The 72,089-nt window shown below is 40.0% G+C and overlaps 2 protein-coding genes across 5 annotated transcripts; one reads left to right on the top strand and one right to left on the bottom strand.

Annotated features, from left to right (window-relative positions):
- Positions 1 to 16,639: 16,639 nt before the first annotated feature.
- On the bottom strand, positions 16,640 to 43,089 carry RIOK2 (RIO kinase 2). Of its 2 annotated transcripts, XM_074933165.1 has the most exons (11): positions 42,913 to 43,089; positions 41,939 to 42,077; positions 40,939 to 41,055; positions 39,896 to 40,071; positions 38,200 to 38,288; positions 34,490 to 34,681; positions 34,031 to 34,123; positions 32,564 to 33,094; positions 31,504 to 31,591; positions 27,784 to 27,941; positions 16,640 to 18,746 (listed from the first exon to the last, which is right to left on the bottom strand). In XM_074933165.1, the coding sequence occupies exons 1-11, from the start codon at positions 42,976 to 42,978 to the stop codon at positions 18,710 to 18,712; spliced, it is 1,686 nt and encodes a 561-aa protein (XP_074789266.1). In that variant the 5' UTR covers positions 42,979 to 43,089; the 3' UTR covers positions 16,640 to 18,709. The 2 variants fall into 2 exon arrangements, with proteins under 2 accessions (XP_074789266.1, XP_074789267.1); XM_074933166.1 differs by lacking the exon at positions 16,640 to 18,746 and having other exon boundaries at positions 20,518 to 27,941.
- An 11,169-nt stretch (positions 43,090 to 54,258) lies between these two features.
- On the top strand, positions 54,259 to 70,287 carry LOC141973621 (uncharacterized). Of its 3 annotated transcripts, none has more exons than XM_074932386.1 (2): positions 54,259 to 54,442; positions 68,553 to 70,287. In XM_074932386.1, the coding sequence occupies exon 2, from the start codon at positions 68,929 to 68,931 to the stop codon at positions 70,153 to 70,155; it is 1,227 nt and encodes a 408-aa protein (XP_074788487.1). In that variant the 5' UTR covers positions 54,259 to 54,442; positions 68,553 to 68,928; the 3' UTR covers positions 70,156 to 70,287. The 3 variants fall into 3 exon arrangements, with proteins under 3 accessions (XP_074788487.1, XP_074788489.1, XP_074788488.1); XM_074932388.1 differs by lacking the exon at positions 54,259 to 54,442 and adding an exon at positions 64,841 to 64,967; XM_074932387.1 differs by lacking the exon at positions 54,259 to 54,442 and adding an exon at positions 66,790 to 66,933.
- The last annotated feature ends 1,802 nt before the right edge of the window (positions 70,288 to 72,089 follow it).

Raw genomic sequence — 72,089 nt, 5'->3', positions numbered from 1 at the left:
TTATGATCTATAGAGTAGAGAACAGATGGAAACATCTCAAGCATTTTTGCCACTCAACAAGGAACAGAACTGCTGTAGTGTACTATTTAAATGTACCAACTGGCAGAATCAGGAAGTAAGAAAGGTCAGTGAAGGCATTTGGGTTCCTATACTACATGGCAAGCATAAGGACTGAAAATTAAGAGCAGTGTTACATCAGACTTGGGCTTGCATGACATTATTACAGTTGACAAACAGCAGCTGGAATAAAAGAAGACTATTCCTTAAGACATGCTGATATTAATTATTAACCAAAATATTAATCAGTTCATCATACTGTAACCACTCTGGTAAAGTTATTTTTATGCTCTAACAACAGGACAGTAATTTCTTTGCCTAACTGAACAGGAGATGTTAATTGTTCTTCTTTCACTTCTTACTGGCATAGGATAGAGAGAATCAGGAAAGTATTTTCTACTTGCTTGGCCTTGAAAGTTTTGTGATCATTTTGCCTGGCATTACACTGTTAGTAATGTATTCATCAGCAGAGTAATAATATGATTTAAATCTCTGTACTTTTCCTTAAAGGAAAAAGCACAAGTCATGGAAAGAATAGTTAAGAGGAAAAATGCAAGGACACATGACTCCTGAGATGCAGCTGCAGTTTACAGATATAGGGCTGAGGCCACAGATCATGGTTCAGTTCTAAATGTCGGTATGTATGGTCTCTTTCAAGTCAGGTCCTCCAAATAATCTGGAAATTTTTTTCCAGCACACTGGAATGTGCTGGAATTATGAATGGAAATGGGGAATGTGCTAAAAAGCATTCCATAAAAACAACTGATGTTTTGATCTAATTGTAATTCACACACACACGCACAGATATTGTTCATCAGTTTCTTACTAACACACCTTTAAGACTTCTTGAAAAGTAAACAATCTAGTCAAGGGACCTTATTTCCCACCATTTCCAACCCGCTTGCTGAAAAGCTGATTTTCATCCTGGACACAGGAATGTATTGAAAGTCACATATGATCATTAAGAGTTCAGAAGGAAGCATTCTCCTGGAAATGGGCCTTTCTTACTCCTGGTCTGCCTGTCATTCACTGGCTTAATCTACTGCAAAATGCACCACTGAACAGAGAATGTGGAGTGGTTAGTTAGCTCCATCTTTCAAGCCCACTCTGGTGCTCTCTGATCATAAAGTGAGTGACTTAAATATAAATACCGTTTTGTAACCCTTTCATCATGTTAATCCTCTTGAACCCATAGTGGTTAGGACAGCTAGTTGTAAACACTTTCACAATATATCCACAATTTCTGCCATTCCCCATAAGACATTGAACACCATGATCCATGGATTTCCCCATTACCTGTCAGAGTTGACCCAAAATGAGATACAGGTTTTGAAGTCTCTAGCAGGCAACTACTTAGAGAGGTCTCCTGGTAACACAAGGGCAGCCCAATGCATAATAATTACAAAACATTGTTGCCTTTGAACAGATAGCAATGTAACCTAACATCACACCATCCAGGGTTTGCCTCCTTCCACCTGCCATTGCACCCAGTTTACCAGAACAGGCATAAAGCCCAAACCTTAGCCAGGGCATGCACCTCCAATACTGGCTCCCAGAGCAGTCATCCAGATTGTACCCCATCCAATCAGACAAATACTGCAGAGAACCCTTGAATATCTGGCAATTCAAGATAGCTGGACACAGTATACTTCTGGCCCTGGACTCTCTGTAAGGGATCTGGGTGAACAAGTTTTAGTAGGGAGAAGTGAAGGACAGGGTGAATCTTGAGAGCATGTGAAAGCTGCAGACTAAATGCAACCTGACTGGGGCCACAAATTTAAGTGGGCCCAGGTAATGGTGATCTGACTTAGAAGATGGACACACTGAATGAACATGTTCACTGGACAAACACAGTCCCCAGTGCAAAGTTTGGTGCCAGTCACCAACATCTGTCCGCACCATCTTGGTAAGCAACCTTTGATTTTCCTATCTGCTTTTGAAGAAATAAATGTACATGCAGCAACTGCTCAAGGGAGTGTGCAGAGGAAAGACCTTGGACAAACACTGGATTATCTGGATGGTCACAGGCCTGAAAGCCACACTGAGCATTCAGAAAGGTCTGCTGCATGGAAGAGTGGACACAACTGCTGCAGGCATTCTGCCAACAGGAACAAAGATCCAGGCATCCTGATGGTAACCAATATAATGGAGATACTGCTCCAGGATTTGGTTCACCTGCTGCTCCTGACCACCAGATTGTAGATGATATGGGGTGGAAACAAAGAGTTAAACTTTCAGAGCCAGACAGAATACTCGGCCCAACTATTTGTCATGCTGCAGCAATAAATGTGCCATCTGAAGACTGAACCTAAAATACTTAAGTAAGCATATGGAAAGTAGCTAAACAAAACTGGTTATTTGCTCTTATACTAGGAAGTAAAGAAAAAAAAATCTTAATCCATTTCATTGAGAAGTGAATTCACTCCATCTTCTGTACCACACTCACATGCTTCCCCAGATTAAAACTGAACACAAAGTTTTTCTGAAAGGATAAGGACCCTTCATCGTCTGTCTGCAAAGTCTGTGTGCAATAGCACTACTGTGTTCTGTTGTGCCTAATAAGATCTTGAAATTCATGGCATGTCATGGTCAATACAGCCTCCCCGTTCATACCACCCTCTCTATTTCCACTTGGATAGCTCTATATGTTTGACTGTAGAGCTGTAGACAAGCCTATGACACTACCTGTAATATGACAACTCTGAAAGATATGTTCTGTAGGAATTACAGTTTCATGCTTTATGCAGGTGAATATATTATCTTCCTAATTACATACAAAATTTATGTTTAACAGAAGAGCAACTGTTATGAGAGATTCTTATGTATGTTGTCACTTCTTTGAAGCACACTAAAGCAAGCAGAGAAAAACTGAATCTCTAGCTTAATAGACCAAAGCAGCAAAACAAAGGAGTCAGAGAATAAAATAGAATCTATCAAAACAAGGGTTAAAACTCTGAAAGTCCTTGCCTTTGCTATAGGAAGTCTTGTAGCCCTACAGCCACAGTCACTAGTTACCTCTCTGTGGCCCATGAGAATCTTGAGGAGGAATGCCTCTGTAATTAAATTGAACTTAATTGGCTTTCCAAACACATTTCTGGTCAAGACTGTTTTGCTGATTAAGAATACCAGTTAAACTTGGACACCAGAGTGAAAAGAGTGGGCATATTTTACTGGGGATAACTAAATAATGTAACAGAGTAATACAGGAAACATGCAGTAGGAAAAGATAGAATAGTGCACTTAAACAAACAGGAAAATACAGGGTAATGCATCAAATCATTACTATCTGAGAGAGAGAACAGTGATTAAGAAAGATCCTTCACCACTTGCATACATCACCAACAACCAGATCTGCAGTCATTGGGGAGCCCCGGTTACAGAGAGGATTTGGAGAACATTTCCTGGCAAGTGGGAAGTCCTACGTGATGCGTCCACCCATAGGTGAGGCATCCAAAGTCGCTGCAAGCGGGTCCAGCCTTATATACTAGAGATCGGCAAGCCAGAATAGCTGGCACCTTTGTTTTGAGTGGAAAATTCCTGATTTCGAGCTCCTATTGGATTCCACCCAAAGCCTGGCCAGGGCTTGGCAGGGGGAGAACCAAGGGAGTTTCTAACAGGGATGAACACTTGGGTTCTCAGCCTTGAACAAGGCTGAGCAAGGAAAGTTCAATACATTCTCTCAGTATTTCATTCTAACTACTGATTATATTCTGTCTAAACTGCATCTTTCACTAGCGAGTTTACATACTTTGTTAATGATTACATACTAAGTTAGCAGCTTCAGCTCGGGGCCTGTTGTTCAGGCTTCAGTATTTCAATGTTTTAGCACTTTTTACATCAGCATAGGTGGTTTGTTATAACCTAGCACAATACCTACTATCACAATGGTTATCAGTTATAAAATATACAGGATTCATCTATAAGTCAACTCTGGCTTGGGCCTGTTATCCAAGCCTTAGCACTTCAAAGATCTGATTTACAAATTTTGTAACAGTAAGAATGCTACCAGAAGATCTGAGACTGTATGTTTTCACATGTAAGATTTTGCCATCTGTCTGCTGTGTCCACACATGGAGAATATTCTTGGTTTGCTGCTATTCATTTGCTGCTTGTCACAGCAGTGTGACACATGACACACATCACATGCTGCTGTAGCAGAGGTGGAAGAAAGAGTGATGTGAAAGACCAAGAGAAATGACAGGCCTCTGCATGTTCTCCATGGTGTGGTAGCAGGGCTGCCCTCAGCCATGAAAACAAAAAATCTTGTCTAAAAATGCAACTGCAGGAGCAGAAAAGTATGTCAAGTTTCAACACACTCTTGGAACCCTGGATGAGTGGTGAGCACACTCTGCTGAGTAGAAAAGAGGTATTCAAGGCAGCTCTTGTTACACTTTACCTAGTTTGGTAGTGGTTCTCTTCTTTTTTTTTTTTTTTTCTTTTTCTTTTTTTTTTTTCTTTTTCTCGTGCGACACATTCTTCTTCTTTCTTTTCAATGGTTTGAGTCGCATTCACAGAATCTACTGTGCTGTACCTTGTAATTCTAGACCTGGATCCAGTTCAACTTAACCTGTTCAGAAACTCACTTCTCATTTAGGTGACTGTACCTGCAGCCTGTAGAGATGCTTTCCCTGGGTGTGTGATTGCAGTTCAGTAAAGATTAATCCACTTTGACATAGTCCTTTAACTTGCAACTGAATGTAGAAGCATCCTTCCAACTCTGCTTCATTCTTCCTTCTTGTTTGCAGGTAAGACTTGATGAAAAATACTGTAAATTTTCTAATGACATCAGAAACAATGTTTTTTGAGTGTCTTCAGTTAGCCTAGAACAATCCTAGTAAACTGCTGTCTTTGCTTTTTTGGTTAGGTTGTTTTGGTTTTTTGGGGGTTTTTTTACATCACTGATTCTGGGGAGGTGGAAAACTAGGCAGGGAGAAATTCTGCTCAAGAGGGACTATGTGCAGTATTATTTTTCTATTATAACATTTCCTAAATTTAATTTCATGAGATTATGAAAGTTGTTTTGGTTGGTTGGTTAGATTTTGTTTGTTTGCTTGCTTGTTTGTTTGCTTGTTCAAAGTGAGCTTCCCTGTGCAATTTTATCAAATGGCTAACTATATTCTGTCATTGTCTATCTGTCATCTGAGTTTGTTTCAGGTCAAATTTCAAATGCAGAAGAAAGCATTCAGCAGATTAGAGGCTCAACACAGAACTGTTGACCTTGAACTTTGGCTCCTTTTGTGTCTGTTGAGTCCCTGTTGAATTGTGCTTGTACCTTTTTGTTTCATTGCATTAGTTTCAATTTCTCCTGATTCAACTCTGCGCAAATGAGAGTGGAATCACATCTTTGGTTATTTTTAAAAAGTGAGACTCTACTGAAATAATGCAAATTAGGGTCAAATGCTTTTTGCCTTGTTTCTTCTGAGGGTTTTTTGTTTGTTTATTGTTGTTTCCAAAACTATGGAGCACTGAAAGTGTTGCCAGAGAGCTGGAACACACAGAACAGCCAACACAGCATCCACTGCCTGTAGGGCAGAGCCCTTTCCCACGCCACCAGACAAGCTTCACACTGGTTTGTGGAGTTCTTAGACATAGCTGTAGTTACCTTCATTTTCTCGACAGTCTCCAAAACCCAAAGCCTTCCTAAGATGCACGTTGTGACATTATTCTGGATCAGCAGAGCTACTGTGTTTTTTCAACATAGAATCGTTGGCTGCTTCTGTGTGTGTCCTTTCTCCACAGTCCACATTTCTTCAGTTTACAGCCGTGTGCCACCCAGAGGCTGAAGAAGGAGGCTGTTCATGTGCAAAACAAAGTTTTCTGATGTTGGGGGAATGACTTATTAACCAAGTCCAGTGCAATTATAGCAGGAACTATTGAGATTTTTTTTTTTTTAAATTATGCTTATTGTTAACCTCATGTTCATCATATTAGAGATTTTTCTTCATATTAAGTTTTCTTGTTACTGCATTCTAACATTTTGGTTATTTCAACAACAGCAACAAGGAAAACAGAAACTGTGTTTAGCCTGCTTGTGGTCACTTCAGTTTGTCTCTCCAGCTGTATTTCTCCTTTCCTTCCTTCATCTTAATTTCCCAATACTCCTCCTTTTGCCACCAGCTGGAAAAGTTCAAATCTAAAGCCCAAAATATTTGGCACCACCACTAGACCCTGTTGCCCACCTAGCACTGGAGGAAACCCAAGTTTCTGGGATGCCCTGCCCCCAGGCTTTTATTCCTTGATATTCCTGATGGAAAAGAAACCAGTGTCCAGCAACTCCACCTTCTTTTGAAAGTACTCAACCATTTTTGTTCTTTAGTTGATTCTTGCTGCACTCACTCTGCCCAGTAACTGGCCTCCAGTTCCCAGTCTCCACAGTTGCTGGCACATGGACGTATGACATCCCACCCCCCTAACCCCAATCAACTATGCCACTCCAGTTGCTGGTACAGACCTCCTCACTCCCACGCACACACACATGCACCTGCAAGCACATACAGCCCTGATCAATTCCCCTGTTCCCTCTCATAGTCAACTTCCTGCTGTGGTTTCACCCTTAGGGATAGGCATACACAGAAAGCTTGCCAGAAGACTCTGTGTCCTTGCCAAAATGGTATCTGAGGCCCCTGGACTACACATAAATACTCAGAGTCCCCTCAGGGGTCATCTGGAAGTACTTGGTGTTGCCTGGTGCACACAGAAAAGCACAAGGAGGACCCTGGAGCACAGAAAGGCACTCCAAGGTTTCTGGGATGCACTGGAAAACCCTCAGAGCTCCCCAGGGCACACAGAAAGGCCATTTGAGGACACTGGCTCCCAAGATAGGCCATTCAGATGTCTGGGTCAAGTAGAAAGGCACTCAGATGCTCCTTGGCCACAAATAAAGGCACTGAGAGTGCTCTGGGGCACAATGACAATTTAATGAGTAACTCTTGGTTGGACAGAAAGGCCTTTGGAATACCACCCATGACGGTTTGCATGGACTTTGCCAAGAAAAGGAAAAAAAAAAAAAAAGTAATGAAAAAGAGCATTCACTGATTCTGCTGTTCTTACAGTGCTAAAGAACTGGAGCAGCTGAAAGATCCAGAGAAACTTGCTGGTGTGTAAAACTGCTAAAAGACAGGGCTACTGTCTTTTAGCAGGTACCCCTTCCATATATTGTTTGGAGTGTTCTACACCTTTACACAGAGGCCCAAGCCCAGAGAAAGAAAAAGAAAGGAAAACAGAGCTGTCACCTTCCCACGTTTTAATACTTTTCACAAGTATTCTCTCCAATAATTTAGATTTAGCTTGGTATTTTTTATTAGTAACTGGAATCAAACAGGCCATTTTATCAAATGTTCATTTTAAGTACAGCATTGATGGAATTTGAGTACATATACTGAGTCAGGAAGGAACACCGCTGTTTTCTAATACAGCAGTCACGTGATGTTGCCATTTTACTTATTGCAGTGGAGTTTAAAAGTTAACCTTTATTTATTCAAATGTGATCTTAATCCAGTTTTCTCTCATTCTTTCTCTCATCACATCCTCACCATGCCTCAAATGCAATGAATTTTGTAAGATATTAGTCATGAAATAAGTTGTTTCATTCAAATGTGAATGAAGGAGAAGCTGCACTGTCAGCCTGAAATTCCAGCATTGTCTTTCCAGTATTTGACTCTAGTGTGCAAAGATGGGCTCCAATACTAGTGTCTGGGTCATCAGCATACCTTAGGGGATGCATAAGTATTCCCTTAGGGAAGAATAAGACAAAGTGATTAAGAATTGAGGTGGTTGATCTGTGATGTGCGATTTAGAATTTCATTATATATAATCATATAATTATATTCATATTATTCATTATATATAATCATATAATATTCATAACTATTTATAGTCACAAACATATTTTAGTACTGCAAACCTGAGTAATTTCAAATACCCCTCTCTCTGCTTCTTTCTACAGCAGATTGTTTGGGTGTCTGCTTTTGTAAATAACAGTTACTGTGGCAGTTATTAAATTTACCAACATTTTTTATACCATCTGATTACTCTGAAAGGACTCTGACAGTTCATAAACTCTGGTTTCTTTCTCCTTAAACACTTATGTAATGAATATTTGCATTGTTGATGCCTTTGGATGCTTACCAGTCTTCCTACACTAATAGCAAATAATGCTAAATCACTTAGTGAGCTGTTAATGAAGGAGGAAAGGAGTTGTGTGATTACCCAGAAATACTACAATGTTTGCTTTTCAGTAAGCATTCAGCACTCTAGAGGCTTGGTCAGCTAGTCCCCCCACGCAGATCCTACTGGTCATTCTTAAATCATTCTTCTCCTGATACAGTTGAGCTGGTTTATCTGGTATTTTTTCCTTTTGTCCGTGATCTTCATGCTACCTGTTCAGAGTTCCTTCTTTTCCATCTAGCCAGGCTGTTTCTAGCTTGATTTATTCAATTTCACTAGATGAGCCAGTGAATTGTGCTAGGTTTTTCTAACTTGGTGTTTGCTATCGCTCAAATATGCTCTGAAATACCTCAGCACTGGCATGCAGTGGAAAAAACACTCTCATCTGTACCAACAAAGGAGGAGAAAAAGAAGGAAAGTGTTATCCCAGCAATGGATAATGGAATGAATAATGCGAGATGACAAAGAGAGCAGAAGGCCTTGGGAAAATGATAATGCAGGGCCTGTGAAATGCTTTGAAGTGTTTTCCACCCAGAAAAGAATACCATTATTGTAAAGAAGACATACATTTATGGGAGAAAAAAGCAATTTGGAATTTTAATTTATTTACAGAAAGGAAAATTATGTAGATATATCTGGTTCTGGAGCTCTAAAAAAATCAGGTGTAAAGACAGGAAGAAAACATAAGACTGAGGAGAAGGAGAAGCAGAAAGGGGGAAACAGGCTGTTTTATTCTGTCCAGACCTCTTCATCCATTCAAAAACACAAAATAACATTCTTGTTTTTACAGCTCTAACAATTGACTGTAATGGGACTAAAATGGCTGACTAAAATTTTGAAGCTGTTCTTAGTTTTTCTTACAAACCAGGCAGCATCCGTCCAGAGCACTTCTGAAGAAAATTGGGAGGGATTCATGGCTCAGCAGAATATATTTTTATGTCAATGCCTTGCTGCCCTTCAGCTGATTTTACCTGCTCTGGTATGGGTAGGAGAGCCTATCTCGTGGCTTCAGGATTCACTGATCTCCAATATTGTTGCTCATCCACCTAAAGTCTTATACACAATTATTCAAAATGAAACAACAATAAGCCCCTTCAGTTAAGTAATTTTTGTCTAGTTTGAAGGAATACTTATCACCACACTGATAATTCTGACTGTGAAGGTTTTGCATTTCATGAAGTACATCTGTAGTTAAGGCATTTAATAAGGTGCTTCTATGGCCATATTAATGAAGTATGATGAAATGGTCCGTAATTTTACATTTTCATTTTCAGTAGAATCCAATAGCTGGATGAATTAGCCAGGTATATCAATGGACAGAGTTTTCCTTCATTCCTTCTCCTCATTTTTAGGGAGAAAACTAGAAAAGCAACATGAGACAATTTGGGACAGATTCTTTTGGGTAATCCCAGGTGTTCAGCAACAAAGTTAAACAGATTTCTACCCAAAATGTTTCCACTGAACTGAGAGTAAATTAATACCTTTCAGATGCTGTAGTATCAACATGCTGCTGCTGAAATATTTATGCTGGCCTTTAAATACCCCTGAAGGAGATCCAAGTAGAACTCTGAAAAGTACATAACACTTTACCTCAAAGATTTTCATTAAAAATAATATATTACTTGAATAAAAACTCCCTTTAAATTTCACAAAAAAATAAATCATGCTATAGTTTTCCTAATTTTTATCAATTTTTGTCCCTCCAAAGTGTATAAAGTTTGCAGTGCTGGAAAAAAACCCATTCCCTTCATCTGTAAAACAGATACAGACCAGACTGCCTTGCACTCCTCTCTTTCTGTGTCTTTCCCCAAATAAGTATCTTCTTTTACTCAGAAAGTGAACATTACAGATCATCTCACAAAATACAAGAAATATTAATGTTTCTAAACTTTTCAAAATCTCTTCCATACTTATCAGAAATGTAAACATAAGAGGAATTCAATTAAGCTTTCTGAATCTATTAGATACAGCTTTTAGCAAATTACTGCTTTAATTTTTAAGGATTTCTAACACCCTAAGGTGATTTGTTACATAGTATTGTTCTGAGCTAGAAATATTTTATTTAGGTGTTGGTCTCAGTCCAGCCAGGATCGAGACAACAGACAGAAAAATGACTGACAAACTCATACCAGTTTGTTGAAGGGGAGGCATTGCCAAGTCCAAATGCCACTGCACTGTGTGCAAGCTCCCAATTTATTGCCACCTGCTTACATAGTTTTGTTTTTACTTTTACATCCTACTGACCTTCAGGTTTTGCCCGTTTATTGTTTACATGCTCACTGCACTCTGCAGGTGGTGTTTTTTACTGCTGCTTTTCACACAACAAGGGGTTAGTTATATAATGCTGCCTCCGTTATCCACAATCATTTTCTAACCTCAAGATCAGTTTACATTTTGCTAATCAATCACCAATTCTTAATATACCATTTAGGTATAAACTCCAGAGAAAACAAATCTAAGCAACTTCTAAGGGTTAACTCAGCATTGCAAAACTGATCTTTTAATACCATAGTATTAAGCATTAAATTAGCTTGGAAAATCTTTATTAAAACAATGATGAAAAAGTACTAAATCTTTGAGCTTTGTCAGCTGGATTCACCAGTTCTGAAGAATAATAAACATGTAGATTTCTTTCATTAAGACCTTTCACATCTGTTGTTGTGGCAGGTGCATCCACCCAATGAAAGCAGAGCTTCTTGGCTGCTGAAGCGTAGCAGCTCGGGGCTGTCTTTGTTCTCAGGGCCTTGTGGCAATTGGGGCCTTTGGCCAATAGGAGCCGCTATTGACTACAGGTCAGATTCGGCCTGGGTATAAATGGAGTCCCTCGGGGGAGCTCTTTCCCTCGAGTAGCAGCTGTGGTTGAGGGCTCTTCCCTTGGGTCAGGATGCTGCCCAAGGAAACTCCTCGAGGGGCCTTGGGTCAGGATGCTGCCCTGAGCAGGTCCTCGAGGTTGAGAGCCCTCGCTTGTCAGGTGAGTGATAAAGTGTTTTGGGTTTCATTAAACACTAGGTAGCAGGGCTTTGTAATGCGTTTGGGGTTGTCATTAAACCCCAGGGAGTGGGGCTTTGTCTGCGTTTTGGGTTGCTGTTAAACCCTATAGAGTTCTTTGTTATGTGTTCTGGGTTGCTGTTAAACCCTAGAAAGCTCTTCTGTTCTCCTCTCACAGACATTTGAACCTGTAATTTATGGAGAGCTAGTTACCTGTGTTAATAATAATTTCTTATTATTTTTGGTGGGTGGCTGCTTAATTCAGAGCACCTGTAACATCTGTCTGTTGGTCACTGCTAGGGAAGTAGGCTATGGAGAGCTTTGATTTTGCCCACAAGGTCTTATTTTGCCTACAAAATCTTCATAAGATTTCTTCCCCCTGATATAATTCTATATAGTTGAGGAACACACAAACCCTAATTTACCTGGATTAACACTGAAGATACATTTGCAGAGGGTCTCAAAATCCTATTGGAGAAATTAATCAATAAACCAGTCATGCATGAGTACTTGGATAGTAAAATTCCTTAAGTATCATTTCACATTATGCTGGTTGAGGAAACAGCCTTCTGAACACTTTCCATGATGAATTTCTTTGTGATCCTGCCACAGGCAATTCATTGAAGAGTGAGTTGAGCAGAGCCACTTTTACAGCATCTTGCCTTGCCTCTGCTCTGCTTAAGCAGCTCTGAAAAAGCACACAATGAATTTTACAAGTCTCAGATGAAGTTTCTACTTACCATTGCAATTCTTAGGTGTATTTTTTGCCTCTCAATACAAGAAATATACAACATAGTTAAAAAAATAAAGGTATTATATTATTTATTAATACTTTCCTCATTAAATTGAACTTCTGAGAGCCAGTGCTTCAAGTGAGAAATAACCTTACCACTTTTTTTTTCCACACATACAAAAAATTAATGACATTTTAATCTATTTTATAAAAAATAGGCAGTTTTGGTGACCTGTTAAATTTAATTTTAAAAGTCTCTGCAAATATTAATTTGCAGTTTAGCACACTTTCCAACAAAAGCCAAGTTTGGAGTGAATCAAGTTTCAAAAAAAATGTTCCAATGAAAATATCTTTTAAATGTTTGGAGTTTTTTTCAGAAAACAGGTCTGATTTGATATCTGCAAAGCAGAATGACACCTCTGATTTTCTTGATGATTCTGTGTTTTGCTTCTTTTAAAGTAACTCTACTATGTAAGGGATGTTGGAGGAGTCTCTGACCAGTCTAAAGCTACACTTTGAAACAAAGTTGTCATCTACTGTTTTCCTTCCAGTTCATTTGAGCTGGAGAATGAAAGAGTAAAATATTAATGTAGTTTTTCAGAAGGCAAAGGTTTTAGCATAGGCTCTTGGGCTTAGGTTTACAGAGAAGTCTTGAATTACTCAAAGCTGGAGCTATGGTTAAGACTGCAGAATAAGTGTCATAATAACTAGTCATAGCAATGGGCTAGGCCTTCAGGCTGGCTGACATACTCCAAAAAAAGCGTTGAGAAGGTTCTGCTCGTATTGTTGTATTGTAACACATACTGAAACATGAGTAGACATCTCCACTCTTAACATGCTTGTGTTTAGAAATATAACTTTTTCTAGGTGAAAAGGAAGCCTTAGCCTCCATCTCCACAGGGAAGAGGTGGTGTTGACCAGGCCAATATGGACAGCTGGCAGTGAGCAAGACTCAGAACCAGGTTTGTCCCGGTCCTCTAGACATGTAGAAACCATGCAAAGTAGTCCCTAGTTTAAAGAAGACTTTTCTTTTTTCTCAGTACATGAAAGGATCCAGCCTCCTCAGCCAGAAGATAGAGACTGGGAGAACAACCTCCCCACAATCCAGGAGGAGATATTCAGTGACCTACTGCATCACACAGACATACACAAGTCTATGGGGCTGTATGGAATACACCCAAGGGTTCTGAAGGAGCTGGCTGGGGTGCTCGCCAATTCACTTTCAATCATCTACCAGCAGTCCTGGCTGTTATACATGATCGAATCCAAATTTAGTCGTAAACAAAACTTCCGATTTATTAAATAAATAAAGATAAGCTAAACCAGCACTGGATGAACCAGGAGCCCCTGCTCTACCCGGCCTACGCCAACCGGTTTCCCTCCTCAGTATTTATCCTCTCTCCTCATACATAGTTATAACCTTTAATACTTATTCATAGGATTTCCGAGAAAAGGGTGGGTTTATGGAGATCTCTCTCGTGCATGCTCTCTTTGTCTGTTGGGGTCTTTTTTGCCCCTCTCTGGTGGTCGTGGGGTGAAGTAAACACTCTTCCTCAACCTGCCCTTTTGGTGACCCCGAACTTTGCGCATGCATCTTACAAATAACTTCTTCTTGGGCCCAGATAACTGTAAACAACACTTAACAGAACTAGTTTGGACCGGCCCATTAGAACATGGAGTCAGGATGACTTTGCAAAACCAAAGAGAGCTATATACACATTACGTCACCCTGCCCCCTCAAACCTGCAGTTATACAAAAACAGTTCAGTCAAAAATACATATAAAAAGAGCAATATTTTAAACTTATTTTACACTGTGCAAAACCATATGCTGATGTAGGTGAAAATGGACTAGAAAGTCCTAACATTATTTTATAATAACAGAATCATGTAAACTTATTTCACACTGGCTGACTAGAGATGTCCCGACAGACTGAAGATCGGCCAGTGTGTTGCCCGTATATAAGAAGGGTCAGAAGGATGATCTGTGAAAGCACAGCTTGACTTCATGCTTGGGAAGCTGATGGAGCAGCTCATCCTGAGTACCATTGAACAACATGTGCGGGACAACCAGATGGTCAGGCCCAGTCAGCATGGGTTTATGAAAGGCAGGTCCTGCTTGACAAACCTGATCTCCTTCTATGACAGGGCAACCTGCTTACTGGATGAGAGAAAGGCTGTGGATATTGTCTACCTTGACTTTAGGAAGACCTGTGACAGTATTTCCCACGGCATTCTCCTGGTGAAACTGTCTGCTGTTGGAAAGAGCATGATGGGAGAAAAATCAGACCTTTACCTGGTTAAACTGCTAGCAGAACAGACCCCAAGAGGTAATCCACCTTGATCAAGAATGCTTCAGAAACTAGTCTCTCTACATCTTTTATGAGACCTTCTGTTCCACAGAACATGCACGTATTGTTTTGCTGATTAAGGATACTAATTAAACTCAGACACCAGAGTGAAATGAGTAGGTATATTTTACTGGGGATAACTAAATAATGTAACAGAAAACATGCAGTAAGAAAAAAACATGCGCCTAAAGCAACAAATACGAAAATACAGGGAAATGCATCAAATCATTACTATCTGAGAGAGTAGTGATTAAGAGAGATCCATCACCACTTGCATATGTTACCATCATCCAGTCGCTGGGCAGCCCTGGTTACAGAGACGGTTTGGAGAGTCTGTCCTGGCAAGTTGGAAATCCTACATGGTGCATCCACCCATAGCTGAGGCTTCCAAAGTCGCTGCAAGAGGGTCCAGCCTTATATACCAGAGATCGACAAGCCAAAATAACTGGCACGTTTGCTTTGAGTGGAAAATTTCTGGCTTCATCCTCCTGTTGGATTCCACCCAAAGCCTGGCCAGGGCTCAGGGTGGGGAAACCAAGGGAGTTTCTAACAAGGCCAGATACTTGGGTTCTCAGCCTTGTGCAGGAGCTATGGACACACACATGACCAGTATGATCAAGCAATGCCAATTTATTGAAGGTAAGCAAGCCCTTTTATAGGTTTCTCCTGTGCACGCGAACGGTACGTGGTACAATCCTTATGATTGGGTAGTTAGCTTTGTCCACGCACTTCGAGCCTTCTCACGATTGGATAATAAGCGCCACACTCAATGTCTTTCTCCGCCCAACCCTTCTCCTGGAGTTGTTTGCCGACTTCTTTGTTCTATGTCCTTACCGAGGCGTGCACATGTATAGGATTGCTCACATGTCCATTATCTCCCAACATATCCCTCTTTTTGCTTTTGAGCAATCCACATTCCTTGCAGGCTTTTTTGCAACGATTGTTAATACAACAAACTAAGCATGGTAAAATAATAACAAACATAACAATTACAACAATTACAAAAATTTCAACAATTCCAACATGTAACCACTTCTTCAACTATCCTGTGAACATAGTTAACTTTCCTATGTAACTTGGGCCCCTACTGGTTTGGAAGGGATTTCAATAAACGCATTTAGAATGTATGAGCATTAATCACTTAGAACCATTGCAAGGCTTAGGATTGTGAGCTTAACCTTCTTTCCAAGGCCTCACCCAGCGAGATGGAACCCACCGTAAGCCATGATCTGTAAGCACACACATATAACCTCTGCCTGTTAATTGTACTTTAACAGGTCCTTCCCACTGCCCAGTATTTAAGTTTTTAAACATAACAAATGGTTGCTGTGTGCCCATAGATTGTTCAGCATCACCCTTTATTGCTAAACTGTGAATCATCATTGGTGGTTCCTGACATTCTCCTATAAGCCTCAAAAATTCACAACATATAAAACTTTATTTAATCGTTCAGCTGGCATCATACCTGACATTCGTCCTTTTTGGTTTTGAAGCATTTGCTTCAGTTGGATGAGCTCGTTCGATGATTGCTTGTCCAGTGGGAGAGTGTGGAATTCCTGTGCAGTGTTTAATGCCCCATAAGATACAGAAGCGTTGGAAGCATCCAGAAATATATGCTCGACCATTGTCTGTTTTGATCTTTCTTGGCACTCCAAGTACAGCAAAAGAACTATTTAAGTGTTTTTCAACATGTTTAGCTGTCTCTCCAGCTTGAGCTATAGCCCAAATAGTCATGGAGAAGGTATCAATAACAACGTGTACATATTTTAACATACCAAATTCTGCTATGTGAGTAACATCAATTTGCCATAATTGCAAAGGTGATAGGCCCCGTGGGTTAACTCCTGTTCCCAGGCCAAACCCTATTTTTTGACAGGATGGGCAAGAGGCAACAATGCTCTTCACATCTGCAAGAGGAATTTGAAATTGTTTACGCAACATTTTTGCTGACTGATGCAAAAATTTGTGAGATTCTCTAGCTTGTGCAAACAAATTTGGAGAGGGCCCAGACCAGGCTGGAGCAACCAATTGATCAGCTAGTTCATTTCCATACCCTAATCCTTCTTTGGATTGATGACATCTGATGTGAGTAATAAAGTAGACAACGCTTCTCTGATCAAATGTGTGAAATAGTTGTTGCAACAGTTTCCCTAAGTGTTTATTTTTTATTTCTTTTACTTGTCCTCATTCAATCCTTTTTACTCCCCCCTCTTTATTTTGGAAAAATGGTGCAACCACCTTGCGCAGAGCAGCCGCATAAGCTGTAACATTAGCTTGCTGCATCCCTCTATCTGTTAATTCAATCATGTCAGCTACAGATGCTCCTTGTGGGAGGGTAACTAACAATCGCTTGGTGGATGGGTTGGCATTCTCAAAAGCCATTAATTTAAACATGTTTTCCTTCATTTCTACAGTCATGTCATACTGTTGTTCAAGAGAGTCATAGAGGCGATCTACAAATTTAGAATAAGGCTCATTAAGATCTTGTTTTACTGTTACAAATTTATCTTGCTGTTTCCCTTCTGTATCAGGCACAGACATTAGGGCTTGACAAGCTAGTGACTGCGATAGTTGCAACACTTCATTAGAGAAATTGACTTGCAGATCTACTGTTGCAAAGGGTCCTGTACCTAACAACATTCGCATTTGAACGAGATAAAGTGGTCGCGGCTGAGCTTGCTCATTATTAGCTAATTTAGTCCATGCACTTTCAAACAACATTTTTTGAGATGGAGTTAATATAACTGCTGCTATTTGATCAATATTTTTTGGAATTAGCAGTGATGATGAAAAAATATAATTAATAATTTGTTTTGTTAATTGATGATGAAGACCATTTTGCATTACTGAAGCTCTAGCCTTTTCAAGCAATTTCCAATCTAAAGGATCCCATTCATTAGTACCACTAACACTATTAATAGAAACAGGAAATGCTTGTACCCTTTCAGGAATAAAAGACCCTTCCACTATAGCATCTCTAATAATCCCTTTCCATCGGCGTGTGGCCACAGAGGCACTCTGCACCTGTGAAGAAAAAAGATGTGAAGTTGTAGGGTGAGACTAAGGAAGTGCAGCCTCCGCCTGTGATGATAGCAAGAATGGATTAGAAGCAGGTACTGGAACTGCATACTCAGGTGGCGGGTCAGGAGCAGACGGTTGCAGTTGCTTGCCAGATGAAAAGGTACACGATCTGTGCTCCATCTTCTCCTCCCGTGTTGCAGCCAGTTTTTCAAGCTTGTCTATAAGTTGCGAGAGTGGAGTTTCTTTGTTTGAAACGCCGACTTGTGAGGCAGGGGTTTTCTCTTCCTGCGAGGAAGGTGCAGGTGGTTATACCTCGGTTCTGCCCACGTTCCCATCTGCGCTCTGCCCACCGCTGGGCTCCAGTGACTCCCCCGCTCTCTCCTCACTCTCTTCTCTCACGGCACCAGGCGCACTTCCAGCATCTCCCGCCTGCGCAGCTCCCTGTCTAACCCGTTGCCCTCCGCGGCCCCACCAGCGCGACCGATGAAGCAAACGGGTTTTTTGGCTGACCTAATGCGATGGGATCTGCCAGCAGCACAGGCACCGGAGGCGGCATATCAGAGCCAGAAGCCGCTTCTACAGCTGCAAAGGCGGAAGTACCAGCCGCGTGGTCACCAGCCGTGCGGTCATCGCTCAGCTCCTCTATTGTCTCGCGAATCAGCTTCCAGAGCACGGGATAGTCGCTCACTTCTTCTGCCAACCTTCCCCCCTCACTGATTGCGTCCCAAAGCTTTTTTTCCTATGGATTCCCAGGTAGATATCTCAAATATGAGACCTGCACGGGAGATAAGTCCTCTTCCCAGCTTCATTTCATCAAGCCTTTCAGGGTGGACTTACCGTATTTTATCTCTCTCATGGAGAGGATATCTTGGAGGACTTTCACTACTGCTTTCTTGTCCCTGCCTAGAACAGACCCCATTCCTCCCCAGCCGCCGCTTCTTTTCACGGATCTTCAACCCAAATTACAGCGTGCTGCTTCTCACCTTCAGACTCCGGGGCAGAGTCTGGATCAGTTTCAACCGGCTTTCCACCCTTGATTGCACCTCCGTCGAGTCCTCAGCGAAGACTTGTGCCAATCTTGAGGGTCCCTGTTCGGGCACCAGATGCGGGAGCTATGGACACGCACACGACAGTATGATCAAGCAATGCCAATTTATTGAAGGTAAGCAAGCCCTTTTATAGGTTTCTCCTGTGCATGCGAACGGTACGTGGTACAATCCTTATGACTGGATAGTTAGCTTTGTCCACACGCTTCGAGCCTTCTCACGATTGGATAATAAGCACTACACTCAATGTCTTTCTCCGCCCAACCCTTCTCCTGGAGTTGTTTGCTGAGTTCTTTGTTCTATGTCCTTGTCATGTCCTTGCCGAGGCGTGCACACGTGTAGGATTACTCACATGTCCATTATCTCCCAACGGCCTTGAATAAGGCTGAGAAAGGAAAGTTAAATACATTCTCTCTGTCTTTCATCCTCAATAATGATGATATTCTGTCTAAACTGCATCTTTCACTGGTGAGTTTACATATTTTGTTAATGACAACATGCTAAGTTAGCAGCTTCATCTTGGGGCCTGTTGTTCAGGCTTCAGTATTACAATGCTTTAGCACTTTTTACATCAGCATAGGTGGTTTATTATAACTTAGTACAATACCTACTAGCACAATGGTTATAAGTTATAAAATATACAGGATTCATTTATAGGTCAACTCTGGGTTGGGCCTGTTGTCCAAGCCTTAGCACTTCACATATGTATTAGGTAACAATCTAGCTTAAAACCCATTAAGTGAAAGCTGATATTTAGCCATAAATTCCATGAATGTCAATTTGCAAGCTTTAAACTTGACAGTTCAATAGCAGTAAAGAAATTATATTGATGATATTCAGTCCTTTATTGGTCTTGAAATAGATCACCGTAAAAATTGCCAACATCAAGAACACTACATGTTTAGGATGCTGCCATAAAGCACTTTGGCCTTTTAAACAATTGCTGTCCTACAGTTTAATAATTAAAAAGAATAATCCAATGTCTACAGGAATACCAAATACAGTGGTATAGGTAACTTATAGTACTTCTGCTGGCCTCATCATTTAACCTGTATAATACAACTTTTGTTAAAAAAAAAAAAGTGCCATATCATCACCAGATTAAATATTCCATAGCTGCTAAATACATCTGTGCCAGAGTTTTGTGGTCTACTTTATCTGTCAAATCATTAACAAACCGTAAGCTGCAATTGGCAAAGCAGAACAGGGCAGTCCCAAGAATTTTTGACCCATTTTTGCATAAGGCCAATCCCAGAATTTTAATGTCCAGTGCCTCTAGGCATCCTTGATGAAGGGGAGAAATACCCACAAACACCATGCTTTTGCTTATTAAAAGAAAATTCTAGTGGTTCATACAAGAAACACTAAGTATTCAAACTCCTTAATACCAATAATTGCAACAGGTAGCCCTCTAAACTGCAATGGGGAGAGGGTGTGTGCATGTGTGATCTTTGTTTCTTTTTTACTGTCAGTTTTCCTGTCATTACAAGAGTTCAGAATAAAATTTTCAGTGCTGAGGATGTTATGGAGCAGATCATCTTGGTTGTCATCACATGGCAAGTACAGGACAAGCAGGTGATTAGGCTCAGTCAGCATGGGTTTATGAAAGGCAGGTCCTGCTTGACTAACCTTCTATGACAAGGCTGTAGATGTTGTTTACCTGGAATTTAGTAATGCCTTTCATGCCATTTCCCATGTCATTCTCCTGGAGAAACTGGCTCCATCCTGACTCTTGCTTTTCCACACCTTCTAACATGTCGTATTGCTGAGGACCACAATGAGAACTAACTCCATTTGTAGTGAATATATTTTTCCTAAGACTTTCATATCTTCTAGCACCTTCACACAGGCCACTTCCTAACAACAAGCATACAAAAAAAACCCACCAACAAAAAGCCCCATGGAAACCCCACAGAAATAACAATAAACCCTAAAAGAAACCTTGGCAGTTTAGTTATTATTTCCTAAGATCATGAAGTGCCTGATTCAAAATCTTTGCGATGTTTTCACTGACTTCTGTGTTGTTGGATTAGGAATATACCTGATTATTTTTTCTGCCGCTGCAGTTTCTAAAATGGGATACTATTAAATTCTTGTAGGTTATTTTATCACTACCTTATCTGTGGATGGACCAAAAATAGCTAAGAGAAAAGATAACCAGTAAAATTAATATATATTTAAAGCAAAAAAAAATCTTTCTGTATAGTACATCATCTACTATTGGATTTGGAATTACTTTTTTTATACTGATACATTTCAGAAAATTTGTGGTAAGGATAACATAGTACATTACTTATACTGTAAGCGCTTTCAGGCAGATAATCTATTTTGATTGCATAGTGTTTAACAGAATTGGGTTCAACTTATATATTCAGGTGTCCTACAGACTTGCTTGCATATCACAACAGACCAGTCTAAATACTGTAAACCTTTTCTGTAGTACATTCCACAGTGGCTGCACTCAGACAATTGCACATTAGGTAAAGGGCTTTTTTCTATTTCAACCTATAAAACTAATTTACATGCAGAAAATGCAACAGCAATCTACTTCTTAGTTAACAGACAATATTATGAGATATAAAAAAGGCAGTATGTCAAGTGATGTCTTACAGTAACAGAAATATTAAAAGTAAAACAACCCTTTGTACTTCAGCTTTTATTTGGACTCTTTATGGCATTCACGAGTTCAGCTTCCTTCCTTGCTTGGATATCCACATTCTTCCCCAAACAACATTAAAAAACCCAGAACTGAAGTTAGTATACACCAGTGCATCATAGTATGTATTGAGAAGGGGGATGAATTTAATTTACACAGGAAAGACAATTTGATTACATCATAAGTAATTACATACTGATATGATACTTTTCACTCCTTTCCTGCTCTCAGGACATTTATTTTCTTCTGGCAGTGCACAGGTTAGACTATCTCTGGGGTTACACAGGGTCTGTGTGGTAGAGATGTTATCTTCATGACCCCTGCATTACCTGAGGCAGAAGCTACATAATAAGCACAGATCAGGGAAATGCAAAAAAAAAAAGAAATGCTGGGCTCCTTGTTCTAGCCTTGGTATCCTCCTCCAACCTCCAGGTCTTTGCCCATCCCTTTCTCCCAGGGGCTGCCTGCTTCTGTCTTTCTGCAGATTAGCTGTCTCAGCCTGATGTTCTCTGTCCCAACAGTTAGCAGGTAGTCTGACATGCCTCTCCTTTTTGAAACTAATAGCTGGCCTGTGTGCTCTGTGTCATGAATACTGCAGTCTTGCCCTCCATGTTCCTGGGTCAGCAAGTGTGGCCATGTGAGGGCCACTGCAAGTCCAGACATGATTCACAGCAGCCCAGAGATGGACCTCAAGGTCCATTTCCTCACAGCACACACACAATTATTAGGGAAAAGAAATTTCACACCTATAAATTGTCTCCATTGAGCATGTGCTGACTGAGATTTTCCAAAACCAGAAGTGTGGCTAAGTTTTTCTAGCTAACTGCAAAACTTGTATCCTTGCATCCTTTATACAGAAGGCCATTTCTGCCAGTAAACACCAAGTATTTGTCAAAAATAATGGATTACAGCCTTTTCAGAGAAAGACAGATCCATAACCTCTTAATTCAGACAAAAATTGGTTTTCACCTAGTGCCTCTTGGAAGTCCCAGTATGGAACATAATCAGTTCAAACACACATGTTTAGCACAGATAGTAAGAACAAGTCTTAACAGACAACGCTACTGCCTACTTATGTCTCTTGTTTTATATATCAAAATTTTTTGATCTTGCCAGCTGCATCCAGGGAGGCAGGAACTTTTCAAATTCCTGTCTCTGCCTGCTGCCGGGGAAAGCCTTCTATGGAGGCATTTCCAACAGAGCATGCCTTCGGCTCAGAGAAAGCAGGAGCCCATGAGCTGCAATGGGAATGAAAACTGTATGTGGTGGAGTGTAAGCAAGCAGGCTATTTGCTCTGACATGTTTGTTCTTTCTTAGGAAAATTCATACCAAACTAATTCAGTTCACACTGAAAAAAAAAAAAAAAGTAGCTGTTAGTACAGTAAAGTGGATGCTGGATCGTTATTCATTCTTATCTGGTCATTACTAGTAAAGGTTGAAACTAATGTTTGTAAGAGCTGCGGACATGCTCTCTCAGGGAACAATGAGATTATCTTCTTTCCAGACGAAGACCTGCTCACATTGTTTAAATGCCATTAAAAAAAAAAAAAAAAAAAAAAATCAAGATGTGATGGACAAGTCTACCTAAATCTTTTTAGACTTGTCTTTTTATTGGAGATAAAAAGAATGAATGTAAATTCTCATCTGACTTTCTATACAAAGCACTATGAACGTTTTTCTCCAGTCAGATTTAGTGGCATGCACTCACAGTAATTTCAAGCCTATGTAGGTTAAACCTATATTAGAAAGTCTTTAACATTCTTCTCATACCTCAGAAAATCTAAAGAAAAATAGTACTCCAAGACACACACTTTTGTTTAATTTTAATCATCTTTCACCTTAGATCTGTGGCTAGTCACAGATGCATTGTCCAAGCAGTTTGTACAGACACTTTCAATAAAAATCTTGCCACTAGATCTGCAAAAACTCGTTACCTGTGGTAACTTATGAAAGGGAAAGCCCTTCTTCCTCCAGACTAACTACATGCCTCCTCCCTCTTCCTCCTACCCCCACTCTTCAACTCCAGATAAAATTATTTAGTCCTGTGATGCATATATATTCACAATTATACAAATATACCCAGCAGCATAAACCTGCCTGAGGGGTGGCTTGAGACACAGATGCTGAACTCTTAAGCTTCAGGATAGATCCTTACATAACAGTCATATGAGAGTAGCATCTTTCTACATGAATGTTCCTACTTATTCCCAGGGAACTACTTGTGCAGTTTCTCACTTTTCAGTGTAACAGTATGGGAATTTAGTGAGTAGAGATGCTTAATGCAGAAGTATACAGGCTTTTCCCCCAGGTCCATTACTAGCCATTTCTTCTTATTTCTTCCACAGCAAGTTAGAAGGAAACCACTGATTGTATGAGACTGACTTTATTAACTCTAACATACTGTTGGCAAATTAATGGAGATTAAATAAATGCCTCTGCACTGTGCCTTACATCCCACAACAGATTACAATGAGATTTAAATGTTAAGGGAGAAAAGCTCCTTAAAGAAAAATCAAATACTATCCTAGCATTTGTCTTCATATCACGTAACTGATCAAATGAGATCAAAATGACAGCCAGAAGATTCCTAATTTAACAGTTTAAATAGAACTGGATTTGGGGGCACAAAATTAGGACATCCCATTCAACTCTGAAGTAAATTGTAAAAACAAAGGAATTAAAATACTGTTTTGTTGAATTCATATAAAAGAATTTTTTGTTTTGTTTGTTAGTGTCTTGGTTTAAGCCCAGATGGCAACAGAACACCATGCAGCTGATCACTCACTCCTTTCTGCTTGGGGATGCGGAGAAGAAAATAAAACAAAAGACTGGGGGATCAAGGACAGGAACGGATGACTCACCAGTTATGGTCACAGGCAAAAGACAAACTTGACTGGGAAAGGAAAAAAGAACACTGATTTCAATTGAACACCACTACTACATAATTTACCAATCAAAACAGAGTAGGACAGTGAGAAATACAATCACATCTTAAAAACACCTTCCCCCTGTCCCTCCCTTCTTCCTTGGGCTCAACTTTGCTCTCGATTTCTCCAGTGGTGCAGGGGATGGGCACTGCAGTCAGTTCATCACCTGTTGTTTCTGCTGCTCCTTTCTCCTCAGGGACAGGACTCCTCACACTTTTGCTTACTCCAGTGTAGGGTCCCATTTTCACCAACTCTGCTGTGAGGCCTTCCCATGGGCTGCAATTCTTCAGGAACTGCTCCAGTGTGGGTCCCTGCTGCAGGCTCCAGTCATCCCAGCAATTAATTGCTCCCCTGCAGGCTTCCCTCAGAGTCTCAGCTTTGGGCGCAGCCACCTGCTCCAGTGTGCGGTCCTCCATGGGCTGCAGGTGAGCATCTGCTCCACCATGGACCCTCACAGTCTCCAAGGGGACAGCCTGCTGTCTCACCATGACCTGCAGGTGAATCTCTGCTCTGGTGCACCTCCTCCCCACTGCCACTTTTGTCAACAGTGATTGTTTAGTGTTTGCATAGGCATTTCCCTCACAACTCCTGCTCCTCTTGGGTTCCCCTTCTTAAATATGTTATCACAGAGGTACAGCCACCATTGCTAATTGGTTCAGCCTTGGCCAGAGGCTGGTCTGACTGGGAACCAGGGGAGCTTCTAGAAGCCTCTCACATATGTAGTCTCTTCCCCTGCTACCAAAACCCCAGCACACACAAACCCAACACATCTATTCAAGGTCACTCAAACTAGCCAAAGGGATATTTGACACCATGCTGATGTCATGCTCACTATATAACTGGAGGAGCTGGCCAGCGTGCAAGTGGTGATTTAGACTCTGAAAGGGGCTGAGCGTGGGATATAGGGAGGTGAAGAACTAACTGCATTGTGCATCATTTGCTTTATATATTCATTTTACAAGTATTGCTATCATTTCCTTCTCTTCTTGTGCTGTTCTATTAAACTATCCTTATCTCAGCCCACAAGGTTTTACCTTTGTTTTTATGCCAATTTTCCTCCCCATCCCATTGGGAAGGTAGGAGTGAGTAAGCAGCTGCATGGTGCTTTGTTGCCAACTGGGTCTAAACCACAACACCATGGTATGTGGGTCACATTCAACTCTCCTTGTTTCAAGGGATGCATCAGAGCAGTTTATTATGCATTGAAAAGCACTTCAAAACGAATGTTATGCTTGTATGATAAGAAAACTATATATACAGAGTAAGTGAATAGTGTTGGCATGCTTTTTCAAAAAAACAGCATTCATGCTGAAGTCTGATTGGTAAAAAATAAAAAAGGGACCATCAACCCCCTTACACTGAATTACTTGTAGGAAAACTATGTTTAAGAAGCTCCATATTACATTGCATCTGTAATGCATAAGCATTAAAATTTTGATATTTTGGAGTTTTACAGAAACACTGGCTAAAAAGTAGACAGGACAAAGCCAGAAAAAAAAAAACCGAAGTGACATAAAATTTTCCAAGGCTGTCAAGTAGTCAAAGTTTTTACCACAAGATGAATGTTACTAAGAATGTAATTAAGTATTCTAAGAAAAAGTTTTGAATCAATCTTCAGAAATGCAAGCTTATAAAATAACCAGCACTACCTGAGAGATGTGATATGAAGTTAAAGTAGAATTATAATTTGTGATATGCATGCAAATACAAGCTGATTAATTACTTCTGCATCTTAATACCTTGACTGTACAAGACATTTGGACTAAATAAAGCAATTGTATTGCTAGGGAAATCAGATAGTTATCTTCAGTACTTGATGGTCTAAACACTAGGGCATCATCTTTATAAGGAAGAACTCATGCAATTACAAGTTGCAAAGACTCCAAGGTTCTGTTAATCTCGGGTCTGCTTTTCCAGAAAGCATCCAAAAACTATCCTCGTACCTGAACTGGTTGAATCCTGTACTGAATTCTTGAAGTTGATTGATGCACTGTATTCCTAAAGAATCTCCCCATGTTTGCCAATCGAGTCTCTAACTCCAAAATCTTTCAAAGGGTTCACCTTCCTGGATTGCTTATCTTTGCTGTACACTTAAGTAATTAGGTGTAAAGGTAAATGAGCAGGCTCATTCCTATTGCTTCCTTCTATTACACACACCCACCTACAGGCTACAGAGAAAAAGTGGAAGAGTTGTTTCATCAGATATTGATGACACCCTGAAGCAAAGATCATTCTGGTTTCTGCCAAATGAACAAGGACTTCCTTGCTCCCCAGGATTCTCAGATTCTAGGGAGAGACTGAAAATATTAAAAAACAAAAATATGTAAAGCTGTTCCAAACTCATTAACATGAAAGTAGCATGTGGACTCTTTTTTAGTGAATTAACTAAAAAATATGGTTTTCTTTTTCTTTCAGTTACATACCAGGAACATAACTTTGATATTAATGGCAAGTGGAAAATGAAAAAGAAAGCAAAATTAAATTTGTGATGTATTAGGTAAACCCAGTTTGAATCTATTTTCTAGGAATACAGTTTCCATGTACAGTAAGTATATTAAAATGCCAGTGAATTAGAGTATTTACATATAAAAGAACAGAACCTGTAGGCTGTTCAGGAGTCTGAAGAGGCACTCCAATCAAAAGATGGATGTAGAAATGCTGACAAAGCTTGAAGTACAGAGGCAAATACACTGCTATTATACAGGTGTAACATACTTTTTCCTTCAGAAAGGAGGCTTGTAGCAGCTATAAACTACATCAACTGGAGTTACTTTGCTAGTACAGAATACTTTTATATCAGCTCTGGTAAATCTTCCTAACCTGGAAAAAATCCAAAAGTCCAGATGTGTTCTTTAGTTACTATAAAATCTTTCTAAAAAAAAGTTAGGTTTTTAGGATTCAGCAGTGGAAAACTGCTGCACAACCTTGTATATCACTTAAAAGATTTAACACATGCTTTTGCATATATTGAGTTTGTGTGGCACAATGTTTGTCTGGTCCTTGCTATTTTTCAAATTTTGTTTGGTGACAGATTAATGAACACTACTTTAGGTGTGCTTATTAAAATAACACCTTATAAACCAATTTTGTTGTAACCCACAAATTCCTTCCTGATGAACACATGAATTTAAGATAGTCAATGACACCACTGTCCTAATCTGTGCATTTTCCCAAATCAATTCTAAATACTTTATTTCACATGTGGACATTCAAGTGGAGTGGGTACTCTGAAGTTGACTCCACATGTAAATGTCATTGTGACCTTTCACAACTTTAGATACATCAGGAATTCCGCTGCTTTGAAAAAAATAGGCTTAATGAAGATATATTAAGCTGTAACTTTGAAAAGTAGTTCCTCACTCGCTAACTCCAGTCTCAGAAGAGTCTTGTCTGCCAGAGTAAAAAAAAATGATAACTTACAGTCATCCATTAGAAAATCTTTAAAAGAGTTAATGGATGTTTTAAAGCACTATTTTGAAAATAAACAGCAAAGATTTCCATCATCCTGTCTTTTCTCATGATGCTGAATCAAATGGACAACCTTTGTATAATTTTGGAACTGATTAGCAAAACAGACTTAAGGTCACACACCAAAAAGAACCCATTTACTGTGAGAAGCCCTAAATTAGAAGTGCAAAAGTGCATGCACATCTTAGCCAAAAACAGTAACTCAAATCTTGTTAAGCTGTCACTGAAACTGTCTCTTCACAGGTAAGAGCCTACAAACACAAAAAGATTTATATTCCACTAGATAAAAGGATTATTGGTTATTAGCATAATTCTTTCAACTGTACACATTACAAGTTTTCTCATGTTCTGTGGAAGCTTTAATAGATTACCCCCAAAAACTAGCTGCATCCAAGCTTGACTTAATGTTGTGCATATTTTCTCGGCGTTGTTTGGTATAAATATTCGCCTCTCCTTTTTGTAGCTGTTGCCTCAGAGTTGACTTCTGATGTTTGGTCAGTTGACGTTTTATTTTCTGTTTCACCAGTTCCTACAAAAAACCAAACAATTTGTATCAGAACTTTCTGAAGATCATTCAGTACTAAGACATGGCACAATGATAGTGCATTTTCAGTACCAATGAACATGCATGATCCTAACTGGAAGATCTCTGTCCATTGAGAAGATCTTCGTAACAGTTAACAGGAGCAAGCCCAGGTCTGCGCTGTGTTACACTAAGCTGAATGTATAGGGTTCTGTTCAGGCCTGTGTTGTGCTGCACAGATCTGTTGGCAGTAATATCAGCTAAGCCAGGTCCTGCTCAGTACTGGCAACTAGGCCTCCTGTGTGGCTCTTTTTTTACCTAAAAGTGCATCAAGAAGTTCTCATGTGAACATCAGTTCAGTTTGACTGCAGCAAATATGAACAGCACTGTTTCCTTGTAAGAAAATCATAAAATAGCTCAATTCATTGAAAAGAGAGATTTGTCTGCTATGAACCAGGTTTCCATGGTGTGCTGCATTTGTGTTGGAGCTATACCCTCAGGGCTCCCTGTGTTTCAAGGGGTGTGCGATTATCTGTTATTCTTTTCAGATAGTCTTAGCTCTAATAAACAGCATTTTAAATCATACCTTAGAGAGTTTAAGTGTCTGTCTTATAGGGATCATAAAGGACTAGCACATCTCGGTGCATTCTACAAAAATGTAAAAGCTGATAATATTCTATGGCTGAATAAATGTCTTTCAAGTTTAAAAAAAAAAAAAAGACTAATAGAACATTTCATGTCCTGCAGTAATCATTTGGTCTCCAAGTTATGACTGTACCTACTGTTATTACTGCCATTGTTTATATATGCCTGTATGAATTTGTTCATGCAATTAATTTTAAAATATGCTTATGTTTTAATATGTTTTCTTCAACAAACAGAAAGCAAGCTGCATAAACAACAGATAATGCTAGCAACAACAGCAGGCATCAGCTCTAAGCAGCCTAGTGGATCTTACTGCAGTGCCATTATTTCACATTTTTAGTTTTGTAATTGTTTTCTTAGATTTACAAGTAGAGCTAAAGAAATTATATGTATAATGAGCTAACACTCAGAAGTTAAAATATTCAGCAATGGGCAGAAATATTCTACTCAGCATAAAAGCATCTAAGTGAAAGGATTATGCAAGATAAAAAACTTTATCCTGGACCACTTTATGTGGCTGAATCCTGAAAGGGAATGAAAGGGCTCAAACAAATGATTTTCTGACAATTATTAAGACTAACTGTGATGTATGAAAGCTTTGCTTGTTGCTTGTTTCAAAGATTTGACTGTGTTTTGCTTCAGTTGTTTCTCAAGGACTCCTGACTTCTCAACTGTTTCCTTATGTCTCTTTGTTCGTTTAGGCAAGATTGAGACCCTCATTAGGCTTCGTATGTAAATCACTGATAGGAGACTCAAGGCCTTCAGTGGACACTTGGGCAATTCCTAGAATGCGATAAGGGGGGCTTGAACAAAGAGACACAGAGACCCTATTACAGAGAAAATGATTCTGCTGATTTAGAAGGGAGACACCTGGACTTCACAGTGCATGCTCTAGAAAGAGCGTCAACTAGTTAACACTGTGAAGACTACTTCGAATCCTGTGAAGAAAACTACTTTGAAGCCTGTGAAGAAGAAAACTTACTTCCTCCCTCAACGACTGAAGACCCTCACCCTATTTTCACTATGCATGGTTGGACTACGTAAATGAATTCTGGGAACTCACTATCATAAGACACCCCTTTCTAGGAAATCTAATGAATAGTATGATTAGTGTGTATGCAAACTGATGTCTCTTGCTAATTCTTGGGAGCCCTTATGGTGGAGAATCTCCAGGACTTTCAGAACAGAATGTCCAGGACTTTTAGAACAGAAAGTTAGGTATGTACATGATGACATTTACATGTTTTTAATGCTTTTTATGCATCTGCCTATAGAATAAACATACATCCTCTAAATACTCAAAACAGTTTCTATAGCTACAGAATAACCACTGCTACCACCAAGTGGTGTACAGGAGTACAATTTCAATTCATTTCATCTACAGGACTTCATAGCACTATTTTTTATTTTTTTTTTTTTAATTCTGCACACTTTAATTAGCAAACTTAAAAAGAAACGGGAAAAAAAAGAGTGGGGAAAAAGCATGAACCAAAAGCTAGAGAATTCCTGGCATGTCTTCCTGGTTCTTCTTTATTTCATCTCATAGTTTTAAGCTAATCCTTTGTCTCCTGTAGGAAGATACAATGCCATTCCATAGAATAACAACTTTGATGCAAAGATCAAAGCTAGTTTTTCTTTTCTTGCATGAAGTCCTACAAAAAATGCCTTAGACAAGATGCAAATGTGTTGTTTCTTAACATTTCTTTACATGTAACTTTAAAGATACAGAAATGATCAATACTTCTCTTAAAAAAATAATTCAAATATGAAAGAGTAAAGCAGCCGAATATTCTACCAATATTATAGTCACTAACAAGTACCTTGTGTAAAACAAAGCTGCTTCACAGAGTAACACATCACTTAACAGGACAACAGCAAAAGCTTTGTTACTAAACTACTGAAGCAGTAGAGTGGCAAACTGAAAAGACTGTAAATGAAGATCAAGTCTAACTAAATAAAAAAAAAATTCTTGCCAGCCCTAGAGATTTCAGATATAGTATTTCTAGGACTAAAGCTCCGATTAAGCAATAGAAATGCTTTGAAAAGACACAAATTGAAAAAGTACACTACTTACTTTTTGTATCTGTTGTGAAAGAACTCAAACTACACTAACATGTTCCTCAACCTAGATTTTTCAGATTATCTGCTCCTAACTGCAAATGAAAATGAGACTTAACATAGGTACTCGTATTTACAATGGCAAGTATGTAGTCTGACCTAATTAAAAAAATACCTCGTAGATCAGCTGTCAGCTAAAAGAAGTTTCTTCCTGTTTTGTACAAGAATGCTTTATAGCTAATAAAGAACACTGGACTTTCTTCAAAACAAAAATGCACTTTTAAAAAATGTGACAGAGTAGCCATGCTGGCTAGTGCATACTCTGGGGTTGAAGAAAAAGACATTAAATTCTGCTGTAGATGTTCTGATTTATATAATACAAAGTCAAATAAATTCACATTGCCACATAAATCACTACTGAAGTGAGTTCATATATAAATGTTTCAGAAGAGAGGGTGAAGAAATCTCTGACAGATGAAAAAGGACAAACTAAATCCTGACTCAAGCATCCACTTTTAAAATAAAAAGATATTAATTGTGGCTAGCAACAGAAATTAAAGAACTGATTATATGTTAGTGCATCAACATACGTTAGCCTGTTATTGGCTAAATGAGAGTTGTTAACACTGACGTACAACTTTGGTAAGAGAGCAAAGATAAAGTGCTGGAAATAATTCTCTGTAAACAGTTACAGAAGTATCAGTTCTATTTTCCTGTGGGCATAGAAATGCAAACCAGAGAGGTACACAGGAACAGTCTTTTCAAAGATAATTAATGCTCAAGAACATTTTTACAAATAGGTACTAACAGCTATGTGCAATCTAATATGGTCTGAGAGTAACCTAGATAATAACACAATATTTACCGCTGGAATGGTTGAACAGCTCCCAACACTTTGGACTGATGTCATACTGGTTTTGTGCTCTGCAATATGAACGATACTCTCTTCATTTCTAAAATACATAAATTAATGTTTTACTCCACCAGTAAGATAACATTCTTTGCCTTTATAAGCATCATGTTTTAATCTTAACTTTGAGATATGATCTGAACACTCCAAACAGAACATGCAAGTACTACAAAACATTTCTATGTTAAATATTAGCACTGATTGTTCAAAACAGGCATGTTAGGAAAGGATGAATTTGTTGCACAATAGCCAAATGTATACCAAGCACACAAAAAAAAGCTTCAGAACTCTGAAAAAAAAAATTCAGATTCAGCATAATATTTTGACAAGTCATTTCACTAGAAAGCAAAAGCAGATGACAAGGAGTATGAGCTTGGTATATGCATTCAGATAAATGGTGAGCTGGCTAACTCAAGAGTTAGAATTTCACTTACAAGAAGCTTGCCTGAAGGCAAGCAGGAATATCTAAGTATGTCAGGAAAGGAATTAAAAGTTATAACAGCATCCAGTACAATATATTTCAATAATACATTCCAAGGAGCTTACTCTTGCTAACTTCAGCTGACTGAGCAGCAGAATAATTTAGCTTTGAGACAGAGCATTCAAATTACAAATTTACTCATAAAGTTATTTAGAAGCAGTATTTTAATATCAAGAACTCTTTCACTACCTGTATTAAATAATAAAAAAGGGGGAAAAAATCCACCACAGAAAATAGGTTTTTCTGTGAATTAAATCCAAGTTCTCTCATTAGACAGTACTACAACAGCTGGACAACTTATCTGTCACACCTTACATATGAAGCATTACATATGTAGTACCAATCAACAGGTTACTATCATGAGACAAATAGGAAAGATATTCACTGCAATGTTTTAAAAATAAATTGAATTTTCAGTCTTTAATTTAAAGAAGGGTAGCTGAAGAGCAGTCCTTTTTGAACCATTGAAAAGATTTATATTTACTGGGGGGAGGGGAGGAACCACACACCTAGATAGTAAATACAAATCTTTACCTGTAATGCCTGAATTTCTTATTTAAAGTTGACATGTCAAACAGATTAGGGCATTTGTCTTCATTCTCCTTATCATTACAGCACCCTCCTTGACCTCTCTGATTTTTAACTTCAGTGGCATTTTTGGTTATGCTTTTGCCCTTAAAAAAAACAATCGCAGAACTCTCTGCATCTTCACCGGGTTTCCAAAGCATAGCTTTCCCTTCAACTTCTTCTAAGGCTGAACTCAAGTTTAACATATTCAATGAGTCTCCACTACTTTCAGTTGTATCAGCCTCTTCATTGCTGCACATAAGGTTGTTACAGGTTCTGCTTTGAGAGAAATCACCCACTTCATACATGAAGTCTGCGTTGTTTTCTTTATCTTTGTTGAAGAACTTGAGCTTATTCTCAGCATCTTCTACAACTTCTGATGACTCTGTTTTATTATCATCCTCATCAGAATCTGGCGGGTAAACCAGTTCACCATCTTCCTGCATTTCCTTTGTACAGCCGCTGGCAGCAACCTCTCTATCAAGAGAGCACTCTCTTCTGTGAAAAAAGTATGTTTTCTTGTAATATGCTAAATCATCAAGATATCAGTGTGCTACATTTTGGACTAAAAATATTAAATCAAGCTAGACTATATTTACTCGTAGTATTAACTAAGAGGATACACTCTGCTGAAACACACAGAACAGCACATGACAGTGCTGAGCTTTAGATAACAGAATGTGACCTGAGAAAAGCAAATTTCTAGAGAAAGTAATTCCATAACCAGCATTTATTTATTTCTAGGAAATTATTTTATTTTAGCAGAAATATAATTTGTCTTTAAGTTCAAATTACATTTAAGCAAACAGAAGAATAAAGTGTACACTGACACACAGAGACTGATACAAGTGTGGTACCCCTTTGGAAAAGCACTCAGACTGAAATAAAACCCTTTAATTGCAATAGTTTCCATCTTAAAATAGGGAAAAAATACTTTTTAAAAGGAACAAGAGACATTAGGAAGAAAACTCTGAACATAATAACGTTTGAAGAGGTAGTCACCATAGTTACTATAGTTACTACCATTTAAAAAATAAATTTAAAATTGAAACCCAAATTAATCCTCAATATACTAAAACTGTCAAAATAGGCTTTGAGAAGTGAAAGAAAATGATTCCGCATCACTGTTAACATTTCCTAGATATTTACCATTTGGATCAAGCTTTTCAGATCTCTTTCTTAGCTGCAAGAGGAAAGACAAAGGAGGCAGCCGTGGATTCTAAAGCACACTTTAGCTTTTGGAAACCACTTGCAGTAACTTCGGTTGAAGAAAACACAATAGGAATTACAAAAATATAATTTAGAATTGGGTAGCTGGGCCTATTTTTTTTTTTTATTTTGCTTACAGGCATCTCTCACAGGCACTCATTTTGCTCACAAAACCAACATAGATATCATAAATAGGAGAAGTCAAATTCATCTAGCAGTTTCTACCTGATGTCTTTGAATGCTGGGAAGAGCTCACTCTCATAGTTGAAGCGTTTCTTAAAAAACTCTTTAATACAGTTAACATCTCTGTCAAAATACCTGAAAAAAAAATACAAATTGTACAAAGACAAAAATTAAGGTTAATGAAGTCTACTGCAATGACCTGTATTTCTTGTGTTTTACTGATTTTATTTGAGAAGTATTTCTATTAGTGATCCCAAGACAAAAGGCTAGGGAGACAAACTGATTGCAGTTTATTTCATTAACTGGAATGACTCAGTTAAGTATTTTTTAACTGAACAACATCATTCTCTCTGAGAAGCAATCATTTACATATATATCCTAAAGAGACTGGAATGGTTTTTGTGAGGCACAACAATGGTAGCAAAAGAATTGGAAAAAGGCTTATGGAAACAAGTCACCAGCACTTAGCAGCTTTGAAAACATCTTTAAATTTGAACCTACCATTCAGCATTGGCATGTGATGTTGATATCATCTGAGGAAAATCAATCATAGTGACATGGTCATCATTATTCAGTATGAGATTAAATTCATTGAAATCACCGTGAATCAAACCATGATTTGCAAGTTTTACAATCAGATCCATTAATTCACTGTAGAGAGAGGCAGGATCTTCCATCTGGCGTACCTGGCACCTGAAAGTTAAACAAAATATTCTGAACCTTGAAAGTCTTAATTTAAAAATATAGACAAAGAATATGAAATACATCTGACAGAATGTCAGGGTGATTCAAGTTAAAAGGGCCTTCAGGTCTCTAATCCAATACCCTCCTCAAATCGGAATCAACTCTGAGATCAGACCAGACTGCTCAGGATTTTGTCTAGTTGGGACCTGAAACATTCCAAGGATGAAGAGACTGCAAACTCCCCAGGCACCCTGTGCCGCTACTCCACTGTCCTCAGTGGGAGAAAAGTCTCCTTATATCCAGGCTAAATCTCATTTCAGCTTATGCTCACTGACTCCCATGAGGCACTATTGTCATAATGCATTATTTAAATAATAGATTAATATTTTTTATGTCTCTCCTGTTTAAAGTAATCTAGTAGGAACTAGGTCTTCCTGTATTCAAATTCAAATGCCCCATGACATATTTTCTACACCAATTTAGGGAAAAAATAAAAGAAAAAAAGCTTAAAGCCTTCCTGAACATATACCTGAGAAAGCTAAGTACATTAAGTGACAAAATACAAATCATCTGGTCTTTAGAAACAAACCAAGAGAAAAGGCAGTTATCTTATTGTACCATAAACTGTCAAGAAGTGGTCAGTATTTACAACTATCATGTTAAATATTTTGGTCGAAATGCAGAATTACAGTATTATAAGAATGGATCATCTGTATAATTAAAGAAGAACCAATTGAGTTCTAGCAGCTCTGTAACAGGCTCCTGTTGAACACTTTCATATTTGTATAAAAATTAAATCAGTGATGCTTCTCATAGCCACAGGTCTGCATCATAAAATGTCCCACTTGATCTCTGAATCTGGAAGTCATATTAACTTGTATCTTCGGAAACAGGAATCTCAGGTTCCAGTGACCAGGGGGAAGGGTTGGAGTAAGGAAGATGAGTTCAGGGAAAACAAACTGCACATACATAAGTCCATGGACCCTGATGGGATGCCCCCTGAGCACTGGCCGCTAGGCCACTCTTGATAACTGTTGATCAATCATGGTGACTGAAAGAAGTACCTGGAGACTGGAGAAAGGCAAACATCACTCCCATCTTCAAGAAGGGCAAGAAGGACCCAGGGAACTATAGGCTGGTCAGCCTTACCTTGAACCCTGGGAAGGTGATGGAGCTGCTAGTCCTGGAAACCTCTGTCATGCACGTTAAGGACAAGAAAATCATCCAGAGCAGTCAACTTCACCAACGGGAAGTCATGCTTGACCAACCTGGTAAACTTCTGTGATGGAATGACTGGCTTGTCAGATGCAGGGACAGCAGTGAATATCATCTGCCTGGACTTCGGTAAGGCTTTGACACTGTCTCCCATTAGACTCTCACAAAAAAGCTGTTGATGTATTGTCTGGATGTGCAGACAGTGAGGTGGATTGAAAACTGCCTGAATGGCTGGGCACAAAGTCTAGTTGGAGACCAGTGACTAGCAGTGCACCTCAGCAGTCAAAAGTGTTTCCAGTCCTGTTTAACATCTTCATTAATGAGCTGGATGATGGGGCAAAGTTTGCAGACACCACCAAACTGGGAGTGCCTGATACCTCAGAGGGTCATACTGCAATCCAGAGGGACCTCAACAGTCTGGAGAAATAAGCCAGCATGAACCTCATGAAGTTCAGTGAATGCTGCAAAGTCCTGAATATGAGGAGGAGCAATCTCATGCACCAGTACACACCGGGTGTTACTCAGCTGGAAAGCAGTCTGGCAGAAAACGACCTGGGGGTCCTTGTAGACAGCAGGCTGAATACAAGCTAGCAATGTGCCCTTTCTGCAAAGGTGGTTAATGGTATTCTCAGCTGCATTAGACAAAGCATTACCAGTAGGCTGAGGGAAGTGTCATGCAACACTGCTGAGTGCACACCTGGAATACTGTGTTCAGTTCTGGCCCATCCAGTACAAGAGAGACATGGAAATACTCGACAGAGTCCAGCAAAGGTCTACAAAGATAATGAAGAGGCTGGAGCATCTCTCCTATGTGAAAAGGCTAAGAGCTGGGGCTGTTCAACCTCAAGAAGAGAATGCTCTGGGGGATCTCATCAATGTGTATAAGTACCTGAAGGGAAAGTGCAAAGAAGACAGTCAGGCTTATTTCAGTGATGCCCAGTGACAAGAGCCAATGGGCACAAACTGAAACCCAAGACAGGTCTGTCTGAACACTGCAAACACTTTCTCCACTGTGAGGCTGACCAAGCACTGGCACAGGTTGCCAAAAGTAGTTGTATAGTCTGCCTCCTTCAACCTATTCAAAAATCATCTGGACACAGCCCTGGGAAACTGGATACCCATCTCTGGGTGGTCTTTCCTAAACCTCAACCATTCTTTGAGATGTGAAATAAAGTAGGTAGGCTAGGAAGACCTGGCAGGAACTATGAATAACCCTGTGCTTGTCAAAAAGAGCATAACAATATTTTACCCTAAGTCACCAACTCCACATCAGTTTTTCAACTCAGGCAATGGACAACAGAAGAACTGGCAACATGTTCCAGGTGGCCCTCTAGCAGGATGTTTGGACCAAATGACTATCAGAGGTCCCTTCCAACCTCAACTGTTTGAAGATTCTTTGATCTCTGCATACTTGAAATTATTCTACTACTTATCTCCTTCAGGTCAGAATCACAGAAAAGAGAGAACATGTAAACATCCACTGCAGATGTCCACATACAACTTGAAGTATTCCACGTACATGATGGATGTTGAATTATTTAACAAATGAAGGTGGGGAGACAGAATGTAATGAAGTCTGTTCTATGTTACTCTTCAATTGTTATACTTTGGGATTAATTTCCTTTTGATTAAAACTGCACACTTTAGATCTTGATTACAATAGCACAGACTGGTTTGTTCTAGAACTAGACACTTTATATTTCTGAATAAGCACCTAGGTTATTCTATATTATATGGAGTATACAGGCCTGAGTTCTGCTCTGCAAACGAAACAAACCATCCCTTCACGTACAAACCTTGATGTTGAACTCAAGCAAAGCAATCATCCTTGAAGAAGCAAAACCAGATTATACATGGTATTCTATGTAAACAGAGCTGAAGTTCTGAAACAGTGAGTTATACTTATAATTACCTGAATTATCACAGCAAGGATCATGAACTGGAGTTCAGAACAAGAATGGTATCAGATTCAAGACTGTATATATCCAATAACATACAGAATACGCAATATGTAGAAACATACTAACATAACATGTGTCATACTGCTCTTTTGATGTATTCCTTACTTAAAATATTAGCCAATTTCACCAGTTTATTTGGACTATGAGAAAAACAGTTTCTCTGAATAAAAGAGATAGAAGCAAGATTATAAGTAAGTACAATGCTAGTGAGTGTGGGCTAGAAAGCATTATTCAGCATAGGGAAGTCATAATTCACTCACATGACAAGGAAAAATCCTAACCCTGTTACGTTATTGAACCTAACATTGCTAGGGTTTCTGTAACACAGAAAAGTCAAGTGTCAGTACTTACAAAGGATAGCCATCAATAAGTTCCATAACAACTGCATGCCTGTTGTAGTCTACAGGTTTTGGAACAGGAAAGTTTTGGTCATGCAAAGCCTTGAAAAAGACAACACATTGAAAAATTAAAATTAAATAGTTAAGAAAACATTACATATATTGACAAATTCCCATGTAAGATAAGCAATAAATATTACTGTAGAAGCAGCACACATTACTCAAATACTAACTGGAAACACCAAATCACATGCTTAAGAAGGAAGACAGCATTAACAGCCATTTGAACTTCCACTGCAAAGACTAAAATTTAGACACTATGTGCACTGCTATGTGCACTGTCTACAGTTTAATTATCGTACATCTGGAATAAAAACGCAACAGAACGGAAAAAATGACAGAATCAGTTACCCCAAGTAATCAATATCAGGTAACTGGGAATAGGGTATCAGGCACTAGAAAAAAACACTAAGTTGCTGCCAGTGAAGTTCTGCCTGACTAGTTAATCTATACTCAGTTGCTGTAAAACAGAATTTCCATTTTTAAATATTAATAGCCAGCATTATACCACGTGAAAGATTAACCAAAAGTAGGTCATATTTTGAAGCTCTCTTGTTTGCCTTTTCTAATGCAAATTTAGTTATTCCCTTGATCCACTCAACTTTTTTATGGGTTCATTCTCATTTTATTCACTCTCTTATTACCAGTGAATTTTTCCAAGATATCGTTCTAAGTTAAAGTAACATAAATACAGTCTTTGTTACTTAAATATTACACTATTACCACTTCTCACACAATTAATCCTCCCTCAACTCTCTTTTCAGGGAAACTGACCCCCACGATTATATTCCTACAAGTTCTGACCACATAACACTTTACCAATTGGACCAACTGGACCAATAAAGAGGTTCTAAATAATGGTAATAGTTCTTTTTCTCTCTGTGGAGGCCACTGGTAGAACCTACCAAGATTTTTTAACAGAAACAAGAAAACAGAATTTAATATATATAGGACTGTTGAATAGTACAAAAGGAGAAGGGAAATCTAGTTTTTTTATAAATAACTCATTTTCCACTATCAACTTTCAATTACTGTGAAATACGTGCATTTTTTAAAAACAGGTTTAAAAGTCTGGAACTCTGAGAGCAGCAAGATATGCTTGGAAATGAAACTTTTTCCCACCATACAGAACAAAGTATGCCTTTTCAGATCAGAACACCAGTCTGTCTGGACTGAAAGATTTCCATTAACAGCACAACTGAAAACATGGTAAATTAAAAAGTAATAAACAAATTTTTAAAAATGACAACTGAACAAACACAAATAAAGAATTATTCTGACAAGTAACTGTAAATTTCCTTAATTTTTAAGGTGTTTTTGCAAGTTTATGCTATACATTTTAAAGGAAATACAGCAGAACTGGAGATATATAAATTATCTATCCATAAATAACAACATTAATGTGAAATTCTCTCATAACACCTGCTTCTTTTCCACATGACTTCCATGTCAAGCATTTTGTCACTGGAGAGCATACAAAACATAAAGCATTGAAACTGTCTGAAACGTATATGTTTAAGTGCACTGGGGGCGGGTAGGGGAACTGTAAATCCTACCAGTATTGCAAATACAAACGGATCAAAAGACAGTCTGAAAAGTACCTTCCAGTCTATTACACCGTTGCTGATACTGTGTGAATGACCACCTACCTTCATATAGGCAAACTCCTTCATTGCTGCTAGATGGGATAAATACAGCCACGACATTTTATGCCTATGCTTGTGGTAGTCACGTTTATTTTTCAGACTGCGAAAGGAAGTTCTTCCAAGCCTATGTAATTTCAATGCAAACTGTTGCTCCTCTTCATTTGCAACAATATAAATATCTAGAAGACACATAATGGCACAGATCTAAGAAATAAACACTATCTAACAAGCTAGTATCTGATGAAATAGCGCAGTGATGTTTGTTAGTTCACTTCTCACAAATGCTACTTCTGTCATAGCAAGTTCTACTACAGTTAGTACAACTAAATTTACATAGTGTACATTAGAGATTTGAACAAGAAGTAATTATTGTTAAAGAGAGCATGATACTCCTTTAGAATACTGGTGTGATGTGAAACACCTTTCAGAGTTGAAGATCTTAAGGTTTCTATATTCAGGTTAACATCCCCAGGCTATCTGCACAGCAAAGAACAAATATAATACACCCTTGAGAAAAATCTGGGGCAGATGCTGGTGTTCTTAATCACACTCTAGAAGAGCCTTCTTCTTAGCCTGTATTTCATTTCTACTACTTGTGCCCAGTAATCCCCTTCTCCTTTAATTACACAAATTACATGCTGTGTCAAATTACAATCTACATGAACGTAAGAGAAACAAGAGAGTACTCCAATAGTTTTGAGCCTGTTTTCCTTTACTGACTTGTTTTTAAGTGGGATAAAAAAGATAAAACTTTTCACTAAAATGGTTCAAAACTGTTCACAAAGCATGAGACAAACAGCATCTGTCTGCAAAGTATCATTTTAAGTGACAACCTGAATCAGACAAAACAGTCTAAATAGACTAACACTCTTGTGAAGAAATATTCAAATGCAGCCAGAAGCCTCACGTAGCATTTCAACAAGTGACCCATAAATCCTGGTTGTCTGACAGATTGACTGATGTGACTATCCTAGTTTCCAGCAAAACATCTGCAACGTTACAGTTCTGTTTGCTTAAAAAATTAAAAATGTGGTTCTTTTAATTACCTGATTCTTTGCCAACACCGATCTGGTTTCCAACAGAATTTATGATTTGTCGGGAAGATAGAGTTTTCAAAGCAAGGTAATCATATCCTGCATTAGTTAATCGATAACCCTGGACAGCTAGGTAAGAATAAAATACAAAATATCTCATTCCTCATTATGTATACATTACATATATAAGTTTCAATTTAATATTGTTTCAGCTTGCAGAACACAACAACCAAGTAAATGTCACCCATTGGCTAATATCAGCCCCATGTGACAGAATAGTAAAGATGTTTAAACTCCTACAAGTTTCATGAAAATTGACAACTGGACAAAAGACATATATCTGCCTCTATACAGAGGCAATGGCAGTACTTTAAATAAGCTGGGAAAAATCCGAGGAGCACTTTGGAAGATAAACACAGCAGGGATCAGGGATTGTTGTGATGATCTAGAGTAACAGCTAATCTCTGAAGAACTGGGACAAAAAGGATAGGAATTTCCTGTAGACTCCAACAGTATGTTTGCAAAGTCAGATCCAACTAAAAGGCTAAAGGAAATGGGGAAAGACCTGCTCAACTGCATGTCACACAACAGGGAATAAAGACTACTTTAGTAGCCATTTCTGAGGGGCTGTGTAATGTATAAGGCTTATGAAGTCTGCTCCAGTTTGTGTACTGTAAGACTAACTCATTTGGGTTGATTTCAGTATACATTTGAATATTTCCTTAACTGATGATTCCTTTATCTTTCATTACTTTTGTGATTTAGGAAAAAAGAAAGTTAACCATTCATCTCTTTTCTGCCCGTTGTCCTTATAGGCATGAGCAGCTCAGCAGACAGCTACATTTGGTGTTACAAAAATCCATATTCCCAGGGTAGGTGCCAGAGAAGGTAAGACTAGCAAGTGCTCTGGATATTCACACATGTCAAGATGTCATACTTCTGCAAGTACCACTGTGAGGCATTGTCTCACAGAATGAAACAGGGAGCCCAACACATACAAGTTCAAACTCACTTCTGGTTCGTTCATAAGCTAGAAGTTTGTGTTTTACCAACTCTCTCAAGATTTTATTACAGCCACCATGTTTAAGGCTGGCAATGGAAGCAATTAAGCTAGCAGGAACTATTTCATGGTTCTTCATGCCCATTTCCACCTAAAAGAGTAAATAAGAAAAAAATTATTAGCCTCTGTGTTCAACAATGAAACATCAGATCATACTTCGGACTAAGACTAAAATCACTTCTCACAGATGGTTTTTTTAATGTCTTAACCACACCTTTTAATATGCAATCACTGCACCCTGATATACTTTGTATAACTCAGCCTTGAAACTTCTACAGAACTGGCCAGAGGATGAATGGCTGACTAGATTTCAGTCTCAGGAGCAGACAAGGGAGTTGTTCTACATTTCTGAAATAAGACTCTTTTCTCATACTTTCACAGCCATAGCTCAATCTGCCTTTCTACTAGTACTCTGGCCGTCAGCACAGTCACACAGGCCAACTGATGCGGTTGTGTGCTTACCACACAACTAGTCAAAGCTGCACGCACACTGTTAAACCTTTGCTCATTCGTCTTTAGCCAGGGCAAAAGCAATCAACACGTGTGTAGAAACTGGTGACGGTACCTTACTGGCAAGCCACCACCTGGGCAGCCCCAGCAACCGCCCTGACGTTAACGATCCCTCCGAGGCGGCCGGCTGAAGGAAAGAACGGCACGACCTGGTTGTACCCACCGGGAAACACCTATATCAGACCCTGGCAGAGGCAGGGAGAACAGAAGCCAGTCCCATTCCCCTACAGCTTTTCTTCCGTTGCTGTTTGCGACACAACCAATCCGGTCTCCTACCCATATCTCCTAACCTGCCCGACCCCGCTTAGCTAACCGTCCACGAGGGACTCCATGCGCAAGGCTGAGCTAAGCTACGCAGGCCTCCTCTCCTGCCCCCACTAGCTTGTCACCCCAGGCAGGCCTCCCCACCAGCTCACCGCTGTCAGGACCCTGAAATGCTCCCTGGAGAGGTACCGAAGCATCACCACGTTCAGCTTCCCCATAACCGCTGCGGCCGGTACACGCTAGCGGCGCGGAGAGCCCGATTAGTCCACAGAGAAGGTCCAGTTAGGCCTCTCTGACCGTGCGGAAACGCGCCAGAACGACGGCACCACTCCGACGCATGCGTAGAACGCTCAACACTGTCGCAGCAATCTCCTCCCAGGCCGGGGTTGCTGCATGTTTGAGTCCTGGCAGCTGCGTACTGTGCTTCCTCTGGGTGCTGAACGAAGTCGGGGGGCGGGGGGGATCGGGTTAGGGGCAGCGGCGGGGGAGGGCAAGTGTGTCTTGCCAGTGTGGTCTGTGACCTGTGGCCCCATTTGTGAATTCTTTCATTTATTTACACGTGATAGTACGGCAGAAAGAAGCATAAATACTGATGGCACAACACACCCCCCCACACACCCCAACCCTATTCACTGGGGAAACGGGGATGGTTCCTTCCCCTAATGGGAAGAAGCAGTAGTCTGAGCTCACGTTTACTAACTGGGAAAGGAAATGCTTTTACTGCTTTGTTCGTAACCTGCCTTATGTATCAGACTGCAGCAGTGAGAAGTTAATTGATTTTATTTTGTAGCAGTAATGAAAAATTAGACGCCTATTCCTCAGTTGCTTTGTAATGTAACTACTTGTGATGAAAATAGTTCTGATGCACCTTTTGTCTGCTGCATTTTTCAAATTCTTTCTCAAGATCTTTGAATGGTGGAAAGGATCTTTTTGTTGGCTTAAATGAGTAAAAATGCTGGGTTGAAATTCTGTAAAACAGTGGTGCATTCACAAGTCTAATAGGTAGGTCAGCCTCATCACATTGTTAGGTGCCTTTTACCAAACTCTTGATCACTGTTATCTTTATCGAATCCAGAGCCCCGTGATTCTAACTTTCTGCTACAGTATCCTCATCTCTCTAACCTACAAAAGCCCCAGTTCCATACCCACACCTCTACTTCACTCATGCTATCTATATCTTTTGGAGTATTATATTTTACAATAGAGTAAGTAGTCATTCTGATCAGCTGCAGGTTTCAGGTACTTCTCAAGCAGACAGTTCACCGCTGCTCAACATCTAGTTAGCACTGAAGCAATTACTTTATGGCATCTGATGGAGGAAGGTGGTGAATATTTACAGTTGATCTGGTTTTGTTTTGTACCTGCTTTGGAACAGAATTGTCCAGGGTAGTTGTACTTTACTCATTCCATATCTCAAAGACTTTGTTCTTTGCTATGACTGTATTGCTTGTTACTGCCTGTCATTGGGCCATGTTGCTTGAAGGGGTTGTCTAGCATGCAGGTAGACAGAGCTGTCACCTACAAGGTGTCTAGTGCCTGACAGTGCTCAGGTAGTCAGGATTGCTTGATAGCATCATATGCTACCTAGATTGGTAGCTCCAGACCACAAACCACTGCTCTTGGGAGCGATTGAGCTGTGAAAGAAGAACACAAAACTGGTAAGGTGGTATGGCAGAGACATTCTTTTGTAGTCTGCTCATCTAGGTTGTCCTGCTATAAGTAGTCTGTGGAGAAATAAACAGCAGTAATATAATCTGTGTGTTGAACACCTAGCCATTCTCAGTGCTTTAAGTTAGCACTCAGTGAAACACAGTGTAATTAGGATAAATTTAACTGTATTTTTTTCCTAAGTATTAGTAGTACACTTTCAGTAAAACATTGAAAGAGGAGCATAGGAGGCTGGTGAAGGGTCTAGAGAACAAGTCCTGTGAGGAGTGGCTGAGGGAACTGGCGTTGTTTAGTATGCAGAAGAGGAGGCTGAAGGGAGACCTTATTGTTACCTACAACTACCTGAAAGGAAGTTGTTTTGAGGTGTGTGTTGGTCTCTTTTCCCAAGTAATGAGTGATAGGATAAGAGTAAATGACCTCAGGTTCCACCAGGTGGGGTTTATATTGGATATAAAGGAAAAGTTTCTTCACAGAAAGGGTCATCAGGCACTGGAACAGTCTGCCCAGGGAAGTGTTTGAGCCACCATTCCTGGTGCTATTTGTGTAGACATGGTGCTTAGGGACATGGTCCTTAGGGACATGGTTTAGTGGGATTTGTCATTGTTAGTTTTCTGGTTGGACTCTTATGATCTTAAGGGTCTTTTGACCCCATCTAAATGATTCTATGATTTGTTTGCAAGTTAATGTATGTCAGTAATGCACTTGAATTCAATGCATAGGTTTTGTTTTTTTCTTGGGCAAAGGGGCTGTGTGTTTTTGGTTTGGGTTTTGATTTGGGTTTTAATTAATATTTTTATTTCATCCATGGTCTCACATGGCATGATGAAGAACGGCATATCCTGAGTTGTTGCCTGGCCTCTCTTCTGCAAGGTTTGCTGGTAAGCCTTGGAAGATGAGGTAGTTCTGTACAGTCTTCATGCTAGAAACACCAGAAACATGTGACTATGAGTTTCCAAATCTCAAAGCAAATAAAAGATGACATTAACCCACTGTACAATTAGTTAATTGAGAGACTAGCTGTTTGAATATACTCCTATAATAATAATGCTCCTATCCAGAACTTCATATACATGACCCCTAACAAAGAACAGTAACTTAAAAAAATTCCCTCCAGTCTGTCTCTAGTATGAGGTACTGCTACTGTGCTTGAATTGTAGTGCAGCAGATCTTGTTGCATGTTCTTAATATAGAATCACTTTAGAGCACATATATTTTCTGGACTTACAAGGAGTCCCCTTGAAAGTTGAACTTATAAACTGAGTTGTTAAATTTTCAGTACAAACAGTTAAAAAAAAGAATATTTCTTAAAAATTACATGTGAGCTTAAGGTCATAACCTTGAAAAAAGAATGTTCTCTAGAAGTCTGCACTGATGTAACAAAATTAATGAGGATTGTAAAAATATGGTTATTTTGGCTAGTCAGTGTGCTTCTAAGGTGATGTTGCCTTTATCATGAAGAATATACATAACAATTGCATTTTTTATATTTTAAAACTTTGACTCATGTGTGTATATGTGTATGAATGATCAGTGTGGGGACAGAAAAATCCCCTGATATTTGTAAAAACTTTTATAATGAATAGCAGAGTCTATGCCAGGTGTACAAATGCTGCATGTTCCTCTAGTTGAATGTAAGGTTTTAATAGTGCAGTTCATATGGTAGAGCCTTTCATAGCAGTTTCGGAGAACTACTGTCTCAAGACAGATATGAATGCTTCTTAGTTTATTGCTGCAGGTGTCCCTTTTCAAGTGAAAATTAGTAATAACTCTTTAGGGGATAGATTATGTAGTGTTGCAGTTTCTAGTTTGGGTAACTGCTAATGTGCCTGAATTACTAAAAAGGTAAAATGTGATTACAGGATGTATAAGGAGCTCAGAGTGATGCATGTATTTTACCTACATGTTTATAACTGGAATTTCAGGTCAGCATTTGGCACTTGTTTGGTCACTGCATGAACCTTAGTTGGTCTTCAGACAGCTCACTTCTTTGCATCAGAGTTGTAGTTCACCCATATGAGTGAGGTCTAGCTGTGATCCATTCCCTCCTTATGGCTGAAAATAGGCTCCTGAGAGACTGTTAAAGCAATGTAATAAATGTTTTCAGAGTAGATAATATGGGAGCTTTTAAATTCTAATAAAATGACACAGAATGTTTAACACTCTTAAATCTTTCCCAGAACAGCTATTTAGAAAGCTGTTCATACTCTTTATTGTTAAAAACTGTAGAGCTCACAAAGCTCACCATTGTTTTAATACTTATGGCAAGTAGTGTGTGAAGTTTAGTGCTTGTGAAGTACATTAGTGAGGGTTTGTTTCCACATGAGTGTAAGCTTCCCTGCTCTGCCTTATTATGGCATATTTTATTAAGTAGCAGGAATAAAAGTCTGAAAGACTGGCTCATTTTCTTAGCTAGTTTCTGGTGTTTGCTGATAGACTACCAACAAAAGTATTACTTGAATGTTTAGAAGAGTTAAAATGCAGTCTCACTCTTGCAGGTAAGAGCCTCCTTGTGGAGATTACTGCAGATTGAGTGGTGTTAATTTAAGGTGTGTAGCAGTCAGAGCTGGATACAAGTGGATGCCATCCAGTAAAGTTGTATGTATGTCACTGAGTATTTTCTAAGTAGTTTCTCATTGTTTTGTAAGCAAAATGCTGGAATATTGTGGTTTGTATACTTCTTTAGAAGGGTAGTAATTTTTCTCTGTCATTGAAATCACTGCTTAGCTTTCTAAAAAAGAAAGGAGCCTCTTCTTGATTTGAGTTGCTATCCTGTGGTAGACATGGGTACAGAGGGAGTTAGTCTGTCAGACTCCCTTGTTGAGAGCTCTGATGCATGAATTAGAGGGGAAAGGTTGACATAATCCTCAATACTACTTTCGTTGTTTGATCAAGATTAGAGGAGAATTTCAAGCTATTGTGGTTTTGTTCAGTTTTGGCATAAATCCAATTGAAAAAAGGAAGTAGAGCTTTCTCCTGGACATGGGAAAGTGGCAGGCTGTGATGTAGAGAGAATTCTGCAAATCTTGTTGCGAAACCTTTAACTAGGAGCTGTCACTCTCTGGTTTGCTGGTTCTCTGCCTACCCACAAATGAGGTTGTTAGAGGTTGGGTGAAAGGCTTAAAATGTGTTCCCTTCTAGACTCTAATTCTACTCTGACATCCATAGAGGCAGTATGTAATTTCAAAGGAGCCTAGCAGTATGTTTCTGAAGCAGTAAGGATTTACTGGTTTAATTTTTTCTTATGTTCTGTTGACTGCATGTCTTGGACTGTAAACCAGTACAGGTGTTGTCTGCTTGAATACTATTTCCATCAGGGTATAACAGTCAATCTGTGCTGTCACACTTGTCAGTTTTCATCTTCCTTGACAGTTCATGTTGATTGTAGCTTGTATTTTAGTTTCCTAATTTATCTCTTGTTTTTTGTGTGTGTGTAATCTTACCAATATATGTAGAAAACAATGCATAATACTTACATCTACAAACACCAACCAGAGCACTTTAAGAAAGAATGAGTGTAGGGAAAAGATGCTTTATTGTCTTCATGAAGAACACTTAATAATTTTATCAGAACACTTAATATTATCAAAGGTGGTAGATTACCAAAGCTCTTATGATTGTCTCTCTTTTCCAATACATTTTTATAAAAAATAAATGCAGGGCTACCCTCCTCACTTCCTCTTCTTTAACCTGTGTTATAATACTTTCTCAGTCTTTAGGGGCCCCTGTCTTTAGGGGCCTATGATAATGCTAAACCATCAGAACATAAAATAAAAATCCTGTTTGCAACTATAGTGAGAATCATTTGGAGTCTTAATAGCTCTTATTTATTTAAAAAAAACAACAATTTGCATGGCCAGAATCATAGTGCTTATTTCTCAAGAGAATATTAATTATATTTTTTTCTTTCTAAAGAACTATTTACTTAGGCTACTGGATACATAACCAGCTGTATTTAAAACAAAAAACTCTTTGCAGGCGAATAATGACATTGTTGTGGATAGTTAACAATTAGACCAGAACAATGAAAAATTCGGCTGTAACATACCATTTCATTTGTAAAAGTACAGTTTTAGGCTTGCTATTTCCAGCAGTGAAAACATATAACCATTCATCTTGTTATCCTAAAAAATGTCAGAGTTTTTAGGTAGAGGTTAGACACATGAAAAATAAGGCAGCTGCCTGGGTTGCCCAAGAAATTTACAGTTCAAAGTCCAGATTCTGGCTACTGTCCTATGCACTTGATTATTTTTCCTTTATGTATGTCTTCTATGTTTAACTTCTAAATTATGAGATCTTTGTGTTTGTGATAAATAAATAGTATGCTGAAAACTTCTTACTGCTTATCTGTTTCTTAATTCTACAATTTTTTTTCTTACTCCGTCCTACATATAGAATAGACTTCAAGTAAGCACAGCAACATATTTTTGATATTTTAAAGGCATGCTGGCTTTTATAAAAAATTATGATGATTTTCACCTTGAATATTCTTTCCTTTATTTCCAGTGATGAGGTGGGGAAAGTGTGGATATCTGCTCCAACATAGTCTTCTGTGGGTGGAGGAACACATCTACTCCAGTGTATGGAGCACCTCCTTCTGCTTCTTCTCACTGACCTTGGTGTCTGCGGAATCATTTTTTGTACATTTTTTTCCTCCTCTCTCTCACAGCTGTTGAGCAGCATTTTTACACTTTCTTAAATATGTTTTCATAGAGGCACAACCAGCTTCACTGTTGGGCTCAGCTATGGCCAGTGTTAGGTCTGGTATGCAACCAGCTGGAACCACCTGTTTCTGGCATGGAACAGACCCCAGTCTCTTCCACCCATGCACTCCCCCAGTGCCAAAACCTTGCCTTATAAACCCAATACGTGATAAACTTTTGATTTCTTCACTGTACTTTTGTGTTCTTTTGTAATTAGAAATGCTGATACATATGCAAATATTAGAATAAAAAGTTGTATGTTTTGTTAATATAAGATGATGTGCTAGCCCCTGTAAAATAAATATTCTTCCATTTCATTTATTTGATTTCACTGGAGAGATTTGGAACATCCAGTTAAAAACATACCCTCCCACTGAAGTAACTGCATCGTCATGAATAGGAATAAGATCTTACTAATCAAAATATTAAGAGGAAAAAAAGACAGACTGTTGCAAATGAAAGGATAAAGTTGCTTCTCTTCTTTGCAGGAAGTGGTAAACTATCAGGTTTTGAGGGGCAATAATAATTCTGTCATTAAAAAAATAGAAAAAAAAAAGAGGAGAAAGGTAATATGTGAATAATTACCTATAATATTGCTAATTCTGCCAAAGTTCTGTTATAAAACAAGTAGTGTGTAATATCTTGTTAAAGAAATAAAATAATGCTTTTTGGGAATGTTCAGGTTTCATAGGGGGAAGAGTTTTTGGTTTTTGGCATGAAAAACCTGTGCAAAATTAATTGTCAGAGTTTGGATTTTAAAACAAGTACATTAAGATTCTGTTCTGGATCTTCAATAAATTAAGTAGTACTCAATGCAGTAGAATTTAGTGTATTCAGCTGCAGAACTGTTCTTCAAAATCTTTATTAAAATGTGGTTTATATGTTTTATATGCTTTTACAAAAGCACAATGTGATTAAAGTGAATAATCACAGAATTGTACAACTTTGCAAGTTGGAAAGGACCCATAAGAATCATCGTGTCCAGCTTCCTGCTCTTTGCAGTTCTACCTAAAACTAAACTATGTCACTAAGAGCATTTTCCAGACCCTGCCTGAACTCTGACAGGCTTGGTGCCATGACCACTTTTCTGGGGACCCTCTTCCAGTGACCAACCACCCTCTCAGTGAAGAATCTTTTCCTAATGTCCAGTCTAAACTTTCCCTGATGCAACTTCGTACCTTTTCCTCATGTCCTATCACTGATCACTAGAGAAAGGAGAGCAGCACCTCCTGCTCCATGGCTTCCCTTGAAGTTGTAGACTGTGCTGAGGTCACCCCTCAGCCTTTTCTTCTCTAAACTGAACAAACCAAGTGATCTCAGCCACTTGTAAGTCTTGCTCTTGAAACCTTTCACCATCTTGATTGCCCTTCTCTGGACACACTCTAATAGTTTGATGTCCTTATACTGAGATGCCCATAACTGTACACAGTACTCAAGGTGGGGCCACACCAGTGCACTGTAGAGGGGGACAGTCACCTCCCTCAACCAGCTACCTATGCTGTGCTTGATGTACCCCAGCGCACAGTTGGCCCTTTTGGCTGCCAAAGCACACTGTTGACTCATATTCAACTTGCCATCAACCCACATCTACAGATCTCTTTCCCTGGAACTGCCATCCAGCCTCCAATCCTTCACTTTCTATGTATAGCCAGTATTACCCCATCCCAGCTGCAGAATCCAGCACTTGGTCTTGTTAAATTTCATACTATTGGTGATTTCTGAGATCTCTCTGAAAGGCCTCTCTGCCCTTGAGGGAGTCCACAGCTCCTTGTAATTTAGTACTGCTGGCAAGCTTACCTAATGTACATTTGACTCCTGCATCTACATAATTTATAAAAACATTAAAGAGCACTGGCCCTAAAACTGAGCTCTGCTGAACCCCACTAGTGACTGACCACCAGCCTGATGTAACTCCATTTACTTTGACCCTGACCTGTCAACCAATTGTTCACCCAAGGTATTATGCAGTTGTCTAGTTGTATGCAGGACATTTTGTCCAGAAGAATACTGGGAGAGACTGTATCAAAAGCTTTGCTAAAATACCCCCCCACACACATCTACTCCCTTCCCTTGATGGGTGGCCTTGTCATAAAAAGAAATTAAGTTAGTTAAACAGGACTTTTGCCTCATGAACCTGTGTTTACTATGACCAATGGCTGCATTGTTTCTCAAGTGGTTTTCAATAACTCACAGAATAACCTCGTAATTTTAGCAGGCACTGAAGTGAACTGACAGGTCTTCCTTCTTACACTTCTTGAAAACTGGGACCTCTCCAGATTCCCAAGACTGTTGAAAAATAATGGAGAAAGGTCCCATTATGACATCAGCCAGCTCTTTCAGGCGATTGGGTCCCATAGACTTATGTGCATCCCTCTGGAGCTGCGAGTTTCAAACAAGTTCAGAGTTGGCTGGAAATTTATCATCCTCTAATTATGTCCTTCATCAGCCTGAAGTCTGCTTTCCCCATATCTACGGAGTTTTGCTGCAGTTTTTCAATTGCCAATGATTCAAAACTCAGCTGCTTGGTCACTGTGATGAAGACAACCATGAAGACAGCAACTTTGCCCACGAGTCACTCTGTTTACAAACAACAAATCTAGGAGGGCATCTTTCCTGTAAGGGAAAACTTCTGTAGTACTTGCACTAAGAAGTTATCTTCCACATGCTTCAGGAATTTCCTGGACCTGTTTGTGTCTGCTGTATGATATTCCCATATTCTGTGTGTATTACTGCATTGCAACTGAAGTATTTCATGGTAGCTTCAATGAAAAGAGACAGCTTTAATTTACTATAAAGCAATTAGGCACCCTCTATGCATAGTTATAACTTACCTGCTGCAATGTGTAAAATTCATTCTACCCTTGCTCCTTGAAATAATGCATAACTGACTTCTTTCTGTCATTTTTTACTTATTCTGCTTTTTCAGTTATCTGCAGCTCTCACTGATACTGATTTTGTACTTGCTTTGGTTTTTGGATCATAATTTTTAATACATTAGTTGCTGCATAGAGAACAGTTTTATCTAAGAAGTTTGCTAGCTGTGACTTGTTTTAAAAGGCTGCTTCCTCAGTGAATTTTTTAATGTGACAATGAGATTTTAATCCAATTAAATGTTGGCTATGTTGAGGTTGGGTGTGGGGTTTTTAATAAATAAATCAGACTAGAATATCAGTGGAGAGAAGACATTGAGAAAACATAGCATGTAGAGCATGAAACCTAAATACTTCCTACGAAATTACTTGTTCTAATTAGCTCAAACACTCACTCGGTTCTTCAGCTCTGATAAGCAATTAGTGAAAGACCCAAGTCTTATATTCCTCCAAATTATCTTCTTCAATTTGGAGTTCAGTAGATAAGCAGGTGAATCAGTTTCTATTAAAGGAATTTTGAGCTCTGTTTTTACAATCTTAAATAATCTTTCCTTTGCCTGTTAAGAATGCTGTGTTATTGTTGATGTTGCTGATTGCTCTTCTTGATGGCTGTGTTATTGTTCCTAGATAGATTTGCTGTGCTGTGAAAAAACTTAGCTTGCAATAAGTGTTTCAGGTTGTTTGAAAAGTAGTTTGTGCAGAGTTCCTGTTTCAAGAATTTGTATGTTAGGAGCTTATCTGCTTTTCATTTTGTTAAAAGTTCTCCAAACCAAGAATTTTTCCCTTCCATGCCAATGCCACAATATATGAGGGGTGATATGCAGCTGTGGAACATTTAGGCATTTTTGGATTGCATGAATTTTCCTAATGTGAGTACATATCTGAATATTATAACATACTGATTCTTTAAATACCACAAAGTATACCGTATATTTCTTTGTTTAGCTTTTAAGATCTTCTATATATTCAAATATAAAAAATAAAGATATTTACGCACATACATATGCATACATATATATGTATGTATATATGTTCTCATATAAAACTGTGCTTGTATGCATGCTTAATCCTGCGGAGATCTGAATTGCTTAATCATGCTGAGATCTGAATTGCTGACTGTCGTGTTTATTCCCTTTGTTCTTTACTAGATGTTGACACTGATTCTACCTGTGTACTTGCATGTCCTTCTGGGTTTCTCAAAGAAAGTCTCTCTGCTCCTTGTCTCCTCTCTTCAGGCTTTCACTGCTGGACTTCTATGAGTACTGACCTAAAATAAACTTATGTTTGTTTGGTTGGGTTTTTTTCCTCCAGTCCCTAAACTGTTTACTTAATATAAAAGTGAGTAATTTTTATTTTTTTTTTAATCTGAACAGGGTAATGAAAAGTTTGAAAACCAAAAAACACCCCTCCAACACTTCTGTAAAATCTAAGCAAAATTTAAATTGGGATGTCTCCATCTGTTCTGCTCTGAGTTGTGATGTTCTTTTTTTTTTTTTCTGTGAAGATACCGGGGAAATGTATTTTTGGCCTTAGCATCAAGTAAATTAAGTAGTTGTACAATAATTACTCTTCTGCATGCTTTTAATATCCAAAAGTTGTTTTTTTAACCATTTAGGTTTTAGTTAGAAGCACTTGATACCTTAAACACAGATTATTTAGCCTTTCTGACTGCGTATTTTTGAAGCAAGAATTTATAGTGACGAATTATAATTCTGTAGCTTTAATAATCCAACAAATAGCTGGATTTTCAGATGGCAACCTCTGAACTGAAATTTACATGTTCTTGTAGGTTTTAACCTATTTCTTTCTTTTCATTACCAAGAAAAATGGAAATTGTGGGTGTGTATGCCAGGTCATGAACTGTCTGCATCACTGACAATGTAAAAGTGTCATCAGCATTCAAGTTAGAAGATTAACGATGTCTAAATTAATGATGCACTTGTGTTAGAAGACTAACGGCGTCTAGATTATTGACGGCTAAAAGCGAAAGTATTTTTACTCATTAGGGAAGAAACAGATAAGAAAGGAGTCTGTAGAATAACAAAGCAGAAATTTATCTACCAGTTGTGCAGGCTTAATAGCACTTGTTGAAAGTGCTGAGAGGAACGAGTTTTTGAAATGAGCATGCGCCAGGGCAACACATGGATTTGCTGTCACAAGAATATATAAGGACTTGTTTTTCTAATAAAGATCGGAGCTTGACTGTTAACCATATTGGTGTGTGTCTTGTCTCACAGCCTTTTCCCGCAACTAAGGGGGTTCCTGCTACAACTGGCGCCTGAACAGAGACCTCCTTTTTATTGCTTAAACACGGAACTCGCTTAAATGCGGGAACTCGCTTAAATGCGGAAGACTCCGAAGCATCACCGAAGGTGATACCGGGAGCTTGCAGCGGGGAAAGAGAAGGGCATAGGACAAAACGCCGGAGCGTGGAGATCCTGCAGGTATGGAAAAAGACACGGCCCTAAAACTGCTGTTAAGTATCCTCTCTATGAGAGGCAAAGAAACAGCTCTTAGAAATCTTAAAAAGCTCACTGAGTGAGCGCATGGAGAACATTTTTTTGAGATAAGAAAAAGACAAAAGAATGAATGCAGCCAGACTGTTAACACAGAGAACGAGAACACAGAGGGAAAGGATGCATATTTTGAACCTCGGGAGCAAGATTTATATGCTAGGTCTTTTGACTGTGATAATCTTTTAAACCCTAATGCTGTAAATCCTGAAAAAGAATCTGGCCTGTGTCCTCCCTTAGCTGGGGATGATCCGTGGGTAAAAGTGAGGCGAAAAACCTTGGCGCAAGGGGATATGGCCATGGCGAGAAAGATTGTTGCTCCTGTAAGCTATGAGCCGGGACATCAGCCACGTTGGGAAGGACTGCATTTTTCTGTTATTAAAGATCTACAGAAAGGCATTAATGAAGACGGGTTGCAAAACTCGTTTACAACAGTTGTACTGGAGGCAATCGCTCAGGGATATCAATTGGCCCCATAAAAATTGGCTAGCACTGTTAAGAAAAAAACGGCATTCACGCCAACACAGTACTCTATCTGGAAAACCGAGCGTGTGTATCTCTGTGCTCAGCATTCGCGCCCTCCCCAACCTGCAGGCGCAGAGCTGGCGGCGGTGGCCCCGGGCCTCCCCGAGTCCCGTTCCGTCCCCCCCCTCCCCGCGGAGCAGCCGCCTGCGTCCGAGCTCGGCACTGTGCTCTCGGCACCCCCCCACCCCCGCCAAAAGCGGCAGGTTTTTTACAGAGAAGGTGCTGACGCTGTCAGGCAGCAGTGGCTTTATATGTTCTTAACGGTGTTTTCGTATTTGTAACATTTGTCATTTTGTTGTGAGTAATAAGTGTAAGGGGCTCCTTTGTGTGCCTGTGTGATTTGCGTGTGGGAGACGCGACCCAGCTGAAGCTGCGGAGAACCGGCCGCCAGGGAAGCGGCCAGGGAGGAACGAAGGAACGACAGGGTCCTAGTGCCCGCCCGCTGAGCCATCACCGCTGAGGTTTGTTCAGGCTCAGGGTTTTAAGTGTCTCAAGTGAAATATCTCCTCTAGCAGGAGGCAGTAATTCTGTGTTGATTGTTGTCTTGAATTTAGGTGCATACTCTGCGGGGAGAGTGCACCTCTGTACCATCTGCCTAATGAAAATATTGTTAAAAAAAAAATCTACAACCTTACAGGGGTTGTTTGTTTTACCAGGGGTCATCGATGCTGGTTACGAAGAGAAAAATCAAAATTATGGTCTGTACCCCTGTGTTCAGTAACAAAATGAGAAAAAATTATTCACCTTGTTAATTTTACTGCGGCTCCCCCTAATAGTATACTGATAAGCCACGGTGACTCAGGATTTGGATCAGCAGGCACCCCTTAAATATTTTTGGACTCAGACAGTGACACAAGGTTGACTTCTAGTAAAATTTACTCTCATTAAAGCTAAAAAATCTGTTGAGCTGACAGGCATCTTAGATACTGCTGCAGATGTGACCATAATATCTGTGAGCAGATTGGCTGTTAGCTCCAGTAACTCAAATGCTTTTCAGTGTTAGTGGTCGTGCTGTAGCAATTTAAAGCAAAGATCTCATTCATGTAAGGGGCCCAGAAAACTGGGTAGCAAATATTCATCCATTTATATTGGAAAACCACTATTACATGTAGCAGGAACCCCCTTAGTTGCAGGAAAAGGCTGTGAGACAAGACACACACCAATATGGTTAACAGTCAAGCTCCAACGTTTATTAGAAAAACAAGTCCTTATATATTCCTGTGACAGCAAATCCATCTGTTGCTCTGGCGCATGCTCATTTCAAAAACTTGTTCCTCTCAGCACTTTCAACAAGTGCTATTAAGCCTGCACAACTGGTAGATAAATTTCTGCTTTCTTATTCTACAGATTCCTTTCTTATCTGTTTCTTCCCTAATGAGTAAAAATACTTTCTCTTTTAGCCGTCGTTAATCTAGACGCCGTTAGTCTTCTAACACAAGTGCGTCATTAATTTAGACATTGTTAATCTTCTAACTTGAATGCTGATGACACTTTTACATTGTCAGTGACACAGACAGTTTGCGACCCGGCATACGCACCCACAATTCCCCCTTTTCTTTTTATTAAGGCCTCTATCCTATTTACCACACAAGACAGCAATAATCTCACTATGTATATTGTTTTGCGGTTAGTAACAATGCCTAGACATAAATAGAGAGTGATCAGAAAGATTCACACAGTACATACCCTTAAATTCTTCACATCCATGTTCTGGTGTCAATAACAAAAATCTATAGTCGCTTTATTTTGTAGAACAGCATGCTTTATAGTATCTTCATTTGTCAACAAATTACTTACTATATTAGATGTTAAGTTAAATTGTTTTACACGCCAACAGGCTATTTTGTTCAAGGTGGATAGGGTTTTTACAACCCCTACTCCTGGGGGCTAAGAGAGATGTAGTGACAATCTCTCCAGGCCTCCACAATGCCATTTTATTAAAGGATACACAGCAATCTATAGACTACCATAAAGTACACATGCAGCTACTTGATTGTTCATAGGTTAAAGCTACTTGTCCATGAGCCCTTTTACCCTCTATGATTGGTCCCAGTGTGGTGTCTACGAGATGCTCTCCTGCCAGGCAAACATCTTGTCTTCTACAGTCCAGTTTCTTTATCTTTTTGCTACATACGCAGTTTCTCAGCCCTTTGGCCTTGCGGGTGTTCTTCACAACAGCTAAAGCCTGTTGTTACAGTGAGGCCATTCGGTTTGGATCGCTCATAATGTGCCCGTTGTTTTTCAGCCATTCTACACACAGTTTAACATCATTAAAAGGATTATAATGACAATTTAAACTGTTAGTCCTTGTAAAAACAAATCTTTTAACCATCCAGTAATTGGTAACCTTTTAGCCGGATCATTATTAAATACTCTTCCCTCTTCAAGATGTAAACCCATCGTGTAAGTATCACTACAAAACCAAATGTCATTTATCCGTACTGCTGAAGGAGTCACGTTTTGCCATCCCAGCCAGACTGTCTGATTATACCAACTATGTGTCAGATAGGCTTTTTATTCTCAAACTATATACATCCGCAGGCCTGATTTGTATGCTATTCCCAGCTACTGGGGGAAGAGGGCTTCTCAGTTTTAACTCCAATCAGACAGGTCTGAGATGGGTTGGCAGCAGTTGCTAAGCCCAGGCAAATTGCCTGCTGTCCTGATTGATTTATCCCTGCTACCTTGGCACAACTCAGCAGTATCTTATCTATCCTACGAGGCCTGTTCTTCATCAAAGCTTAGCTGTTTGTCAGAGGCTGTGTAAGGCCGATGCCTCCTAGATCTCCCCTTTCTTGGTTTTGCATCGGCACCTGCAAGACTTGTTTGAGAGCTGTATCAATTAAGGGTTAGACAAACTTCAGAAACATAGTGTACTTGGAATAGTTCTATAGAAGGCTAAAACAATACAGCAGTTACAATTACTAGTTAAAAGAGTAGGCTAATTTCACTACCTGTAAATAAGGGATATAACTAAATACTACAAAATAAACAGTAAGGAAAACACGGAATAGCACACTTAATGGGGTACTAACATTCAGATCCGCAATCGCTGGGGAACCCTGGGTGCAGCGAGAATTTAGAGTGCCCTTCCTCGCAAACCGGAAATCCTACGCGATGCGTCCATCCATAGGTGAGGCATCCAACATCGCTGCAAGCAGGTCCAGCCTCTACATCAACTGGCCAAAATAATTGGCACTTTTCTTTGAGCGGGAACATCTGATTTCATCCTCCTGTTGAGTTCCACCCAGAGCCTGGCCAGCACTCCAGGGGGAAAACCAAGGGAGTTTTTAATAAGGTTAAACATTTGAGCTTTTCATTCTTAATATTGCTAAACAAAGAAAGTTGAATACACACATTCTTACAGCATTTCATCCTTATTAATAATTACTTTTCATCTAAACTACATCTTTCACTAGTGACTAGTAAGCCTATATATTTCATTAAGGAGTTGCAATTACTGTTAGCATTCTCTCTTAAAAGAGTTGGCAACTGTAGTGTAGTTTGTTCTGTTGCAGTAGCAAGCATTACCCAGACATTCTGCTTAAATGATCAGTCTAAGAGATCACAAACTGTTAACACAGCGGCACCCACAGCACCCACAGCTGGATCCTGAGTGCTGGCTGCCTCTCACCCTCAGGTGTGGTTGCACACACCTTGCCGGTGACCATTGGAGACTGAGACCTGTGGAGACAAAAGCATAACCTCTTCCCCAGGTTATTAAAAGACATGGTCCTTCTCAGTTACTACTTTCTATGTTTTTTGTTAACACTTGAGCCTTGCTCTCGACTTCTTGTTGATCTGGTTTCTGTGATGAGAAATGACACAATATTGGTGGCATCTGTGAGACAGGGGAAATGTTTAAAAGGTTCATGACGTATAATGCCTTATTTAGCCTTTTGTGAGGTGTAGATTGATATCTTGCATCTTGCCCCTTTGTTGTTGTAATAGACACTTTAGCTTGCTAGATGTATGCTTCACAGTGGCCTGACCGGCCGGTGAATGGGGAATGCAGGTCAGATGCTTGACTCCCCACTGTATGGTAGGATGCAAACAGTCTGTATTAAGAGACACATGTACATATTTTAACATTGGAAATGCAGCTAAGTGAGTGACAACAGATTGCCATAATTCTGAGGAGGTGAGTCCCCAAGGGTCGACACCACTTGCCTGTTGAAGAGATGGAGTCTGTCTGGTATTCAGGGCAAGCTGATAAAGAAAATTGTTTTTGTATTGACCTGGCATTCCAGTGGAAAAAATGCATGTGTTTTTCATCCCACTGAAACAGCAGAGGATATGGTTGACCTGGAGTCAAGACTTCTCCCCCTTTTTGTTTTTGCAAAAGCACTTTCAAGTTCTGGCGTGTTCTTTCTACAATGGCTTGTCCTGTGGGGGAATGCAGTATACCTGCGATGCTTGTCTGTTTGAGATGGTGTTTGCTATGCGGTGAAGATCATATTTTTCTTTCTCTGTAAGTACTTTGGGTGATGTTAGTGAAGGATCTTTTCATAAAATATGAAATAAGCTATGCAGATCATCATCAGTTAGGCCCACAACGGCTGTATCCAATTTATGGTTCCTAACAGTTTCTGTAAATCTTTTAAAGTCTTAATAGCAGTTTTAAGTTTAAGCTGTTGCAGGACAATAGTCTGTTCACAAATTCTTCAGCCCAGGTACTGCCGGGTGATGATATATGTACCTTTTGAAGTGGTATTTGCAACACCATTTGATGTAGTGAGTGTTTGGTTAAAGCAAGAGCCGTTTCCATGATCTCTTGTGTTTTTGTGGCTATAAGGATGTCATCCATATAATGACATATAACAGCTTGGGGGACCTGGTGGGATTTTTATGTGTTATGGTAAAATAACGCAGTGGTATTGTTTTGCAGGTTCACTAATATTAATAGTGGGAATAGAAAAAGTAATTTTAGGTGCATCATTTGGATGCAAGGGAATGATAAAAGAAACCAATCCTTTAGATCAATTACTACAAGATGCCAGTTTCAGGTAATCTTTTTTGGGGAGGGCATTCATGGTTGCAAAATATTTTTATCCTCTATGGTATCATTAATATGTTGGATATAATGTAAAAGTTACTATTTACCACTTTTCTTTAAAATAAGAAACTTAATTGTCCCTGAATGAAATCATTAAGGTGGCATGACTTTTTCCTTGGTAAGGGCCACCGACCGAGTCACACGGGTGATTCAGTTTACAGGGTTAGTTTCAGGGTGGGTTTCAGGGTGGGTCGTGCTACAGTGGTGATTAAGACAAATTTGATCCAATTTGAGTTTTCCATTGAGCTACACAGTCATGACCCTAAAATGTAATAGGGTTTTCCAATATAAATGGATGAATATTTGCTACCCAGTTTTCTGGGCCCCTTACATGAATGAGATCTTTGCTTTAAATTGCTACAGCACGACCACTAACACTGAAAAGCATTTGAGTTACTGGAGCTAACAGCCAATCTGCTCACAGATATTATGGTCACATCTGCAGCAGTATCTAAGATGCCTGTCAGCTCAACAGATTTTTTAGCTTTAATGAGAGTAAATTTTACTAGAAGTCAACCTTGTGTCACTGTCTGAGTCCAAAAATATTTAAGGGGTGCCTGCTGATCCAAATCCTGAGTCACCGTGGCTTATCAGTATACTATTAGGGGGAGCCGCAGTAAAATTAACAAGGTGAATAATTTTTTCTCATTTTGTTACTGAACACAGGGGTACAGACCATAATTTTGATTTTTCTCTTCGTAACCAGCATCGATGACCCCTGGTAAAACAAACAACCCCTGTAAGGTTGTAGATTTTTTTTTTAACAATATTTTCATTAGGCAGATGGTACAGAGGTGCACTCTCCCCGCAGAGTATGCACCTAAATTCAAGACAACAATCAACACAGAATTACTGCCTCCTGCTAGAGGAGATATTTCACTTGAGACACTTAAAACCCTGAGCCTGAACAAACCTCAGCGGTGATGGCTCAGCGGGCGGGCACTAGGACCCTGTCGTTCCTGTGTTCCTCTCTAGCCGCTTCCCTGGCGGCCGGAGGACTCTGCAGCTGCAGTGGGCCGCGTCTCCCACACGCAAAGCAATCACACAGGCACACAAAGGAGCCCCTTACCCTTATTACTCACAACATAAAATGACAAATGTTACAAATACGAAAACACCATTAAGAATATATAAAGCCATTGCTGCATGACAGCGTCAGCACCTTCTCTGTGAAAAACCTGCCGCTTTTGCCGGGGGGTGGGGGGTTGCCGAGAGCGCAGTGCCGAGCTCGGACGCAGGCGGCCGCTCCGCGGCGGGTGGGCTCGGGGAGGACCCTGGCCCGGGCTGCCGCCGCCAGCTCTGCCCCTGCAGGTGTGGGGGGGGGCGCGAATGCTGAGTACAAAAATTCACACACTCGGTTTTCTAGATAGAGTACTGTGTCGGCGTGAATGCCAGTATTTTCTTAAAAGTGTTAGCCAATTTTTATGGGGCCAATCGATATCCCTGAGCCATCGCCTCCAGTACAACTGTTGTAAATGAGTTTTGCAACCTGTCTTCATTAATGCTTTTCTGTAGATCTTTAATAACAGAAAAATGCAGTCCTTCCCAACGTGGCTGATGTCCCGGCTCATAGCTTACAGGAGCAACAATCTTTCTTGCCATGGCCTTATCCCCTTGCGCCAAGGTTTTTCGCCTCACTTTACCCACGGATCATCCCCAGCTAAGGGAGGACATAGGTCAGATTCTTTTTCAGGATTTACAGCGTCAGGGTCTAAAAGATTATCACAGTCAAAAGACCTAGCATATAAATCTTGCTCCCGAGGTTCAAAATATGCATCCTCTCCCTCTGTGTTCTCGTTCTCTGTTAACAGCCTGGCCACCTTCATTATTTTGTCTTTTTCTTATCTCAAAAAAATGTTCTCCATGCGCTCATTCAGTGAGCTGTTTAAGATTTCTAAGAGCTGTTTCTTTGCCTCTCATAGAGAGGATACTTAACAGCAGTTTTAGGGCCGTGTCGTTTTCCATACCTGCAGGATCTCCACGCTCCGGTGTTTCATCCTGTGCCCTTCTGCTTCCCCGCCTGCAAGCTCCCGGTATCACCTTCGGTGATGCTTCGGAGTCTTCCACATTTAAGCGAGTTTCCGCATTTACGCGAGTTCCTGCATTTAAGCGAGTTTCCGCATTTAAGCAATAAAAAGGAGGTCTCTGTTCAGGCGCCAGTTGTAGCAGGAACCCCCTTAGTTGCAGGATGAGGCTGTGAGACAAGACACACACCAATACGGTTAACAGTCAAGCTCCGATCTTTATTAGAAAAACAAGTCCTTATATATTCCTGTGACAGCAAATCCGTGTGTTGCTCTGGCACATGCTCATTTCAAAAACTCGTTCCTCTCAGCACTTTCAACAAGTGCTATTAAGCCTGCACAACTGCTAGATAAATTTCTGCTTTGTTATTCTACAGATTCCTTTCTTATCTGTTTCTTCCCTAATGAGTAAAAGTACTTTCACTTTTAGCCGTCGATAATCTAGACGCCGTTAGTCTTCTAACACAAGTGCATCATTAATTTAGACATCGTTAATCTTCTAACTTGAATGCTGATGACACTTTTACGTTGTCAGTGATGCAGATGGTTTGTGACCTGGCATACGCACCCACAATTACATTTTGGGGTCATGACTGTATGGCTCAATGGGGAACTCAAATTGGATCAAATTTGTCTTAATCACCCTCAGTGCACAACCCACCCTGAAACTAACCTTGTAAACCGAATCACCTGTGTGACTGTGTCAGTGGCCCTTGCCAAGGAAAAAGCCATGCCACCTTAATGATTTCATTCAGGGACAATTAAGTTTCTTATTTTAAAGTAGTAAATAGTGACTTTTACATGATCTCTGACACATTAATGATACAATGGAGGATAAAAATACTTTACAACCATGAATGCCCTCCCCAACAATGATTACCTGAAACTGGCATCTTGTAGTAATTGATCTAAAGGATTGGTTTCTTTTATCATTCCCTTGCATCCAAATGATGCACCTAAAATTACTTTTTCTATTCCCACTATTAATATTAGTGAACCTGCAAAACAATACCACTGCGTTATTTTACCATAACACATAAAAATCCCACCAGGTCCCCCAAGCTGTTATATGTCATTATATGGATGACATCCTTATAGCCACAAAAACACAAGAGATCATGGAAACGGCTCTTGCTTTAACCAAACACTCACTACATCAAATGGTGTTGCAAATACCACTTCAAAAGGTACATATATCATCACCCGGCAGTACCTGGGCTGAAGAATTTGTGAACAGACTATTGTCCTGCAACAGCTTAAACTTAAAACTGCTATTAAGACTTTAAAAGATTTACAGAAACTGTTAGGAACCATAAATTGGATACAGCCGTTGTGGGCCTAACTGATGATGATCTGCATAGCTTATTTCATATTTTATGAAAAGATCCTTCACTAACATCACCCAAAGTACTTACAGAGAAAGAAAAATATGATCTTCACCGCATAGCAAACACCATCTCAAACAGACAAGCATCGCAGGTATACTGCATTCCCCCACAGGACAAGCCATTGTAGAAAGAACACGCCAGAACTTGAAAGTGCTTTTGCAAAAACAAAAAGGGGGAGAAGTCTTGACTCCAGGTCAACCATATCCTCTGCTGTTTCAGTGGGATGAAAAACACATGCATTTTTTCCACTGGAATGCCAGGTCAATACAAAAACAATTTTCTTTATCAGCTTGCCCTGAATACCAGACAGACTCCATCTCTTCAACAGGCAAGTGGTGTCGACCCTTGGGGACTCACCTCCTCAGAATTATGGCAATCTGTTGTCACTCACTTAGCTGCATTTCCAATGTTAAAATATGTACATGTGTCTCTTAATACAGACTGTTTGCATCCTACCATACAGTGGGGAGTCAAGCATCTGACCTGCATTCCCCATTCACCGGCCGGTCAGGCCACTGTGAAGCATACATCTAGCAAGCTAAAGTGTCTATTACAACAACAAAGGGGCAAGATGCAAGATATCAATCTACACCTCACAAAAGGCTAAATAAGGCATTATACGTCATGAACCTTTTAAACATTTCCCCTGTCTCACAGATGCCACCAATATTGTGTCATTTCTCATCACAGAAACCAGATCAACAAGAAGTCGAGAGCAAGGCTCAAGTGTTAACAAAAAACATAGAAAGTAGTAACTGAGAAGGACCATGTCTTTTAATAACCTGGGGAAGAGGTTATGCTTTTGTCTCCACAGGTCTCAGTCTCCAATGGTCACCGGCAAGGTGTGTGCAACCACACCTGAGGGTGAGAGGCAGCCAGCACTCAGGATCCAGCTGTGGGTGCTGTGGGTGCCGCTGTGTTAACAGTTTGTGATCTCTTAGACTGATCATTTAAGCAGAATGTCTGGGTAATGCTTGCTACTGCAACAGAACAAACTACACTACAGTTGCCAACTCTTTTAAGAGAGAATGCTAACAGTAATTGCAACTCCTTAATGAAATATATAGGCTTACTAGTCACTAGTGAAAGATGTAGTTTAGATGAAAAGTAATTATTAATAAGGATGAAATGCTGTAAGAATGTGTGTATTCAACTTTCTTTGTTTAGCAATATTAAGAATGAAAAGCTCAAATGTTTAACCTTATTAAAAACTCCCTTGGTTTTCCCCCTGGAGTGCTGGCCAGGCTCTGGGTGGAACTCAACAGGAGGATGAAATCAGATGTTCCCGCTCAAAGAAAAGTGCCAATTATTTTGGCCAGTTGATGTAGAGGCTGGACCTGCTTGCAGCGATGTTGGATGCCTCACCTATGGATGGACGCATCGCGTAGGATTTCCGGTTTGCGAGGAAGGGCACTCTAAATTCTCGCTGCACCCAGGGTTCCCCAGCGATTGCGGATCTGAATGTTAGTACCCCATTAAGTGTGCTATTCCGTGTTTTCCTTACTGTTTATTTTGTAGTATTTAGTTATATCCCTTATTTACAGGTAGTGAAATTAGCCTACTCTTTTAACTAGTAATTGTAACTGCTGTATTGTTTTAGCCTTCTATAGAACTATTCCAAGTACACTATGTTTCTGAAGTTTGTCTAACCCTTAATTGATACAGCTCTCAAACAAGTCTTGCAGGTGCCGATGCAAAACCAAGAAAGGGGAGATCTAGGAGGCATCGGCCTTACACAGCCTCTGACAAACAGCTAAGCTTTGATGAAGAACAGGCCTCGTAGGATAGATAAGATACTGCTGAGTTGTGCCAAGGTAGCAGGGATAAATCAATCAGGACAGCAGGCAATTTGCCTGGGCTTAGCAACTGCTGCCAACCCATCTCAGACCTGTCTGATTGGAGTTAAAACTGAGAAGCCCTCTTCCCCCAGTAGCTGGGAATAGCATACAAATCAGGCCTGCGGATGTATATAGTTTGAGAATAAAAAGCCTATCTGACACATAGTTGGTATAATCAGACAGTCTGGCTGGGATGGCAAAACGTGACTCCTTCAGCAGTACGGATAAATGACATTTGGTTTTGTAGTGATACTTACACGATGGGTTTACATCTTGAAGAGGGAAGAGTATTTAATAATGATCCGGCTAAAAGGTTACCAATTACTGGATGGTTAAAAGATTTGTTTTTACAAGGACTAACAGTTTAAATTGTCATTATAATCCTTTTAATGATGTTAAACTGTGTGTAGAATGGCTGAAAAACAACGGGCACATTATGAGCGATCCAAACCGAATGGCCTCACTGTAACAACAGGCTTTAGCTGTTGTGAAGAACACCCGCAAGGCCAAAGGGCTGAGAAACTGCGTATGTAGCAAAAAGATAAAGAAACTGGACTGTAGAAGACAAGATGTTTGCCTGGCAGGAGAGCATCTCGTAGACACCACACTGGGACCAATCATAGAGGGTAAAAGGGCTCATGGACAAGTAGCTTTAACCTGTGAGCAATCAAGTAGCTGCAGGTGTACTTTATGGTAGTCTATAGATTGCTGTGTATCCTTTAATAAAATGGCATTGTGGAGGCCTGGAGAGATTGTCACTACATCTCTCTTAGCCCCCAGGAGTAGGGGTTGTAAAAACCCTATCCACCTTGAACAAAATAGCCTGTTGGCGTGTAAAACAATTTAACTTAACATCTAATATAGTAAGTAATTTGTTGACAAATGAAGATACTATAAAGCATGCTGTTCTACAAAATAAAGCGACTATAGATTTTTGTTATTGACACCAGAACATGGATGTGAAGAATTTAAGGGTATGTACTGTGTGAATCTTTCTGATCACTCTCTATTTATGTCTAGGCATTGTTACTAACCGCAAAACAATATACATAGTGAGATTATTGCTGTCTTGTGTGGCAAATAGGATAGAGGCCTTAATAAAAAGAAAAGGGGGAATTGTGGGTGCGTATGCCGGGTCGCAAACTGTCTGTGTCACTGACAATGTAAAAGTGTCATCAGCATTCAAGTTAGAAGATTAACAATGTCTAAATTAATGACGCACTTGTGTTAGAAGACTAACAGCGTCTAGATTAACGACGGCTAAAAGCAAAAGTATTTTTACTCATTAGGGAAGAAACAGATAAGAAAGGAATCTGTAGAATAACAAAGCAGAAATTTATCTACCAGTTGTGTACGCTTAGTAGCGCTTGTTGAAAGTGCTGAGTGGAGCGAGTTTTTGAAATGAGCATGTGCCAGAGCAACACACGTGTTTGCTGTCACAAGAATATATAAGGACTTGTTTATCTAATAAACGTTGGAGCTTGACTGTTAACCGTATTGGTGTGTGTCTTGTCTCACAGCCTTGTCCTGCAACTAAGGGGGTTCCTGCTACAGGAAATTACTACGACTTCTAGAAGGTGATTGCAAAAAGGTGTGTTTTTATTCAATGCATGGAAGTATGAAAGGCTTCAGGGTTTTGCTAGACTTCAACATGTCAATTGCACAGTGGACTCTCTAATTATTTAGCTGATGTAGCTTTGGAGGGCTGTTCATTACAGTAGGTCTTTTGTAGTGATTTCCAGAATTTGATGAGATTGTGTTGTGTCTGCTCCACCTCCACAAGGACCAATGAAAGAAGAGTTAAAGCACACTTACATGCTCTCTTGCATGCTTGCTGTGTCTCCTGCACTAAGCGCTTTCTCTCCCTTTTATACACTCCTTGTGTCACGCCCAGTTTTTCATTCTTTCAGTACTGCTTTTTGTGACTTTTTTCCTTACCTGGATAAGATGAAAATGAAATATCAAGATGCTAAATATTTTTCAGTTAAACCTAGGATATGGGCAGAGATTGTTCTAGCTTCCCTTTTATTTTTGGCATTCAGCAGCTCAGCTTTGAAGAGCTTTGTGCTCTTAAAGCTTTGTACTATACAAAAAACATAAAACGAAGGCTCGTAGACTAAATCTTAGTGAGTAGTCTGTCTTTTAAAATTGCAGCTTGAAATTCTCGTTTTGCAAGTGTTTTTCCACTTTTCATTTGAAAGAACATTTTGCCTTTCTCTTCAGTGAAAAAAAAAATGATCAGCTTCAGTAAAAACACATAATTTAATATTTGAAATATGCCAGAAACAAAAAGTGTGGAAATGAACTAGTAAGTGTTCTGGTCCCAAGGAAAATAAAGTGAGTAGTGGAGGAGCATTAGGCCATTGTAGTGAAACCAAATGGATATGTTTATCTTCCATCAAAGAAGAAAAGAGCAAGGTATTTTTTCAACACACCATTTTTAAAATAAATTAGATAAATATTATAAGAAAATTAAGATTAAAAAAAATTACTTATCATTGACAAATTTTAGGAAAAATAACAAAATATTTGATTCCTGTATTCTCTGTGACTCTAAACCAATAGAAATGATGTGCTCGTGTTTTTAAAAATACAATCTATATATAACAAATATGTATTATATATAAAGTAAATTTTGGTGTTTCTTGTCATTCCAAATATTTGTATTTTACTTTTTTGGAGAGCTTTACATAAAAACGTACTATAAGAGACTCCATCTAGCATGACAGTTCATTTGTTTGAGGTTAGTGTAAACCAAAGTTATTTGTGTTCTTGGACTTCCTAACCAAAGACTGAGTATATCTAGAATCACTGAGCTGATGGCTCTCATTTTCTCCAGCTGGTAAATACAGGATATCATAACCTCCTCATCACCACTTTTCTATGTGGGTTCTTCAGTTGGACTTCACTGTCCTGGTTCAGCTATGATAGGGTTAAGTTTCCCCAGCGGAGAGGGGGAAGGGATCTCAAGGCAGGTTATTCATACCATGCTGATACCGGGTTGAGTGCAGGAGTGTGGGAACCTTTTTTTCCTTTGTGGCTTTGGTCGCCGGGAGCATGGGGCTGTCTGTAACCATTGAGGTATTTATCTGTATATCTTTTATCTTCTTTACTGTTATTGCTGTTTATTGTTTTTATCATTGCTACTGTTGTTGTTCAGATTCTTATTTATCACACTATTGTATTAAATTTCTTCTTGTTTTAACCCAGGTTTGTTCCTCACTTCCAGCCTGACCAGCTGAGGGTGGGGGAGGGACAACGGCAATGTGGTCTCCGGTTCCGGCAGGGCCTCAACCAACACAGCCTTTTTGGCGCACCAACATGGGGCACAAGAGTGTTGAAATAAGAATCAAAAAGGGACAGACCCTGAGCAGAGAGTGTTAGAGCAATCTGTTGGGTGAAATTTTTCTGTTTGTATTTGTACTGTGTAATAAGAAAATGTTTGCAATGCTGGCCCATTTGCTTGTGTGATGGGGTTGGATTAACCCTTATTTCCAGTCTATGATCCCAGTGCTGGTGTTTGTTATTGGTGGAAAATGTATAAAGGATCTTATTTTGATGTACTAGCTATTGACTGCTTAATAATATGCTTGTATTGCTGTTTGTGGGGGTGGGCCGGTGCCTGTTTGCTGCCTGGACTTTTGTTAGGGGTCTCACCGCCTCTATGGGTGAGCCAGGGGAAGAGATCCTCTCGTTTTTTGGGAGCTTCAATTATCCTTGGAGCCTGCAGGCCAGTATGATTGTGGCACAATGCTTTCTGAATGTCTGCCTAATTCTGGTTTTGGCCATGCAGCACTTCTCTAACAATAGCAGTGCCCGGAAACCTGCCCCGAGGTCAGATAATGATGAGTGGCAAGGGGTGTGGGAAAAGATGGGCAAAGGCCTGAGTTGGTGGTCACTTCCAATGCTTTGGAATTTCACTCCCGAACAAATGCAGAGCCCTGATAAACTGACGGAGTGCTTAGAAAGGGTGTGTTACCAAGCTGGCAAAACCCAGGAGACTCAGTCTTTCCTGGGCGCTGTCGGGTTCGGGAGGATGCACATCCCAAACTACAGCCTGATTGTGAGCCCTCTCTACCATATAACCAGTAAGAAGAACGATTTTGAATGGGGCCCTGAGCAACAACAATCCTTAGAACAAATTAGGCAGGAGATTGCCCAAGCAGTAGCCCTCGGGCCAGACCGGGAAGGGCCAGAGGTTAAGAACGTGCTCTACACCGCAGCCAGGGAGAATGGCCCTACCTGGAGACTCTGGCAGAGAGCACCTGGGAAAACCCGAGGCCGACCTCTAGGGTTTTGGAGCAGGGGACACAGAGGTTCTGAAGCTGATTATACACCAACTGAGAAGGAAATAGTGGCAGCATACGAAGGAGTTCGGGCTGCCTCAGATGTGGTCGGCACTGAAACACAGCTCCTCCTGGCTCCCCGACTGCCGGTGCTGGGGTGGATGTTCAAAGGAAAGGCCTCCTCCACGCATCATGCAACAGAAGCCACGTGGAGTAAATGGGTTGCATTGATAACACAATGGGCTCAAATAGGGAACCCCAGCCACCCAGGGATACTAGAGGTGATCATGAACTGGCCAGAGAGCAAAGATTCCGGGATGTCACCAGAACAGGGGCGACACGTGCTAAGGAGACCCCACCATATAACGAGCTGCCAGATGAGGAGAAGCGATATGCCCTGTTCACTGATGGGTCTTGTCGCATTGTGGGAAAACATCGACGATGGAAGGCTGCTGTGTGGATTCCCACATGACAGGTCACTGAAGCTGCTGAGGGACAGGGTGAATCGAGTCAGTTTGCAGAGGTGAAAGCCATCCAGCTTGCTTTGGTTATTGCTGAGTGGGAAAAGTGGCCAAGGCTCTACCTCTACACTGACTTGTGGGCAGTGGCGAATACCCTGTGGAAATGGCTGCAGCAATGGAAGCAGAACAACTGGCAACGTAAGGGTAAAACCATCTGGGCTGCTGAAGTATGGCAGGACATTGCAGCCTGTGTGGAAAATCTCGTTGTGAAGGTGCGCCATGTGGATGCCCATGTACCCAAGAGTCGGGCCACTGATGAACATCGACACAACCAGCAGGCAGACCAAGCTGCTAAGATCAGAGTGGCTCAGGTGGACTTGGACTGGAAGCGCAAAGGTGAACTTTTCATAGCCCGGTGAGCCCATGAGACCTCAGGCCACCAAGGTAAAGATGCAACATACAGGTGGGCTCAAGATCAAGGGGTCTCCCTCACTATTGACACCATTGCAGAGATCACCCACAGATGTGAGACGTGTGCTGCAATCAAACATGCCAAGCAGGTGAAGCCCCAGCAAAATGGAGAGCGATGGCTGAAATATAGATATGGAGAGGCCTGGCAGATCGACTACATCACACTGCCACAGACCCGCCACAGGAATCGCCACGTGCCCACAATGGTGGAAGAAACCACTGGATGGCTGGAAACTTACCCAGCGCCCCACGCCACCGCCCAGAACACCATCCTGGGCCTTGAAACCCAAGTCCTGTGGCGACACGGCACCCCAGAGAGAATGGAGTCAGACAACGGGACCCACTTCTGAAACAACCTCATAAGTGCCTGGGCAGAAGAACATGGCATCGAGTGGGTCTACCATATCCCCTACCACGCACCAGCCTCTGGGAAGATCAAGCGCTACAATGGACTGTTAAAAACCACACTGAAAGCATTGTGAGGTGGGACCTTCCAAGACTGGGACATGCATCTAGCAAAGGCCACCTGACTAGTCAACACAAGAGGATCTGCTGGTTGAGCTGGCCTGGCTCAGTCAAAACCTCCACATGCTGTAGATGGGGATAAAGTCCCTGTGGTGCGCATGAGGAATATATTGGGGTAAATGGTCTGGTTTAGTCCTGCACCAGGCAAAGGTAAAGGCAAATCCATCCACAGGATTGCTTTTGCTACAGGACCTGGGTGTACCTGTTGGGTGATGCTGGACAATGGATAGGTCCAATGCGTACCACAGGGGGACTTGCTTCTGGGTGACAACATGCCGTGAATTATGCTGTGCCTTTGTAAGTTGTTGTTTTGTTTTTGTTAACTGCTAAATGGCAGCTGGACATGACGCAGATGGTATAGAATAAAGGGGTGGATTATGTCCTGGTTCAGCTAGGATAGGGTTAAGTTTGCCCGGCAGAGAGGGGGAAGGGATCTCCAGGTGGATTATTCATACCATGTTGAAGTCAGGTCCAGTGGGGGAGCACGGGAACTTTTTTCCTTTTGGCTTTGGTTGGGGGAAGCAGGTGCACGGGCTGTCTGTAACCATTGCAGTATTTCTCTGTGTATCTTTTGTCTTGTTTACTGCTATTGCTGTTTATTGTTGTTATCATTGCTACTGTTGTTGTTCAAATTGTTATTCATCACACTGTTGTATTAAATCTCTTTTTATTTCAAACCCCGGTGTTGTGGCTCACTTCCAGCCTGACCGGCTGAGGGTGGGGGAGGGGCAACAGCAACGTGGTCTCCGGTCCCTGCAGGGCTTAAAACCATCACATTCACTCAGGTGTGTTCTTAGTCATGTTGTTTGCAAGAAGCTGTACCCATAGAAATGACTCTATCCTCAACAGAGAGGAATGGGCAGAAATAAACAGGTCAGCCTGAAGTTAGGGGCAAATGAGGAAGGACAAAAAAAAAATGAAATAAGCAGAAATTGTGACGAAAAGCAGTAGCTTTCCTCTGAGAAAGAAAGCAGGTAATCTGTGCTGCTAAAAGATTTCAGTGA

Source organism: Athene noctua, chromosome Z (genome assembly GCF_965140245.1).
Source record: "Athene noctua chromosome Z, bAthNoc1.hap1.1, whole genome shotgun sequence".
In the NCBI taxonomy this organism is placed as follows: domain Eukaryota; kingdom Metazoa; phylum Chordata; class Aves; order Strigiformes; family Strigidae; genus Athene; species Athene noctua.
Note: the sequence above shows the minus strand (reverse complement) of the source record. Positions and strands in the feature narration are given on the sequence as shown.

Bases quoted from the DNA above. Each gene is read 5' to 3' on its own strand.
- RIOK2 (XM_074933165.1), bottom strand. From the start codon at position 42,978: ATGGGGAAGCTGAACGTGGTGATGCTTCGGTACCTCTCCAGGGAGCAT. The intron at 34,124-34,489 runs GTAGGTTCAAAT...TTTTTTTTTCAG, and splicing joins TCACATGCCAATGCTGAATG to GTATTTTGACAGAGATGTTA. The intron at 18,747-27,783 runs GTAATCTATTAA...TTCCTTTCTCAG, and splicing joins GATGCAGCTAGTTTTTGGGG to CCTTATTCAAGGCCGTTGGG.
- LOC141973621 (XM_074932386.1), top strand. From the start codon at position 68,929: ATGCTTGTATTGCTGTTTGTGGGGGTGGGCCGGTGCCTGTTTGCTGCC.